This window comes from Acinonyx jubatus, chromosome B1 (assembly GCF_027475565.1).
Source record: "Acinonyx jubatus isolate Ajub_Pintada_27869175 chromosome B1, VMU_Ajub_asm_v1.0, whole genome shotgun sequence".
Lineage (NCBI taxonomy): Eukaryota > Metazoa > Chordata > Mammalia > Carnivora > Felidae > Acinonyx > Acinonyx jubatus.
In genome coordinates this window covers 134,385,094-134,446,041 of record NC_069382.1, presented here as the reverse complement: position 1 = coordinate 134,446,041, position 60,948 = coordinate 134,385,094, and the positions used below count along the sequence as shown (strand labels likewise).

At 41.8% G+C, this 60,948-nt stretch overlaps 1 protein-coding gene and 1 non-coding gene across 3 annotated transcripts; both read right to left on the bottom strand.

Annotated features, from left to right (window-relative positions):
* Nucleotides 1-310: 310 nt before the first annotated feature.
* LOC106971296 (placenta-specific gene 8 protein-like) lies at nt 311-26,747 on the bottom strand. 2 transcript variants are annotated; one of them, XM_015068113.3, is made up of 5 exons: nt 26,612-26,747; nt 8,846-8,974; nt 6,928-7,052; nt 2,205-2,326; nt 311-519 (listed from the first exon to the last, which is right to left on the bottom strand). In XM_015068113.3, the coding sequence occupies exons 1-4, from the start codon at nt 26,694-26,696 to the stop codon at nt 2,222-2,224; spliced, it is 444 nt and encodes a 147-aa protein (XP_014923599.2). In that variant the 5' UTR covers nt 26,697-26,747; the 3' UTR covers nt 311-519; nt 2,205-2,221. The 2 variants fall into 2 exon arrangements, with proteins under 2 accessions (XP_014923599.2, XP_053073149.1); XM_053217174.1 differs by lacking the exon at nt 26,612-26,747 and adding an exon at nt 24,261-24,356 and having other exon boundaries at nt 8,846-8,970.
* On the bottom strand, nt 14,306-14,438 carry LOC113600966 (small nucleolar RNA SNORA18). Its single transcript, XR_003422091.1, has one exon. It is a non-coding gene; the product is annotated as a small nucleolar RNA SNORA18 (small nucleolar RNA).
* Nucleotides 26,748-60,948: the final 34,201 nt, after the last annotated feature.

The window sequence follows — 60,948 nt, the reverse complement described above, 5'->3', positions numbered from 1 at the left end:
TGGAGACTCACATCAGGCTCTGCACTGGGCATGGTGCCTGCTTGGGATTCTCTCTCTCCTCTTTCTCTGCCCCTCCCCCACTCATTCCCCCCCCCCCCCGCCAAAATAAATAAAAATAAACATTTAAAAAAAGAATCTTTATGTGTCAACTATACTTAAAAAAAAGCCTTTCAAAATTAAAAAAAGAAAGGAAAAAAAAAGACTCTCCATGTACCCATCATTCAACTTTAACATTTTAACAAACTTGGTTTCATTTTTTTAAAAAATCATATTGAATTTTTCATGAAGTTAGATTTAAAGACACAAGAAATGTGGAGGATGTTCATTTTTTAATAGCAGTCATTTTAGAGAACAGCATGGGAAATATACTTCTTTTGGAATAAACTGGAAATTAAAAAGGTCTTGAAGCCATTGGAAGCCATATGATTAGTTGAATTAGTTTCTAAGATTTGGGGTGAGATAGCACAGCAGGTGCAGTGTGTTATTCCAGCATTTCTTTCACCACATTGTGAATATGACCTGTAGAAATCAGGAAAAAAAAAAAGGAAAGAAAAGAAAAGAGAATGAATGAACAAATCAGGACTTATCAGTTTCTTTCTTTATATTATCTTGTTCCAAAAATCGAAACTTCTGTTCCACCCCAACCCTACTGCCAAATTGCTACATATTTAAAATTTACATCAAATCATGGTCCCTGGTTCAGTACAATCTATTAGAAAGAATCACAATCACCAGTTAAGAGTCACATGAATCTCCTAGGTGAGGGCCTCATTATGCTTCCTTGCTTGAAAGTTGCATTGACTTATTCTTCCACAATATTTATTGTGTCTACTGAGTGTCAGGCACTGTCGCTAGGTGGTTGAGGGAACCAATAGAATACTCTGTAGATTGCCAGAGTTAATTTCTGTTATCAAATGTCAATGAATCATCAACCATGCCAAGTTAAGAGTCTCCAAAGGGCAGAGAACACTAAACAATCTTTTTCATTGACCGGATGACTATACCAGTAAACTGTCACATCCTCCTTCCCTTAGGGCTACTTTGGCATCAGGTTCTGAGTCAAGTTATTAACACAGGCCTTTTAACAAACGTCACTGCTTGGAAAGAGAGATAATAGTCAATTCTCAGCAGGTAGAGTAAAGGAGGAAGAGGGATGATAAGAAAACTCCCCATCTTGACTCTGCATTTCAGTCATTGAGGGTTGAAAGCAATTGGGAGACAAATGCTCGGATACTAAAATGGTATGAAAATGCAACATGAAATGAACTAAAATGCTCATGGAGAGGACATTGTTTTGTGGAGCATGTGGCAAAATAACTAAAAAAGGACAGATTGGGCCAGTGACAACTTATTATGCACATGAATGTACCATCCTAATCAAACATTCTCAAAGGCCTCTTGGGAGATAGGATTTTATAGATAATAGCCATTTCCACGTGAAAACTAAACATTAATTGCAAATTCCACGGGGACTGGCAATAAGAGATTGAAAGACAGGACAAGTAAACTATTACCTGCTTGCCTGAGAGAAACAGGAACTCAGAAGATTAAAAATGTGAGTAGGGGAGCTTAGGAAACCAGGTAAATGAGCAGCTACCCAATTTTGATAACATAGTCACGAAAAAGTCAGTAACTCTTCTTCATAGTGGGGGCTTTGGGAATTTGGCATAACTGGGTGAATTGTCCACACTTATAGAGACTAAAAACTAGCTTCCCATCACTTTGGAGGAAGGATTGTTATATTAACATTCTGATGTCATCAAGAACACAGAACTAGGCACATTACGCAGTCACGTTTAGTATAACACCTCAACTGGTTACTGTTAGTAACAGTAGATCTAGGAACCATACTTAGGGAAATGAAGGTCTGGTCGCATACATATCTCTACTACCTTAAGGTCATGGTCTAGTTAAGATATACATGGTTGATATGTGGCATGCTCACTTGGTGCATCACACAGCCACCCCTCCTGTGGCAGACAACCTAAAAAATCCCAGAATTCGTTGTTATCCTATCAGATTTAGTCCTGTCAAACCATGGAAGCTGACTACCGACTGTTGGTGTGGCCTGGCAATTAAAAATCATTTGTCCCCCATTTTGTAAGGTATGTTTCATGTGTTTGTGAGAGAAGACCAAGGAAATAAAAGATGTTATTGAGAATTTGTTTTGTTACTCCTAAATCAAAGAATTCCCAACAACTTACCAAGTTGTAAGCCCTTTTTAGAAAGCATTCATTGCTTTTCTTTTCTCAATATCTCGCTTGAGTTGGCAAAGGGTGCAATGAGGGAAACATCCCAGCCATAGGAAATCACTGCAAATAGATCCCTGTGGAAAAACAAACAGTGGGTCAACATATATCCCATAAATACATTCACACAATTCCTTGCATTTGTATAGTTTTTCAAAACTCTTTAAAAGGTACATTGGGGGCATCTGGGTGGCTCAGTTGGTTAAGTGTCTGACTCTTAATTTCAGCTCAGGTCATGATCTCATGGTTCTTGGGTTTGAGTCCCGTGTTGGGCTCTGAGCTGAGCATGAAGCCTGCTTGGGATTCTCTCTCTCTCTCTCTCTCTCTCTCTCTCTCTCTCTCTTTCTTTCTGACCCTCCCCTGCTTTTGCTCTCTGTCTCAAAATCAATAAAATAAACATTTAAAAAAGGTACATTGTATGTTACTGCTTTATCATGAGAATTCTGTGACATTATCCTTATTTTTCTGATGACCAAGTGAAGCTAAATGACTTGTTCAGATCACATAACAAATTGGTGGCAGCTCTTGGTCTTTCTTTTTTCAAGCCAGTGCCCTTGTGACACTATGTCAAATGATCTGCAGTTTACAACTATAGCCCGAGTCCTCTGTCATCTCTTCTAAAATGCTTCCCTTTAAAGCCGATTGTGAAATGCACAAATTTTCTGTAGCTTGCAAGTAGTGCCAGCCCAGGCCCCACACTGCATCCCTCTAGCCAATTTCGTTGACCTCTCTCAAGTTCTGCAAAGGGGGGGTGTTAGGAGAAAAGGAGATACACAAATTATTGGGAAAAGAAGAAAGTAATGAATATTGTTTGGCAAACCATGGTATGGAGTACTTTGCAAGGATTTGGGGGCCTTCTCAATGGAAGGGTCCAGTTGGGTCCTCAATGACCTTCTGGGAGACATGCCCTTGAAAGGACTCCTATTCTGGTGCAGGAGACACTGGGTGAACAATTCCAACATTCACATGTTCTATGACCTTAAGCCTTTCTCATTTTCTCATCTATATGGTTTCCATATCTATAAAGGGAGGTAACAATTCCTGTACCACAGGAGTTTGCAAGTAGTAAATGAGTAAATATACATCAAAATAATATCCTAGCAAGTAGTAGTACAATCAGTGGTTGTTTCTTTCTTTTCTTCCTCCTTCTCTCTTATGCCCTGGCCAAAGGGATGCTTTCTTGACTGTGTCCATGAAGTGGGGGGGGGGGGGGGGGGGGGCGGTGCGCAGATCAGAGAGGCTGCATTGTACCAGCCCCATAAAAGTTTGCATGGATATGAAAGAGAAACAAAGCAGAGAGCCTGAATGATACAAATCAGTCCAGGGAATTATTTTTAGGTCTGTTCTAAGGAGGAAATAGAGATACACTGTCTATAAATATATTGCTTCATTGTACATCGAGGAACCATACCTTATCCTAGAATCCTAGAACTAGGAATCATCTTGCACAACTTCCTCATGACAGATGAGAAAATTGATGCCACCAAATGACTTAGCAGAGAGCCAAGCAGTTTGCTATATGTTGAGTGTTTCCTAACCCCTTATCTCCAGGATCCAGCTAAGTTCCCCTTCCTATATTCCATGTTGAGGTTTTGGGTTGCTTTGAGAATCTTACCCTCACACCATATACATAAGTACATATGAATGACACTTTGCATGCAATTCAGGAAGTTCAAGGTCAGGGCACAAAATTAAGAACCTCTGTGTGTTATGCTGCCTTAAGAATAGCATGAATGAGAGCAGCCTCACTTGCAGCTGCTGAGCAAGTCAGGCAGCTGAGCAAGCACGCAGGAGAAATGAGTCAGGCTCTGAACACACCTCTGCCCTGTGAAACAGCTGAGAGATTCTCGAAGAAAAGAACAGAAGTAAAAGTAGTTGTTTACCAAGCACTTATTTAAAAAAATTTTTTTAATGTTTATTATTACTTTAAAAAAAAATTTTTTTTAACGTTTACTTATTTTTGAGACAGAGAGAGACAGAGCATGAACGGGGGAGGGTCAGAGAGAGAGGGAGACACAGAATCTGAAACAGGCTCCAGGCTCTGAGCCGTCAGCCCAGAGCCAGACGCGGGGCTCGAACTCAACTGTGAGATCATGACCTGAGCCGAAGTTGAACGCTTAACCGACTGAGCCACTCAGGCGCCCCAATGTTTATTATTTTTGAGAGAGAGACAGAGACACAGAGAGAGCAAGCAGGGCAGAGGCAGAGAGAGGGAGACACAGAATCTGAAGCAGGCTCCAGGCTCTGAGCTCTCAGCACAGAGCCCAACACGGGGTTCAAACTCACAGACCGCGAGATCATCTGTAGCGGGCCGCCCAAACTACTGAGCCACCCGGTCGCCCCTACTGAGCACTTATTAATTGCCAGATCCTGTGCTATAGATAGTATATACATTGTCCATACATTATTTCACATGACTCTTACTACACCACCAAGGGGAGGTATCATTATGACCATTCAATCAGTGAGGGGGCTGAGGCGTAGGGAGATTAAGAACTTGCTCCCGTTTCTATGGGAGCAGTGATTGGGGCAGAGGCTAAGTGTTCAGGAAAAAAATCCATCATGTCACTTCTTTGTTTAAAACATTTCAATGGCTTCTCTGCTCACTCAGAGTAACAGCTAAAGTTCTTATAATGGTCTTCAAGGCCCTAGAAGTTCTAACTCTTGCTCTGATGTCATCTTTTTCTATGACATCCTACCCTCACCCCCTCACTCTCTTTATACCTACCTCCCTAGCCTCTTGCAGTTTCTGGAACATTCCAGATAAACTCTACTTTAAAAGTCTTTGGTGGTGCCCTTCCTCCCTCTGCCTGGCTGAAGACCCCCAGGTGGGTCAACTTCTCATCCTTTTAGGTCTTTACTTTTGTACCAAGGCCTTCCCTGATAACCATACTTAAAATTAGAACTCCCTTTCTAAAAATGTGGATGAGTATTGAATTGTGTTGAATGCTTTTTTCGGCATCAGTTGAGATGATCATATGGCTTTTCTTTTTGAATCTATAAACAGAGTATTCTGATACTGAACCATCTTTGCCTTCCTGGGATAAACCTTGTTTAGATGAAAATACATTTTATAATGCTGAAAATAAAATAAAATTAGAATGCTTCAACACTCTTTATTCCTCATCTTGGCTTTATTTTTTCTGTACCGCTCATCAGCACCCTATAAAGTGTTTACTTAGTTACACTGTGGCCATCTTCTCCTATTAGAATGTAAGCTCTGCCATTGACAGCCATCATAGTAACAATTGATCCAGGCGAGAATCGTCAATGGCTATTATTCCTTGTGGGCGAAGGTTTGATGAGGAATAAAATATTTATATCTCTCACCAAGGTGCTTACACATTATAGAGGGGAAAAAGGCAACATTACCGTCGAGAATCCTAGCAGATGCTATATCTTAACTAAGTAATCAAATTAAACAACCATAATGGGATACACCGATGTCATGTGCCTCTTGACATGAAGCACAGCACATATTGGGTCAGTTCTGTGGAGGTTCTGCCAAAGTGTAAAACCTGTCTAACCGTGAAGACAAATTTGACACACCAAATTGAGGGGTAGTGTACAAAATAACTGATCTGTACTTGGGAGGAAAAAAAGACAGGGAAAGAGTGAGAAACTATTCCCTATTGTAGGAGACTAACTAGGAATGACAGGTGAACAAATGTGTGATTCCAGATTGATTTTCTTCTCATCCAAAGAATGTTAATTGGGTTAATTGGTTAAGTTTAAATAAGATCCACATATTAGCTGATAGTGTTGTATCAGTGTTAAATTCCTGATTTTGATCATTATGTTATGGTTATATAAATGAACGTCCTTGCTATCAAGAAATACATGCTGTAACAGAGGTAATAGGACATCAAGTTTATAATTTCCTCTCAATGTTTTGGAAAAAATAAAACAGAATGGACAGAGAGGTAGAGGAAAGAATAAATAAAGCAAAGGTGGCAAGATTTTAGTATTTGGGGAATGTGGGTGAAGGGTATTCAGGAATTCTTTGTATTATTTCTTTTTTGTTGTTGTATTATTTCTGCAACTTTTCTTTAAGTCTGAAACTATGTGCAAATAAAGCTCTCAAAAACATAAGAAGAAAAAGGATGTAAGCTACACGCAGACAGGGCTTTTGATGTGCTTTGTTCACTGAGGTGTCTCTAGCTTCTGGAATCGGCATGTCCCATGTACGGAATAAATCCCTGTTGAATGAATGAATACGATAGGACTTAGCCAGGGTCCAGATGCTCAATAATCACTTTTGAATGAATGAACACTGGCTTAGAAGGCAGATGTGCCAGATGTGAAGGGATCCACTACACCCCCATTTCTCCCCACGGCTTTCTAACTGTGGCTCAGCCTGCAGATTTGTAGGGTCCTATGTCTGACTCTGAGTAAAGCCAGGAGAGGCTAAGGGCCCTCCGTTCCTCACCTACTCACCTCCAGCAACTGTTTCAGGGACATACCTACTGGAACAATTTAAGATTGTGGTACTAATTTGTTCCATGGTGTCCGTGGCAGCACAGCCCCTGGTAATCACTTGACACATTTAGGACAGGAGTGGAGAAAAGACCAGGGCCAAGCCATGAAGGCAAGGTGGGCAATCACACAGTTGTGGTCAGACTGAAGGGAGCCCTCTGGTATCTGGGCTCACGCCTCACTGTGCACACGGGTGACTTACCGGGATGCCATATCGCGTCCGATACAAGGTCCTCATGGCGACACTCGCTCCGCACAGACAGCATTCGTTCATGTCAGAGGCGATCTGACAGGAAAGGCATAGGGGAAAGAAGGTCCCACAGAGGCCTGGGTGCGGGGAGGAAGGGGGGGAAGCCACATAGAAGAGTTAGTGAAAGTCACCATGCTTTCAATGAAATCACACCTCTTTCAAAAAGATGTTGGCTCAGGAAATGACTTTAATGGGGACTCAGAGGAAACAATGTTGTCACCTGGCTCTCAGTGTCTTGCTTCTAGAACCGGCTATCCAGGAACTGGGGATAATTTGTGAGTCATTATTACCGGGTCAGATTTAATTGCAAAAGCTCCTGCCTTGCCAGTCTGAGATTGTTCCCATTATCTTTCTTCCCTGCCCTTGTTACATTCGGGTCACGCTTGCAGAGGAAGTTTGTGGCGTCAGGATGTCTGAGAAGCCGTGGAAAAACCATGGGAGGGTGTTTAGGGGCAGAAAACACTGAGTAAAGAAATCATTACAAAGAGCAGAAATAGTTTCTAGGTGGTCATTCAGGCAAAAGGAGGGCACTGTCCTCATCATGTGGATGGAAGCAAGCAGGAATTAAGGGATATGTGTATTGGTAGTTTAAAAAGTTGAGCGCAATTTCACTGTAAAGAGTCTCTGTACGGCAGAGAAAGGGCTTAAGAAAATAGAAACAGGGGGACCTGGGTGGCTCAGTCGGTTAAGCGGCCAACTTCAGCTCAGGTCATGATCTCGCTAGTGAATTCGAGCCCTGCGTCGGGCTCTGTGCTGACAGCTCAGAGCCTGGAGCCTGTTTCAGATTCTGTGCCTCCCTCTCTGTCTGACCCTCCCCCCTTCATGCTCTGTCTCTCTCTGTCTCAAAAATAAATAAATGTTTAAAAAAAGAAAAAAGAAAAAAAAAGAAAATAGAAACAAACAGGAAACTGTTCTCAAATATGCTTTGAGTAAAAATCTGTTTTGAAAAGTTCTGGGGTGGAGTTCTGGTATGATAAGAGAGTCTGTGGTTTCTTGATTGATTGTTTTTAAGCAAAAGGCTATCTCCAAAGAACCTGGTGGAACTTCCATCACATACAAAAAAAGGAGGCTATTTCTCACACACAATGGAAAGATGAGCCCCACAGAGGATGTCTGCAACCCATATGGCATGAGACTCTGAAATAAGAAAAGGTGTCTCATACAAAGAGTGTGTTTTGTTGTAGAAAACAATTAGATTTCAGTAAAGCTAAAAACCCGCAAGGCTTCCTGAAATGGAACAATGACAAGAGTCGCAAGAACATCACTGAAAGCTGGGAAACACGGGACGGCATTGTAGGTAAAGGGAGAAGTAAATAGAAGACAAACCAGACTGATATGTCAAGAACATGGTGATACTAAGAGGTGGAAAATTGCAAAAGGTGATCGATCTAAGCAAGGATCACAAACTCAAGGTCGCACAGCTAAAATGAGTGAAATAGATTGAGACAAAAAACACAGAATAGACAATGGTGGACATAAATACATATGGCAAACTAGAATGAGAATCTCTTTCAGTGGGATTAGCTCATGCTAAGCAGCAGCAGACCCCCACCATGTGTGCTGAAGGCTCATCTCTCCATATTTTCCAATTTCCAAGAGAAGCTGGAAATCTACATTGGGAGGCCAGGTTTTTATGTGAAATCTGATTTTATATGTTTCCTAGTATTTTTAAAGTAATGCACGAAGAGAGGTCATTGTGTACAGGACAAACAAAATATCTGGCGGCTAAATCCACCCACGGGCTTGCAGCTTGTGACTTCTGAGTTGGACCATAAAGCAGGAGCTCAATGGCAGGATGAGTAGATGAGTTTTATTAAGTCAGGAACCTGCATTATGGGAACCGAGGAGGAACAATAACACGTGTACTTACAAATCCCCAGGTCATCACAGCAGTCAAATACGCCAGATTGCCAGTCACTATGCATCACACCCCCGGTCCCATATCCTGGCTGTGAAACAACGGGATTCATTTTTAAGGCTAAGTTCCGAAGGGCACTGCCTGTGAAAACAAACCCAAAAAAGTATTAAACGCCTGCCTGTATTGGTTGGATATCACGCAGATTCCAGTTGAGAAGACATTTCATCACATTTCTCCTAATTAGGGGTGGCCACACTCAACTGACTTAATAAGACATTTCCAGATATTGTCGATACTAGGCAATTAGAAACATCAAGGAGATGGGGTGAGGGCTCCTTTCACAGGTTTTCTGGGGGGGTTTGTAGCCCCTTTCTCTGATATTTTTCTCTTTTTATTGGCAAGAGGGTTTTTTTCTTCTTTTTTCAAGACAACCATCCTGAATAATATCTATTTTGCGTATGAGGTGTTTTATTTAATTGTAATTCTAATAACTTTTACAAAGCTATTGCACAGAGGGGCGACTGGGTGGCTCAGTCGGTTAAGCGTCCGACTTCGGCTCAGGTCATGATCTCACAGTTTGTGGGTTTAAGCCCCGTGTCGGGCTCTATGCTGATAGCTCAGAACCTGGAGCCTGCTTCGGATTCTGTGTCTCCCTCTCTCTGTGCGCCCCACACCCCATACTCTGTCTCTGTCTCTGTCTCTCTCTCTCAAAAATAAATAAAAAAAACATAAAAAGAATCCAAAGCTATTGCACAGACATTATCTCAGTTTCTCCTTAAGAGAACTTTGTGAGATAGAGTTCTTTACTTCTCCAAAATATTGCCATCACACAGATGCTTCTAGCTAATGTCAGCCCTCATTGCGTAATTACTAGTGGTGTCCTGATAGCTAACAGATGTCTTAGGTTACTTAAAAAAAACGATTAATTTTTTTAAATGTTTATTCTTGAGAGAGAGAGAGAGAGAGAGAGAGAGAGAGAGAGAGAGAGAATGAATGGGGGAGGGGCAGAGAGAGAGAGAGAGGGAGACACAGTATCTGAAGCAGGCTCCAGGCTCTGAGCTGTCAGCACACAGCCTGACGTGGGGCTCAAACCCATGAACTGTGAGATCATGACCTGAGCCAAAGTCGGCCGCTATCTCAACTGAGCTACCCAGGCACCCCAAAAAATGATTAATTTTTTTTGTGTGAAATCGTCAGTCCAGAATCTGAAAAAAAAGGGTGAGGGGGGTGGTGCTTCAAGCTTCCACAGAAAAATGCAATAATTGAAAAACCACTGAGGAATAGTGTCCCTTGAACAAAGTGGTACCTATACTTTTCAGATTTCATCAAGTGATCAAGTGAAGTCTCCTGAGCTTTAACCAGTCAGAACTCCCAAGGGAGAGAATGTGTTTGGTTTCACAACGACTAATGTTAAAGCTTTCTTCTTTACTACTTCATATCTAACTATATGCAGTGCTCTGTAGCCTTGGCCCCTGTTCACCTGCAACGTTTCCCTTAACCAGGTGCAAGGCCCCGTTATCTGTCCACCTGTTCCTCCATGTTGTCAGGGAAGGCCCCAGTCAAAGATGCTCCCACTTGCAGGGCACCTGGGTAGCTCAGTTGGTTAAGCCTCCAACTTCGGCTGGGGTCACGATCTCACAGCTTGTGATTTGGAGCCCCACATCAGGCTCTGTGCTGACAGCTCAGAGCCTGGAGCCTGCTTCAGATTCTGTGTCTCCCTCTCCCTCTCTCTCTCTGCCCCTCCCCTGCTTGTGCGCGCGCTCTCTCTCTCTCTCAAAAATAAACATTAAAAAAAATAAAGATGCTCCCACCGTGCATCTCAGTCCTGGCTGTGCACTAGGTTCATCCTTAGTGCTTGGCTACAAAACACTTATACTTGATTCTGATTCACTAGCTGGGGGGGACCCTAGGTGAGTAACATTTTAAGAGGCAATTGTGAAGCAGACAGCAATGGAGATCTGATTTACAGGTCTCTCTCAGCCTTTGCCAGTCTTCTCAGCTCTTCCTCTGCCCTGCTCTTTTTCCTGATTGATTTTGTATATGCTGAAATCCATGGCTGTGATCAGTTGATTCCCCCAACAGGTGAGTCCTTATAAAAGTAGTGGAGGTTTTGACTCGGTGATCAGTCGGTTAAGCGTCCAACCTCGGCTCAGGTCATGATCTCTCAGTCTGTGTGTTCAAGCCCCGTGTCGGGCTCTGTGCTGACAGCTCAGAGCCTGGAACCTGCTTTGGATTCTGTGCCTCCCTCTCTCTCTGCTCCTCCCCTGCTCGCTCTGTGTCTCTCTCTCTCTCAAACGTGAACATCAAAAAAAAAAAAATTTAAACAAAAGGTGGGGTGGAGGTTTTATGGAATAATAAAAGCCAAGGCACTTTGGACTGCCTTGGAAAGGTGCCTCTAATATTTATTATCGAGAACCTGCTTTATGACACAAAGGGAAAACCACCAGGTTGAGAAGACTCTATATTTACTGTCAAATCACATTAGGAGCTATGTTGAAACTGCAGGGCTAGATAGATATTTCATTGGGGCCCAAAGGTCTTTCTCCTCTCTGATTATGTAGGAAGATTATGATACCTTTCCTGCCACCATCTAATTAGAGCGGGCACACAGTGTGAGCTCAATCTATTATCCAAGAAATAGTTGCAGAATGTGAATAAATTGTGCAGGTAGTGGGCTGCTCAGTATGGAATGCTATAGATATACTTCTGGCCTCAAGGATGAATTATCCATTACCTTCAAAATATATACTGGAAAAATCATTACAGACAAAATGTACGCATAGCTGTGGCTGCTGCGTGTGTATCATTAAAGAAAGAAGTATACCAATAAGTCTATATTCTTTGTTTTTTTTTGAAAAAATTTTAATGTTTATTTTTGAGAGAGAGAAAGAGAGAGCGTGTGAGCTTGTGAGCGGGGGGAGAGGCAGAGAGAGAGGGAGACACAAAATCCGAAGCAGGCTCCAGGCTCTGAGCTGTCAGCACAGAGCCCAGCACAGGGTTTGAACCTACGAACCGTGAGATCGTGACCTCTGAGCCGGAGTCAGATGCTTAACAGACTGAGCGACCCAGGTGCCCTAACATCTTTAAAATGGGTATAATACCACTTTTCTCATGGTTTGTTGTATTGCAGTCATCTCTAAGACTATGTCAATAGACTATGTCTATTAAGCACTGTGCTTCCTGTATGCCAGTGACCTGACATATGCTCCCCTGTGTCTATTTTAGACTAAACGTTGCTAAGTAGCAAGGATAGTGCATGGGGTCACAGCTCCAGAAGGCTAATGACAGTGTGGTGATAAAGTAAACAATGGGGTAGGAATCTCAAGGTTTGGATTTTATTTTATTTTATTTTTTTAAGTTTATTTATTTATTTGGAGAGAGAGAGAGAGAGAGAGAGCTGGGGGATGGGCAGAGAGAGAGGGAGAGAGAGAGAGAATCCCAAACAGGCTCCACACTGTCAGTGCAGAGCCCGACATGGGGCTGAAACCCATGAACCTCGAGATCAAGATCTGAGCCGAAATCAAGACTTGGACACTCAACTGACTGAGCCACCCAGGCACCCCTAAAGGCTTGGATTTTAGTCATTGCTGGTATTTGGCAGGCTCAAGTAAGATCAAGTTTGAAAACTGCAAACTACCATATACATGAGGGAGAATCTAAAGAGAGTTTCAGTGGCAAGAAAGCAGATGGAAAAAAACCTGAATGTGATATGTTGCCAATATAACAATGGCTGATGTTCGCAAGGAGCATTCTACTTTCCAAAGTGTGTTCATGTTTGATCTCTAGTTAACCCTGATCTCTGTTTAATATTCCCAGCACACTGAAGCACTCAGGGAATAAAGGCTGGTAAGACACTTTCTACTGCAGACATGAAAATGGAGGCAGAGAGGTTACATGCCAGAGCCAAGGAAAGTCAGGATCACTAGTCCAACCTCTTTAATTTATAGATGAGGAAATGAGGTTTGTCTCGAAGATGGAGTGTTGCCCTGCACCCTCTTCCCAGTCTTTCAGGGAAAAGACATGGGGACACCTCACAAGAAATATTATGGAAACCCAAAGATGGGAAGGTGGACCAGACAGCAGGATCCAGTGGTTTCCATCATGGACACTGGCCAGACTCCAGCTCCACAGTCACTAGCTAATGACCTTGGGGGAGTTACTTCCCTTCCATGTGCCTCATTGTCCTGAATCTGTGAAATGGGGATATGCACACTACATAGTAACAAAGCTGTCAGGTGCATTAAATAATATCTGAAAAGCTCTTAGAGTGATGGCTGGCATGGGATAAATTCTTCCTGAGTAGTAGTTACATTAAAGAGAGTACTGGTCCTGGAGGGAAACAAGTAGAATCCCCACACCTTCTTTACACTCTCCTATATATTGTGAGACAAGGGCATTTCTTCTATGAGGCCACAGATGAAAGGGAAAGAAACAGAAAGTCACGTGTCTGCAGTAACAGAGTGGCAGGGCTGGGATTTAAATTCAGTTCTTGGAACTCTAAAGCTTTTATTATTATTTCCACAGACTCTACCAGTCTGGGATTATAATCTTGCCAGCCAAAGCAAACAAGACCTGCTCAGGAAGAAAAGGTAACTTCTACTGCCCATCACTAAAGGTACTCCAAAGTCAGAATCATAATCTTCAAAATAGCCCTTTCATTTATTTTTTATTATTTTTTAGGTTTATTTGTTTATTTTGAGAGAGACAGAGGCAGTGCGAGTGGGGAAGGGGCAGAGAGAGAATCCCAAGCAGGATCCACACTACCAGCGCAGAGCCCGATGAGGAGCTTGAACTCACGAAACCATGAGTGAGATCATGACCTGAGCTAAAACCCAGAGTCGGACACTTAACCGACTGAGCCACCCAGGTGCCCCCAAAATTGTCTTTTAAAAATAACTTCTGGTCAGGGCACCTGGGTGGCTCATTTGGTTGGGCATCTGACTCTTGATTTCGGCGTGGGTCATGATCTCATAGTTCATAGGTTTGAGCCTTGCATTAAGCTCTGTACTGACAGCTCAGAGCCTGCTTGGGATTCTCTCTCTCTCTCTCTCTCTCTCTCTCTCTCTCTCTCTCTCTCCCTCTCTGCCCCTCCCCTGCTCTCTCTCTCTCAAAATAAATAAACAAACATTAAGAAACAAAAAAAAGAACTTTTGTTCAATCCACAGTTGTCACTGTCAGTCCAGAGTTCTTTCGGTTGGGCTTCTTTGACCTTTACTTGAATATGGACATGCTTCACAAATTCTCCATCTGTACTCTTTGGGATCCAGTTTCTTTACTTTAGGGACACGTTTAGGGTCAGAGTAGAGGGATCGGCCTGGTTCTCAATTTCAGACACTCTCTAAACATGAATGAGTTTGAATCATATTCACCCCTACACTATCACACCCCAGAATTGTACAGATTGCTGGGATACACCAATACCAAAGATTTAAACAAGTTGACTATTAGGTCTTTCACATAATTTTAGCAGAGAGATGTCTTGTAGTTCTTTCCCACAGATCTAACACATAGTTCCGTGAATAAGGAAACCACACATGTACTCCACGAGGTGTTTCCAACAATGTAGGTCTGCAGAGAAAAAAGCCCCATCAGGACAGACCTCAACTCTTTCAGTAAACATCTAATTGAAGTGCAATATACATGTAGTCAAGTACAGAGCTCATAAGCATGATTGATGAATTTAACAGTGAACAGTCCTTGTAACCACAGCCTGGTTCAAGAAGAAGGACGTTACCAGCACCACAGAAGCCCTCCGGAACTCTCTTAGGAACTCATACCCCTCTGCCCAGCTTCTACTTTGTCTTTAAACACCAGAGCCTCGTTTTGCCTGCTTTTGAGCCTTACATATATTTAATTATATGCACTATTTATTCTCCTGTGTCTGGCTTCTTTTGCTCAAATTTAAGATTGTGAGATTCAACCATGTCGTGTATAGCAATAATTCACTTATTCTCATTGTCATATAATAAATCATCCTATAGATATGCACAGCTTATTTATCCACGCTACCATTGTATTGTTTCTAGTTTGGACTATTAGAAATGGGATAGCAGTGCTATGAACATTCTTGTACCCATCTTTAGGTGGACCAGGTATGTATTTCAGTTGTGTCTACATCTAGGAGTAGAATTGCTGGGCCCTAGGGTTGGTAGAAAGTATCAAACAGTATGGTGAAGTAGTGGAATTTACACTCCCATCAGTAAAGGATGAGAGTTCTGTTTGCCCCATGTCCTTGGAATACCTGTTGGTATCTTTCATTTTACCCATCTTTCATTTTACCCATAGGCTGCTACAGAAGCTGGGAAGCAGAAGCCTAGGCCTAAGACTCAGAAAAGCAGAAATTACGGTTAAACGATTGAACAGGGTTACCGCATTTAGGAAAATTAATAAAGGGGATTCTGTTAAATTTGAATAAGTAAGACTCAATATTTGAGACATACTTACACTAAAAAGGTTTTCATCCATTAATTGAAATTCACATTTAACCGGGCATTTTGTATTTATTTGGACAGTTGCGAGAATGATTTTGGAATTAGATAATTCCACGGTGGGGGGCAGTTCCTGCCTCCCAGTTTACAGGATTGGGATTGGTGTAAGGGAGGCCAGAACAAAGAGGCTTCCCTAAGGTTGTGCAGGAAGCTGTCTCCCACCCCCCACAGAGTGGGAGAGGCCAAAGGACACTAACAGTGGTCATGATTTATTACTTCTATCTAAATTCTTACAAGAGCATTTCCTCTGGGAATGCAGTTGTTTATTCATGGATAAGGGAAGGAAATGGAAATTTCTTGAGCAGTTTCTACTGCCAGATTTCATGTTAAGCAATCTTAGGTATGTGAGGGGATTCTAGTTTCATAATAATCTTTTCTCCTAATTTGAAACCAAATACTTGGAGCAGTGCAGCCAGGTTCCCAGGTGGGTGAGCTAAAGCTGAAGTCCATGCTCTTCCATTCGACCAAGTCCTATCTTTAGGAAGGAGTCCACTTGATTGGCCCAGGGCATGCATGGGCTCCATTTCTCTCCACCAGTCTCAGCTATGCTCTTGGGATCCGCCAAACTGCTGAATGTCACTTGACTTGAGTTTCCCTAGTCCCCTCATTCCCTCTGTTTCCATCCTGCCTTTCTCCTCTACCTCCTTCCAGCTCTCAGCTTTCTACCAGATCATTCCATGGGTTGTATGCAACCCATTTCTGGAAAAGCAAAGTAAATAACCTCAATTGGGAAAGCCCCTGCTTTGAGACACTTGGAGCTTCTCCAGCACCCAAACAGCCCCCAGCAGGCCTGTTTTTTAGTGCTGGGTCTCATCTGCATCTGGAACCAGTTGTCCCACTCCCCTGCGTCTCAAGCAGAATTATGCAGTGTCTTCATCACATGGGGACTCTGACTTTGCACCTGTTGTATGTAGACCAGAAAATGCCATTCCAAAATATGCCTCTCTGGCATAAGAGTTATTTTTAGTTGATTATTTTGAGAGACAGCACACATAGGAGAAGCTCTGAAAACAAGAAAGTTACCCAATAAGGGAAATTTACATTTATAAGGGAAAATCTCCATTTGTAAGTGTCCCCTTCTCATATCAGGAAGAGAGGGATGATTCTGTACCACAAGGAACTCTTATCAATGGAAAAAGTATGGACTCAAATCTTCATTACAAACCTTAACCTTGTTTACCTGCTCCCCTCCCCAAAATTGGCTTTCCCTACACTTTCTCTCCAGTGCCTTTAGCTGAAAGCTGGTGTGTAAGCCCAAATTCTAAGCCACCTCTGAGAGTTATTCATTTTCCTGCATATTTCCCGTGTACATGAGATATATGCATACTTAACTTCTGTTCTTTCTCTTCTTAATCCGTATTTTGTTTCGGGGGCCTCAGTTGAGAACTTGGAAGCATAGAGGGTAAATTATTTTTCATCTCCTACAAAATCATTTCTGAAATTTTAGCCAAACTATGGAAACTCTCAGTTATAAGGAAATTTAAAAATGATTATGCATCATTGAAAGTATGACCTTTCTGAATTTAAACTAAATAATATCTGGAAACAAAAAGCCTTTGGTCACTGTCTGGGGTGGTGGGGTGACGTGGGGAGGGCATTCTGCACAACTTAGTGAAGCCTCCATGGTAGGCCATAGGTGAGGATATATCCCTTCTGCATATTATAGACTCGGAGTGGGGAAAGGAGGTTTACCAGTATCTGACTTCTCGGTTTCCCTCCCTCCCCAGACACATTCAGATCCTGCTCCTCCAAGGAATCTTCCTCCCTGAGCTTCTCCAGCACCCAGAAACACCACAACAGGCCTGCTGTTAGTCCTGGGTCTGAGTCTGCATCTGGAGTCAGTTATCTGGATCGCCTACAGAACCCTGCATTGTCTGTATCACAGTACAATCCTTGGATGATGTACCACCAATCGCATCATTTCTGAAATGTTAGCCTGAACAACGAAAACTCTGTTATATGTAAAATTAAATATGATTGTGTATAATTGAAGGTATGGCATTTCCTAATTTTAGCTAAATAATGTCTATTTTTAACATTTATTTATTTTGAGAGCGAGAGCGTGAGCAGGGGAGGGGCAGAGAGAGACGGGGAGAAAGAATCCCAAGCAGGCTCTGAACTATCAGTGCAGATCCCAACGTGGGGTTCCACCCCTTTGACCGTGAACTCATGACCTGAGCCAAAAACAAGAGTCAGACACCTAACTGAGCCACCCAGGTGCCCCTAAACTAAATAATTTTTATAACCAAAAAGCCACTCCAAAACATGTTCCCTTTTGTTAAAAATGGTGCTTATGCTTGGTAATCCTTTAAAAATGTTCTTTTTAATGTTTATTTTTGAGAGAGAGAGAGAGAGAGAGACCACGTGAGTGAGCACGAGTGGGGCAGGGGCAGAGACAGAGGGAGACACAGAATCTGAAGCAGGCTGTAGGCTCTGAGCTGTCAGCACAGAGCCCAACATGAGGCTTGAACTCATGAACCGTGAGATCATGACCTGAGCCACCCAGGTGCCCCTCATGCTTGCTTGGTAATCCATAAATGAGGAGCCTCTCAGGAATATTTATTTATTTGATTATGCTTGGGAATTTTCCTGACACCAGGAGAGTCCGTTATCCTCCTTTCATCAAGGAAGTAAAGGTTCTTACTAAAACCTTGAACTGGGGCAAAAGTCAGGGATAAAGAACAGTGATATATTGGAACCTCCCAGGTCTCTGTTGTCATTCTCCCACACTCCTTCTTCGGTGACCTAATTCATTCAGCTTCTTCTCTACTTTTATCTTAAAATTTGTTAATGTGCTCTCAGGCATAAGTGGTTCTAGGGGAAGAATGCCTTTTCATTCCCAAACTGGTCACCTTCAGGAAATGATCCACCCTATTTTTCCAGTCCTTTGATTACCACTTCCTTCCCTTCTCAGGCCACTTTGCACACCACTCTTCAGGAATTCCCTCCGCCCTGTTCCTGCTGTGAGACCCTGCCCCTTGTTTCCCTATTTACCCGTTAAGCTCTCATGTCAAATGCCACCTCCTCCATGAAGCCGTTCCTAATCCTCCAAGTTGGATTTGCCTGTCTTCCTACTCACCCTTGCTCAGCTCTCTCATGATGTGGCACAGAGCCCACTGGACATAGGGGTCAGCACACTGGGCATGAGCCACACTATTGATACTTGGCTGCCTCTAAAAGCCAATAACAGTGTCTCGACTTCCTTCTCCCCAGGGTCATCGGGGAAGCTCTCAGAAGCTATATCAGCTTCAGATATGAGACTCAGATATGTGCAAACTGAACACTTACATTTTTTATTTTGTTTTGTTTTGTTTTTTCATTTGCAGGTTTTCTGAGGGTGAAAGTGGATTCCAGTTATCTGCATCCCCCAAAGACAGTGACTTGCACATAGCCTAGAAAATACTAAGTGTTGGGGTTCAGGATACACCACCCTAAAATATGGCAAGTTGGCATGTTGACTGTATTAAGCCGAAGGAGTTGGAGAAAATGGCAGAGGCTGGAAGGTCATTTGACCTCTTTTTCTCGCCCTTCTTCCCTAAAAGTAGGAGATAAATCTGTCATGGGCAAGGTACCTCCCCAGTACCAGGAACTGCTATTGACGTCTAGTGGAGAGAGGCCAAGGGTACCACTCCCCATTCTTTCTTCCTAATCCTCCATTTAATCCCCCTTTCCTGCCAACAATAAATTATTTGGCCCAATAGTGTCAAGGCTGAGAAACTCTTGATTAATACTCTTATCCTGTTCTTAGGAATATTTGAGCATCTTACAAACTTACAAATATAACAAGATGTAACATGGAAAATGAAGAAATTGGACACAGGGAAAGTAAAGTCTGAAGCAAATTTTGCACATGCTTTAAAATTTCTGTATATTGCTGGACATGGGCTACAAATAAAATTCTGAGTTTCCCATCAGGCAAAGCAAAGAGGGAACACAAACATTTAGGGAACTGACCATGTCTATAAAATAAGAACAGATTGAGACCTAGAGAAATTTCTCATCAAGGTCCTCGAAAAGGAGATGATATATGACATGTGGTGGTCAAAGCCTTTAACAGAATCTCTACAATAAATAGAACAGTGACTTTCATGAACTTATTTCCTAGTATAGGGTTAAAGCACAATGCTGGAGTAGAATCACTGAAAGCAATCTATGAGAAACTAAAATGGTCCCAGAAAACTACTCATCCCCCTGATCATCTGGATGATTCAGGATTAAAAATCAAATTTTGTAGATTGTTCAGAGAAACACTGGATGTATATTCTCAGACAACCCTCCATGAGTATTTTAACCAGCTACGATATGGTAAGAATTGGGCAGCAGTGGGGCTGAATTAAAAGTGTTTGGTGAGAACCAGAGTTCGGATTCCCCATGAAGGTTGCTTATCATGCATAGGAACAGGGATGCAGAAGGGAAGGCATTTAAGGCAAATGTATTGTCATCAAAATTAAATGAGGCAGTCAAGACACACACCTGAATAGAAGGCCACCCTAGTGTAGCACAGACTGAGTTAACAGCCATCCTAGCTCAAAGTGCAAATAAGTTAAAAGCATATTTATGAGAAGCCTGTGTTTTCCTCAGACACCAGTTCTAGGTCTTCCCTGGGGGGGAAGCTGAGAAGTGAAAAATGGCCAACAAAGGCTACATACAACTGACATTTGAAGGATCCATTTAAAAGAAGCATATAGTGTTTTGTTAAGAGGTACTTTTTTTTTCAATATATGAAATTTATTGTCAAATTGGTTTCCATACAACACCCAGTGCTCATCCCAAAAGGTGCCCTCCTCAATACCCATCACCCACCCTCCCCTCCTTCCCACCCCCCATCAACCCTCAGTTTGTTCTCAGTTTTTAAGAGTCTCTTATGCTTTGGCTCTCTCCCACTCTAACCTCTTTTTTTTTTTTTCTTCCCCTCCCCCATGGGTTTCTGTTAAGTTTCTCAGGATCCACATAAGAGTGAAACCATATGGTATCTGTCTTTCTCTGTATGGCTTATTTCACTCAGCATCACACTCTCCAGTTCCATCCACGTTGCTACAAAGGGCCATACTTCACTCTTTCTCATTGCCACGTAGTACTCCATTGTGTATATAAACCACAATTTCTTTATCCATTCATCAGTTGATGGCATTTAGGCTCTTTCCACAATTTGGCCATTGTTGAGAGTGCTGCTATAAACATTGGGGTACAAGTGCCCCTATGCATCAGTACTGCTGTATCCCTTGGGTAAATTCCTAGCAGTGCTACTGCTGGGTCATAGGGTAGGTCTATTTTTAATTTTCTGAGGAAGCTCCACACTAAGAGGTACATCTTTTGCATGTGCTGATGAATTGCATGTGACCATAGGAGTGATCAAAGTCCCAAAGTTGTGTACCATAGAACTGGGAAAATGGTTATGTCAGGTGTTAATGAAACCCACCCACTGTGACAATAAAAGAAGGCAGTAAAACACTCTTGGAGTACAATTTTAGGGAACCAATTTCCTGGTCAGTACTATGGAGATAAAAGAATTGCAACATGGAATCTTAGATAATGTAATGAGTTGACCTTTTAAAAATACCAACCACTTGGCTCCACTCTGATTCTGCGGACCCACTGCCTGGGCAAAGGGGTTAGTGGCCTTGGAACGGATATTTTTAATGTGTCCCAGGTGGCTCCAAGATGTGGGGAGGGTTCCAAATCGTTGTGTTAAAGAAAGTCCATCCGAAATGATGATTTGAGTATTGAAGTAGTGGCACTTAAGTCTTTTGCACAAAAATAAAACACATATTTCCCCCCAATTTCAAATTTCTCCTATCACTTACATTTTTACTGCAGATACCTATAATTATAAAAATGTAGACAAAATAATATGCTCAGTGAAGATACTCTAACAATCACAAAACGATCAAAAGAAAAAAAATCTCTGGTAAATCTACCATACAAAGTTAACCTTACCGAGATTTGTGATGTAATGGCCTTGTATTGAGCCCAGCAAAAACCAATTCATGTATAGGACCATGTTTTAATGAAGATTCTTTTAAATTAAGCGATAAATCCATTTCTCCTACAGTATAGAGAATGTTACTCCCCTTGCTTTCATTAACACTTGGGGAGCAGGTGTTCACCTCTTGTAGACGTGGTATCCAATCATTGTGCTCCAGCTCAGGATTGTTATTCTCTGATTAGCTAAGACCCTTACTATGACTCTTGGGTGTAAAAGAGCAGAGAGGGTCTTTCTTTCTAAGAAACAATTTAGTTGGAGTTTTTCCAGCTCATCGCGCAATTTATTTCAATCTGCATAATTAAAGGTTGAAATACTATTAATTGAGGGGTGCCTGGGTGGCTCAGTCCGTTAAGCATCTGACTTCGGCTCAGGCCATGGTCTCATGGTTCATGAGTTCAAGCCCCACATGGAGCTCTGTACTGATAGTACTGCTTGGGATCCTCTCTCTCCCTCTCTTTCTGCCCCTCCATGACTGGTGCTTTCTCTCTCTCTCAAAATAAATAAATAAACTTGAAAAAAAAATAAATACAATTAACTGACTGAATCAATTTTTGAGTTAACTTTAAAGTCCTAATTCATATGCAAAGACCCTGAAATCCCTCAAAACCAGATTTCTCACTTAGGTAATGGTCTGTTTCCTCAGACTCCTGCCTTGCCTTTATTCTGTTTCTCTCTTCAAGTCTTTCTGGAGCTCTGTCTCCACGAGGAGCTCAGCAAAGAGGAATCCCAAAAGGAGAAGAGGGTATCGCCATCTCCTGGATTTGCAGAGGGCTTGGCTCCCCCATATCTGGTATAGCATATCTGATATCTGGTCATATCCCCAGTATAGCAGCCTTGTAGATGTCTTAGACTTAATAGTTCAGCTAAAAGAACTAGAAGACTTATGAAGCATGCACTCGATTTTAAATCTTGCTGTGACTCATATTTGAATTGGAATTACCTGTCCTTTTTAATTATGTGGGCCTAAGGTCCCTTACCTGGTAAGTCAATACAGCCAGCTAACAGCTGCATCCACTTCAGTACAGAACATTTTGAACAGACTTTAAAAAAAAAATGTGTTTGGTAAACAGTCAACTTTGTTAAATGATTTTAAATTTTATTTTATGGTGGGTGGGTGGAAGAATTCCTCCCTCCACACCCCTATCCCCTATCCCCAATGCTAACTATTCATACTGGTGATGGAAATAAGGCTCAGATAGTTCTGGTCCTTAGCCACAAAGTCAATAATCAAAACTTCCAGATTGTTGAATTTGGATGGTGTCAGTAATCTAAAACTTGAGCAGGACCCATCCAGTACTTGATAAGAAAACAACAAAACCATTGCAAATGCTTTCATTGGTATACATAGGTCTCAAAATTTCAATGAGAATACAGTTACTTGTGGCCATGGAACTCTTAAATGATGGCAAATTTAGTTCAGGGAAGAGGCAGCAGACTATACAAACACTTGATTATAATGGTTTTTTTTTTCAAAAGCCTCCAGATGTACTCTTCCAAAACATTGTCTATGTGCTAAAAGGGTCATCCATTACATCCACATCTGTCTCCATTTTCACTACCCCCAAGTTAAACCCAAGAGAGCATCGGTGCAATGTTAAGTGCAGATTTCTCAGTAAAATTGATGGCCACCCATGGAATGCCTGCTCAGTCCTCTGGGCTTCCTGTACATTTTGCTAACACATCAAGTGCTCCCAAAGTTGGTTACCTACCAGGAGGTAAATGAAGCACATCCTTAGGGCACCAATAAAGCTGGGCCAATAAAGTAAAATAAATGAGAGAAAATTTTAGAAAAATATTTAGCCTCCCTGCTCAAATAAATGTAATCCTTGAGGGAAATAATCATAATGATATTGGACTTCACCCTTATTTACGTATGAGAGGGTGTGGACAGATAGCACATCATATATATTTCAGTGCATTTAAGACATTTAAAGATGTCTGTCTGGCCCTGGATATTTTTAAGGTAAGCTGTTCTCAGGTCCTTCTCCTCTTCTGGAGTCAGAGACATAACTCCACTCAACTTTTTATCCCACCACAGGGCCTGGAGCAGAGCAGACACTCAATGGGTATTTTTTTTTTTTAAACATCTGAATGAAAAATGTATGAATATAGAAATTGTAAGTTTCATACACATAGTTTTAAAGTCTTTAGTCTAGTCATCTAGATGTCAGAAATACCATTTATAACAAATGTGCTTTTCTTAGGGGCTGGATATAAGAGGAAGGGAAAAAAGTTTCTTTTTTCCTTTTCCTCTAAATCATGCCAGTGAGAAAAGCTAATCATTCCCACGACAGGGAAAATACTGAGAGCTGCCTTGGTGTTACTGCTGATAATAACAATGCTACAAATCAGGAAAGGTAACAAGTGGCCAGATCCCAACAATTTCAAAAAAATTGTTTTTTTCCCCAACAAAACAGAGACATTTAGAGTTAATTCTGACAGTAATGATAAACCTCAAAATGATGGAAAGCAGAATCGTGCCTCCTTACTAGCAAAACTAATTCCAACAGCAAATCCTGAAACCAATCATAAGACAAGAAACTTTCTAGAAGCAATTTAAAATATTATGTTTAAACACACGAGTCTTAATGGTAATATGATGATTTCTTCTTTAAGGATAAAGAATATTTTTTTCCTCATACAAATGTATCTTCTAGTAGCACATTTTAAAGAAACAGTCATGATATACCTAGGCTCTTAAGAGTCACTACAGCCAAATTTAATTTAAAAGACAACTGCATATTGCAGACATACGCTTTTTTAAAAAAATTCGATGAGACACATGATAAATACCTACCATTCAATTCTGCCCTGGCTTGTGTTAATTACATGGTAAGAATTTACTAGCTTTATAGTTTCTTATTTTTTAAATAATTTTTTTTCTTTTTAAAGAAGATGGTAAAGAGAAAAGGTTACACAACTGAAATGTATTACTGTGTATCGCAATACTTACCACACTCTGATTAACTACAGAGGACAGCAGCCGGGGTCAAACTGGAGAAGCCTCAGGAACACGACTGCTTTGTTGGCTTCAGCCTTAGGGCTGGAGTCAGCGAGGGAGGGGTTAGGGGTGGGGAAAATTAGGAGGTGGCGACTGCAATCTTGTGGGAATTGTCTCTTTGCCTTGGGGGTCAATGTTCTATTTAAGAAAATACACACTGCATTTAATTTCATTATATTATTTTCTGTGACATTTGCCTGACACCATGGTGAGATTTATTTATGATTAGACAACAACATGTTTTATGAAGATCCAAGGCTTGTTTATTTATTTAGGGTTTCTCTAATTTATTGACTCCCCAAGGCATTTAAGGGGCATGAAATGCATTTAAAAGTAAGCATTGGGCAGCTGGTCTGAGGTCTCAGAAATGCTGAAGAGATATGTAACCTTCCTTCTGGCTGGGTTGTTGGGACTTACATTCCTAGCTAAGGAGCTGGATGAGAATATCTCTTGAAGGGTAGGGGGCAGAGCAGGGATGTGGTCAGTGGCAAGCTGATGCCACCTGTCTGGTGCCAGCGTGGAGCCTGGTTTCTCAAAAGCGAGACCGACGTCCATCTCACAACTTCATAGTGAATGAAGGATGCAGAGGGCCTGAGCAGGGAGGAGAGCAAGAGGAGGGATTTAACTAAAAATCCTAATAGGAAACAGCAGCTCTTTGGAATTGGGCGAGGGAAGGGAAGAGGGAATGATTCACTTAAGGAATCATTAGAGAGGCACATAAATACACAATACTCTATATAAAACCTCAATTGCTTCCAGGTTGCTGACTAAAAATGTGTTAGCTTAGCCAAGGTTAAAATGTCCTTAATTCCTATTGGTGTGACCCTAATGAGTTGTACTTTCTGTCATGGTGTTTGAACATAAAGCTTGAATGACTCACATCACTTACACTGTTTTCTGTTCCCCCAGGTTAGAGGTATGTACAGAGGGAGTTGTTCCTGGAGGCACAAGATAAGTGGGAAAGGGTTCATGAGTGCTCACTTATCTCCGAGGGACATTTGCCTAGACTATTAACATTTCACATGTACCGCTGGGTACACTATCGGTATAAAATGCTATCTTATTTCAGAACCTTACCATGCGAGCAATAGTCATTGCACACATAGGCCACTTGATAAAAAAGATAGGTGATGTCATGCCTGTCCTGGAAGAGCTCACAGCCGGGGAAGGTAGACACACTGCACAGACCATATAGAAAATATCCTTGGCATTTTACAAAGCAAGAGGCCAGCAAGTTCTAGGCCACTGACTATGTGGCTCTTGGGCAGATCTCTTAAAAAAAAAAAAAAAAAAGGTGGTGGTTTATTGAGGACCTGCTATGTGCCAAGCACAGAATTGTTTCATTTTGAGGAATGTGTCAGTTATATATTAGTTGTTTTTATCCTCCTAATAAAGACAAAGAAACAGAGTGCCTTGGCCAAGAGCCCTGGAGCAGATAATCTGGGACTGTGAAACTTGAGCCCAGGCCCACGTTTTGCCACTATTCTTAACTATAAACGGTGGTAAAAGTATTAAGTGTGTTGACTGTGGTGAGCATTAAAGGAGATAATGGGAGGGAAGGATGTGGCCACGGGAAAGGTGTGCATTAGAGAGCTGTGTTTCACTCCTCCCTTGTCATCCCTGCCCTTCCTCACGACTCTACTCCAGTCCCCTAAGTACCCTCTCCTCCACCTGCCTTGGACGTTGCACCTGCCTAGCCCCTCAGCTGGACGCTGAGCCCTTTGGAGAAGGTAGGGCTTTGTCATCAGCATGACTTTACAGTTGGGGCCACACCAGACAAAGGCATGTAATTCAGGATCTCGTGGAATAACATTAAAGTGTTTTTAGAGTTATAGTCTAAGCCAGCCGCTCATGAACAGGAAAAGGAATCTATCTATCAAGTGGAGAAGGATCCAGGTCTGGGGGATTTTGCCCATTTATGCCAATCAAGCAATTAAAAGATGCTCACCAGGTCATCTGTGATTGGGGTGAAATCAACTTCCCAGGACCTATGTTCTAGTCTCTAATACTTTTTACCATTCAGTCAACAAATCCTTATTGAGAATTTATTATACACATCAGGCCTATGTGAAACACTAGGGGACCCAGCAGGAACAGTCAGGTGCCCTGCTGTTGAGATGCCTGTTGGGTTTTATTCTAATAAGGGAGAAAGACAAAAGAAAAACACACGCAAACACAAATAAAACGCAAGGAAACATATAAATGGACAAAAGAGTCACACATTGTTCTAAGGGTCTTAAAGAAAACTGTCAAGGGGCTGAGATTCTCAATAAGGGTGGGGGATAGGAAGAAGGGGGGCTTACCTTGGACGGAGGGGCAGGAAGGGCCTCCCTGAAGCAGAGCCAAAGGAAGAGCAGGAGCTGGTAGTGAGAGGGGTGGGAGGAGCATCTCGGTACAGACAAAAGTCCCAGCCTGAACTCAGCAGATTTTAAGGAACTGAGAGAGGGACAAGCAAAAAACATTCTAATGGACCATGTGAAGAGCCCAGGAATGGAGGTAGACGTAGTTTTATAGGACTCTTCAGGAAAGACTCCATGGAATGCTGTATTTTAAAGATGGACTGGCAGACTGGATCGTTGGTACACATGCATGTGTGTACATGTGTGTGAATTCATGCTGAGAAAATCACCAGGCCATTTGTTTGTCTTTTCATGACTGATGGAAGGAAGGGGAACAGCCACAACCTAGCTTCTGCTGCTCCTCTCTTTGCAAACAGGCTCAGCAAGCTTTGGGGCTGAGAATGGGTAGATTTAGTGGTCGATGACCAATTCCCTGAGAAAAATAGTCAGGACAGGTGTGTGTGACTTCTGACATGACCAAACTGCTTTAGGGTCATTGCCATTTTCAAAAAGGACTAAGTAGCCACTGGCCCATATGATGTGGGGTATACCCGGAGTGAATTCTATAGATATGGCTTTTGTGGTTAGCCATTCAGCAAATGTTTATCAAGACAGGAAGGCAGAGTGGTTGCTAAGTGTGGCCTCTGGAGTTGGAATCACCAATGGCTCAGCGTGTGGCCTGGGACTGGCTTCAGATTCCTCACAGGGCTGTTGTCAGGATTAGAAAATGAACATGGCCTAGAAGTCTATCAGCATATAATGGGTGCTTGCAAATATCGATGATCTTTTTTCTTTTTTTTTAAAAAAATTTTTTTTTCAACGTTTATTTATTTTTGGGACAGAGAGAGACAGAGCATGAACGGGAGAGGGGCAGAGAGAGAGGGAGACACAGAATCGGAAACAGGCTCCAGGCTCTGAGCCATCAGCCCAGAGCCTGACGCGGGGCTCAAACTCACGGACCGCGAGATCGTGACCTGGCTGAAGTCGGACGCTTAACCGACTGCGCCACCCAGGCGCCCCCGATGATCTTTTTTCAACCCAGAGTTAGGGAAGCGGAAACAAGGAATCATAGTGAGAAGAAATTGAGGACGTAGAATGTGCGGACTTGCCACATAGGAGGTGGACAGTGAGGAGAGGGAAAAACCAAAATTGTTCCCAACTTTCTAGCCTGGTACACTGCTTGATAGCTGAATCATTTAAGGCTTTTTGAATCAAGTCACAGAATATTTTTTTAAGTTATTTATTTATTTATTTATTTGTTCCAGAGAGTCAGAGAGAACACAAATGGGGAAGGGGCAGAGAGAGAAGGAGAGAGAATTCCAAGCAGGCTCTGCACTGCCTAGTGCAGGGCCCGACGTGGGACTTGAACTCGCGAAACGGTGAGATCATGACCTAAGCCGAAACTAGGAGTCAGATGCTTATCCAACTGAGCCACTCACAGACCCCTCAAGTCACAGAATATTAAACAAAAAAGGGATTTATTGCCTCATGTCTGAAAAATCCTGGGTACACCCAGCTTTAGGACCAACTTGTTCCAGGGCTCAACCCTGTGATCAGGGCTTGAATCTGTCCTCCCCTTGGCTTTCCTCTTCTTCATGCTGACTTCACTCCTACTCACACTTCACATCCCCTGTGGTGGCACGGGGGCTGCCTACAGCTCCAGGCTTGTTCTCCCAGATCCTGGGGCAAGAGAAAATAACAAGAGTTAACACCCACATTTGCATGCTACATCATAGGCACTGTTCTTTTTTTTTAAAGTAGGCTCCATGCCCAATGTGAGGCTTGAACTCATGACCCTGAGATCAAGAGTCACATACTCTACAGACGGAGCCAGCCAAACACCTGCTGTTCTAATTATTTTTACAGATAGTGATACTTATAATTTTCACAAGAATGAGGTAGGCAGGAAAACTGAGGCAGATTAAGTAACTAGTCCAAAGTTACCAATTGGAGATAGAGCCAGGATTTGAGCCCAGGGGTCTGGTTTCAAAGTCTGTGCTCTAAAGTGCTTCATTTGAAAAACAGCCATCATCTTTTGGGACCCGTTTGTACTATATTAATTTGTTTGGGTCCCTAAGGCTAGGGGAAGTGATGTCTACTTGGCCAGTGGCAGTTGCACGCCCATCCTGGGGGTGGGCGCAAGGAAACGCCATGCAGGGCTCCTGGGCTAGGCAAGGGGAGGGACAGCCTGGCAGGACAGCATCTGGATACTCTTTTCAGAGCAGACAGCAAAACAAGAGCTTTCCATCCTGACTGAGATGGAAAAGAAAGAAGAAGAAAGGGCTTTAGGGAGAAAATGATGAGCTCATTTGAAGTTTGAAGTGTTAGAAAAACGGTCATGCAAAGATACGGCTCTTTGGACATATCGATTCATACTTGAAATAAGATGATAAAAAGGTGAAAGTAAAATGACAGGCAAAGAGACACTGGGCAAATGTAGACAAAGGAAAACAGGAGTGGTAATGTTAATGTCAGACAAGGCAGAACCTCAGGCTAAAAACACTTAGAGTGTAAGGAACGTCCGTATGTAGTGATAAAAGGCACAAATAATCAAGACGATATAACAGTCAAGGTAGGCATCAAGGAACATAGCAGCCAAATACATAAAGGCAGGAAGGAGAACTTTATACAATTATAGTGAGAGATTTCAAAATACCTTTCTCACAATCAGCCAGAATTAATAGTAAAAAAAAAATAATCATTCAGCTCTACAAGTAATATGATGTTATACTAGCCACAACTTTATTCAGATGAACTGAATCATATAATCAAATAACTTGAGATAGTACATCTAAGGACTTCTTACATCCCACAAATAAAGAAAAATTTTTCATAAAAATGAAAAATGATAGATACATGATGAAGATGACCGAAAAACCTTAAATTGTCAGAAATGAAGGCACAAACTCCTAGGTAAGTCTTGGATGAAAGAGGAAATAAAAGGGAATTCATTCATTCTTTAGAAACCAATGAAAAGCAAACCACTCTCTATTGAGACCTGCTGGACCCCTGAAAGTAATACTAAGAGGAACATTTAGAGCTCTAAAATGCCTTAGTGATTTAAAAGTGAAACCAAAAAATAATGGAACTAGATACCCATCTTCTTTTTAATGTTTTACTTTTATTTTTGTGAGAGAGAGCGCGAGCGGGGGAGAGGCAGAGAGAAAGAGGGGGACAGAGGATCTGAAGCAGGCTCCAGGCTCTGCACTGACAGCACAGAGCCCCATGTGGGACTCAGACTCACCAACTGTGAAATCATGACCTGAGCCCACACGGGGCACTCAGCCTACTGAGCCACCCAGGTGTCCCTAAATACTCATCTTAAAAATTTAGAAAAATAAATCAGGAAATTGGGATTAATAAAGGTAAAAGCTAAGATTAATGATATACATAGAAACAACAATAGGATAAAAACAGTAAGAAGGACAATTAAGTCAAAATCTGCTGAAAATGACTCCAAAATTTGATTGAATAGACTCCTCCTTCAGATCTGTGCCTAATGGCCTTCCCTGTCTCCCCAAGATCGCCCCTGTTTCGAGCTGTCACTGCAGGCCCATTCTCGCTGGGTGACCTGCACGCCCGTCTCTCCAGCATTGGGGGCACCCTGTTGAAAACCACAATTCAACCGAGTGAATTTGAAGATCTAATTGTCTTTATTAAGCAATTCATGAATCAGGCACCTCACCTAGTAAGTAGAGAGATACTCTCAGGAGTTGTAAAAAAATGAAGGTTTTAATAACTTCCTGGGGCAAGGAAGTTGTGAGAAAAAGAAAAGGCAGAATTGTTTCAGGCATGGTCCCTTTCACCTGGTCTGTAAGTGTTATTTTTTAAGGGGGCAAGAACAGGGGTTTTATCATGTGGATTACCTTATCCTCATCTTCCTCTCTGGTATCTAGAGGGCCAGATTGCCTCACTGGGGCAAAAAATTCCCGACTAACCTGTTAGAATTACATTTCTGGGGGAATTTGAAACTGCAGTGATGTTGAATGTTTAGCCTCAGTTTGGTGACCTGGCCTGGCATAAGTGACTCTGTCTCAGGCCTGTGGTTTTCTTTTTAACAACCCCAATGAAGCAGACGGTACATCTGTTCTGGTCCCTGCTGGGAGCCCGGTGCTTGGCACACGGCAGTCCCTCCAGAAATATTGAGTGAACACAAGAGAAAAGCAAGGGCAATAAGACGGCAGGAAGACTCAAAGAAGGCAGAAGAAACAGAGAAAACCACACCTGGAGACGGTGCAGTAGAAACTTTTCACGAAGGAGGCGAGGGCAATGATGCTGAATGCTTTAAGAAGCAAAAGCGAATGAGGAATTTCTGATTTGGTTTTCCACCACCAAGTTCTTTCATAGCACCAACGCTAGTATGTTGCCCACGTAAACTGATTGTGGCTGATGTGCTTTGAGTGTCTCTGGAGTACTCTGAAGGCTGTCATCACATTTGCTTCTTAGAAACGCCCCAGAGGAGTATATAGCATTATTATCATTCTTATTTTGCAGATGCAGATGAAGAAATAAAGGCTCAAAAAGGCTAGGTAACTTTTCCAGAGTCACAAAGCTAGAAAAGGTGGAGTCAAGGATGGGACTCAGGTATTCTGATTAAACATGGTGCCCTATTACATTTCCCTACGCATTAATCACATCTAGGAGGTTGTCGGGCAGTTGGTGGTCAAGACACGTATTTATTGAGCACTTACTGAGCCACGCATCCAGTATGATGTAGTAAATGTGACCCAAGAGAGCCGGTCCCTTCCTGAGCTGACTATAGTGCGGGGAGACAGAAAAGTATAAACCACCTCCAATGCTAAGCGTTGCAAAGGGGTGCTTTGGGAGAATAAAGCTCAGGAACCCCGCCGAGGCTGGGGTGGGGGTGGGGGAGTGAAAGGCATCCCAGACTTTGTTTTCCTCTGAAAATGAAGTTTCAGGACCCTGCCCTTAATTGCTGTTGGCAGCAGCCAGACATATTGAAGCTTGTTTTGTTCTGTGGGAAGGTTCCGTTGCCGTACAGGTGGGTTCAATAGACTTGTGAGTAGCAAGTCCAGTCTCCACCCAGACCAGCTGAAACCGGTTTCAGTGTTTTCACAGCCTGGGAAATAAACACTCTGTGAAGCGTGTCTTTAAATACACTCAGTGTGAAGCAAGAATTAGAGTTAGCCCCTGGGTGGAGAAGTGATACCGGACCTCTCACCTATTCTGTTCGTGTTACTTGAAGCAAAGGAAGGCCATCTCTCACATAGCTGTGAGGAAAAAAGTGCTGCTTGACTTGATGCAAATCTTGAAAAACTGACTCCTGTCTACATTCCTCTCTTTCCCCAAATTGACACATAGAAAAAGTTGACAGGAAAGTACTAACGAGACACAGTTGCAAAAGTTAACGCTAACACCGGGAGGAATTCATCCCTGTGAAAGCAAAAAAATAAGAGAACAAGTTTCTTTGTTATTTGTCCCTTGGTTCGGAGTGTTTGTGTATTGCACGTGCTTAATAGATGAATTGGATGTCTGACAATACAGAAATCATAGTCCCCGCCATGTAACAGACATTTAGTAAGGCCAGAGATGTTAGAGTGTCCGTGGAGCATCGCCATTCATTCATTTGCTGATTTATTGAATGTTGAATAAACAGTTATTGAGGGCCTACTCTGTGCCACTCTTTATTGTAGGTGGTAGGGATGCTGAAGGGAAGGAAACAGGCAAAACTCCTGCCCTTGTGATGGCCCAGAAAAATAGAGGATAGTAGTAGGGAAATAGTAGGAAAATGGGAAGTATAGGAGGGGGCTGTTAGCAGTTTTCGACAGAGTAGTCAGGGCAGCGGCATTTGAGCAGACATCTGAGGGAGTTTTATAGTAAGCCATTCAGAAACCCAGGAAGAGCCTTCTGGGCAGAGAGACTGCATGTTAAGGCATGAGGTGGGAATGCGCTTGGCACGTTCAAGGAAGAGCAAAGAGGTCAGGGTGCCTTGCGTAATGAGCGAAGCAGGAGATAACTGGGTTCAGCTCATGTAAGCATTTCATAGGCCATTGTAAAGACTTCAGTTTTTACTGTGGCTCTGAGGGGAAGGTGCAGGAGAATTTTGATCAGAGGATATTAATGCTGGTAATAGTTAACCTTCACACAGCATTTACTAGATGCTGGACACTGGTCTAAGTACTTTATGTATATTGACTCACTTATTTCCTGTTTCAACCCTGTAGGTATCATTCTCATTTACACAGATGATGGAACTATGGCTGAAATATTAAGTCACTTGTCCAAAGTCACACAGCTGGTAAGTAATGGAACCGTAATTCAAACCTAGGCAGTTTGGCTGCTGCCCATGTCCCCCTTTCCAGGCGACACAGTGAGACTCTACTTCCCAATCTCCCCTGCAGTTAGGTTGTGGCCACGTGACTGAGTTGTGGCCAATGGGATGTGAGCAGAAGTGAAGGGAGCTACCTCCAGCTTGCATCTGCAGCCCTTCATCGCCTTACCTCATCTTCCTGCTGAATATAGAGAACTTCAAGCTTTTACTGGAAGGTAGAGCCGCAAGATGAAAGGAGTCTGGGTTTGTTTGTTTTTTTTTTTTTAATGTTTATCTATTTTTGAGAGAAGGGGGAGGTGCAGAGAGAGAGGGAGACACAGAATTCGAAGCAGGCTTCAGGCTCTGAGCTGTTAGCACAGAGCCCAGCGCAGGGCTTGAACTCACCAACTGTGAGGCCATGACCTGAGCTGAGGTCAGATGCTTAACTGACTGAACCACCCAGGAGCCCGGAGCCTGGGTTTTTAAATTACCACATGAAAGCCCTCCTGCAGATCAGTAATTGTTCTTTAAAATTCACAATAAACTTCTATTGTGTAAGCCACCAAGAAATTAGGCATCGTTTTAAAAATCTTGAATTTAGCAACACCTAAATCTGACTCTGTCTCTCTCTCTCTCTCTCTCTCTCTCTCTGCCCCTTCCCCTGCTCACGCTCTCCCTCTCAAAAATGAATAAAGACAGGGGCGCCTGGGTGGCTCAGTCAGTTAAGCGTCTGACTTCAGCTCAGGTCATGATCTCGTGGTTTGTGGGTTTGAGCCCCACGTCGGGCTCTGTGCTGACAGCTCAGAGCCTTGAGCTTCAGATTCTGTCTGTCTCTCTCTGTCTCTCTCTCTGCCCCTCCCCTGCTCACGCTCGTCTCTCTCTGTCTCAAAAATAAATAAAACATTTAAAAAAATATTTTTAAATGAATAAGCATTAAAAAAATAATTTAAAAAAAGTTTTGAGTTTAGGGTTGAAGGTGGCATGGCCCTCACAGCATATTAAGGGAGACAGGCTTGTGAATGATGGCAATACAGTTCTCTAGTACTGGCAGTAAGAGAGAAGTCCGCTGCTCACAGAGAGGAGTTCTAAACACTATCTAGGAAAGTGGAGGGTACCTCTACCTGGTGACATCTAAATAGGGTGAAGAAGGGTGCATAGGACTTTGGGGTGAGGAAGTGTGGGGAATAGTGGTGGGGCCAGCTCAGTGACATCCTGTGCAAAGGCATGAGAGGGAGGAGGAGTCTGGGACGGATGAGGTGCTCTGTCACCCAGTTCATCTCATTTTGTGCTAACTCCTGCTTTCCATCCTCCTACCTGTGATTCTTGTCTTCAGCCCTCTGACCTGAGGAGGCAGCACACCCCAGTGGTTAGTTAAAAATTTTGTTATTCTGATACTTGTCAAAATTGTAAGAACTGTTTATTCAGGACTGTTGTGATGGGTGTCAAGAAAAGAGAAAAGAGGGGAAAGGGAGGGGGCTTACCTCCAAATACAGCAAAGGTGGCTGGGGATTGACGGCCAGTGAGCAGACTGAAGAGGTCAGTGCATGGAAAAGTGCTAAGACATTAAGGGATTCCTGCTGAAGACAGGCCAGACTGATGAGATATCGAGGGTGGGGCGTGAGGAATTTGATCAGATATCAAGGGGGATTAGATATCAAGGGGGCGGATTCTCTAAACTGACTTAGCAAGGTTCTTGTTACAACTAGACACAGCAAGGATAGGGTGAGGGCAAGGTCGAAGCCTAGTGGAGGACAGGGTTCAGAGGAGTTTGAAGTAGTTAAGGAGAGTGTCTTTATCAGGTACTTGGGCTCTTGAACAGGAATGCCTGGATCTGGATTCTCATACTGCCTCATCTGGAGCTAGTTGCTCGATCTCTCTGCGTCAGTTAAATGGGGATGATAATACCTATTTCATAGAGATACTGTGAGAGATAAGTGGGTCAAATATACAAAGTGCTTAGAACAGGGCCTGGCACATAGCAAATGCTCAGTAAATGTTAGCTGCTGAGGCTGGTGTTGCTTCTTACAATTGTTATTCGTTTCTTGGACTATAGAACAAGCATTCAGAAAGCAGAGAAAGTGAAGTTTCATCCTTATTTGAAGTCCTTATTTAAGTCTCAACTGGGCCATGAACTTAGGTTATCCAAGGGAACTTGCTTGACCTATATTGAGTCTTTGGTTTTATCATTAAAAAAAAAAAGTGTTTATTTATTTATTTTGAGAGAGAGAGAGAGAGAGAGAGAGAGAGAGAGAGAATCCCAAGTAGGCTGTGCACTGTCAGCACAGAGCCCGACCCATCTCATGAACTGTCAGATGATGGCCTGAGCCAAAGTCAAGAGTCAGATGCCCAACCAACTGAGCCATCCAGGCGCCCCTGGTTTTATCATTTTTAAGTGAGGTCATTGACTATAAAAACTCATGCCCCCTCCTCACAAGGTTCCTGTGAGAGTCACTTTTTTAAAGTGGTAAAGCTCTATTTAAATGGAAAGAGTTATAAAAGGTACCACATCTACCCTTGCTTTATTTCCCAGCCCAGCCTTCATCCACAGGCCTGTTAGCAACCTCTCAACAGCATCCTCCTTCCCTCAACCTCTGGACTGGGCTGGAATCTACCTTGATACTCTCTGTACTAGGCCTCACTCCAGGACCCTACCTGCATGTAGCTGCTGCCCACATACCTGTCACTCACAACCCAATCTAGCCCTGATCCCCATGCTCTTATGTTAAAATTCGGAGCAACTCAGACTGAAGGTGTAGGCAGAAAGAGTGAAAGGTCCCCAGAAAAAGAAAGACAACACATAGCTTTCTTGACATAAGAAAAAATCATTTAGGCCTCCAGCCCTCTTGTGGAAGAATATAAGAATAGGAGATAATCTAATCGTATCAGGGACAAAAAAATCGGTGGTAAAACTCTCAGTGTTGGTTCAAAGTAAAGATCGGCCTGACACACATTCTTAAGCCCTCTTTGTAGGATCTAAACCCATTTGAAAACTCATATACTAGACCAACTAAAAGCAGAGAATTGATGATGCTGACCCTTCTGAGCGCTCGTGACTTCAGCCTGGACTCCATCACCTTAAGACCACTTCTGCCCCAATTCCGTGCTGAATTCCCCACTGCTCAAGCCCCTTCATGAACATGTATGCGCCCTTAGCTTAAAACTTCCCTAATTTTGTTGTTCAGGGAGACACTGCTTTGGGAAATATTCCCAGCATCTCCTTTACTTGTTACAAATAAAACCCTTCCTTTTCCTATTCTTTGACTTGGTTCTGTCTTTCAGCTCAGCAGCCACCAAGAGGTGGAGCCATTGTGGGTAACAAAGGTGCCCCCAGGTAGCATTGCCAGATGAGATACACGAAGCCTTGTTAAATGTGAATTTCAGATAAATAATGAACACATTTTTAGCACAAGTATGTCCAAACTATTGCATGAGACATACTTATAGTAAAAAATATTTTATTATTTACCTGAAACCTAAATTGAACTGGATGTCCTCTGTTTTTATTTGCTAAATCTGGCAAATTTATACCCAAAAAGGGGACAGATAAAAATACACAGGAGGAGGGGCGCTGGGTGGCTTAGTCGGTGAGGGGTCTGACTCGGTTTCAGCTCAGGTCGTGATCTCACAGTTTGTGAGATTTAGACCTGCACTGGGCTCTGGGCTGACAGCAAGGAGCCTGCTTGGGATTCTCTCACTCCTTCTCTCTCTCTGCCCCTCCCTTGCTCTCTCAAAAATAAATAAATAATAACTTAAAAAAATACATAGGATGAACTGGAATTGGGAAGATGAGTAGAACGAGGGAGTGAGAAAGTTGTGTGAAAATTTCCTAACCCATTACTCTCCTCATTTAAAAAAATCCAAAGCCTGTGGCCCACTGTAGTGCACATTTCTCTGAGCTATTCTGAAGAAAGAATAGGGAAGACATAAACTGTTTCCACTACATTGTCCAGAGTGATCTTTTGGGAGTGAAAATGTGATTACTTCCCTGCTTTAATCACTTTTGATTTTTCAGGGGTCTGTAATCTATGGCCTCCAGGCAAAATCCATCTGCCTTCTTGTTTTTGTAAATTAAGTTTTCTCAGAGCACAGCCATGCTTATTCATTTACTTTTGTCTGTGTCTGCTTTTGTGCTACAGTGGCAGAGTTGAGTGGCTACAACAGAGATTGCCTAGCCTGCAGAGCCTGAGATATTTCCTATCTGGCATTTATGTTTTTAAACTACCCAAATGTCCTTCTTCCTTCTCTTTTTTTTTCCTAGTGAAGTCCTGCCCTAAATGTGCGATTTCTCTCTACTTGTAACCTAGAATCCCTGCTTCTCTGTGCTCCCGTAGTATTTACAACTCTTTAGCACTTAAGAAAAAAGCATTTGTAATTACAGGTCTGGTATCGGTCCTCTCTATTAGCAGTGGTTTCCTTGGATTCCAGGACCATATTTTGTTTTCCTTTGTAGCTCCCTGAGCTACATAGGGCAAGTACCTAGTGGGTATTTGTTGAATGAATGGGAAGGTAGCTACAATGGGAAGAGTCTGGGTGTTAGATCCAGAAGGACTTATTTCAAGGTCCAATTTCTTCCTCTTTTTTAAAATGCATTTATTTTATTTTTTGAGAGACAGAGAGAGGCAGAGAAGAGGGAGAGAGAATCCAAGCAGCTCTGCACTAATAGGGGCTCAAACTCACAAACCATGAGATCATGACTTGAACCAAAATCAAGAGTTGGATGCTCAACTGACTGAGCCACCCAGGCACCCGCAATCTCTTCCTCTTTTTAACTGTCTATTTATTTAACATTGATTGAGCAAGTTACTTAACTGATCCTTCGTTCTCTCAATTGTAACATGGGGATAGTAATACTTAGTGAGGCTTCAATGAGATAATACATATAAATCACGTGGTATATTATTTCCTCTTTCTCCACCCCCCCCCCCCCCGCCCCACCTTTGAATGAGGGAAGAGAGTAGAGGGAAGAAAAGGGAGCAGTGGTTTCCAAGGAAGGGGTAGGTAGAGGAAGTAATAAGGAGACCAAATGGACTGTCTCTGCCTGTGGCTAGTTCTCTCTGAGCTTGGGGACAAGATTAGGTACAGATACATCTGTGCTATGCTCTGGGGATAGTTACTGCACCACAAACCAAAGTTCTGTCTGCACAGAACCACAAATAGACACAAGCCTCAACTGGAGATGGTGATCAAGATGCTCAAGCACCATGGTCTCCACAGCTGGTTCTGATGACCCTTCTCCAAACTGGGCATCTCACAGGCTGGGTCTTCCAAGTCCATGCTGTGCATAAGGAGAGCTCTGCCCTACTTTGCCCCTGGCCTTCAAATCGTTGAGATAGAAACATCTCCCCACCTCCTCAAATTAGGAAGTTAGCTCTTGAACCAGTGAGTCAGAGAATAAATCACAAGGGAAATTAGAAAATATTTTGAGAGAAATGAAAACAAAAGCACAATGTACCAAGACTTGTGGGTTGTAGTAAAACACAGCTAAGAGATAAGTTGTACGGTGAAAAATGCCTGTATTAAAAAAAAAGATCTCAAAACAATAACCTAACTTTATTTACACTTCAAGAAACTAGAGAAAGAATAAACTAAGTCAAAGTTACCAAAAGGAAGAAATAATAAAGATTAGAGAAGAAATAGACAAAATAGAGAGTAGAAAAACAATAGAAAAAAATCAACAAAATTAAGAGGTTTTTTTAAAGATCAATAAAATTGACAAACCCTTAACTAAACTAAGAAAAAAAAGAAAGAAGACTCAACAACAATCAGAAACAAAAGAGGAGGCATTATAACTGATACCACAGAAATAAAAAGGATCAGAAGAGACTGAGACTCCTATCAACAATTATATGCTAACAAATTTGATAACCTAAAGGAAATGGATGACTTCCTGCCAACATACAACCTACCAAGACTGAATCAAGAAGAGTTAAAAAATCTGAATAAATCTATAATTACTAAGGGTTTTGAATCAGTAATCAAAAACCTCCTGGGGGTGCCTGGGTGGCTCAGTTGGTAAACATCCAACTTCAGCTTAGGTCATGATCTCATGGTTTGTGAGTTCGAGCCCCGCATCAGGCTCTGTGCTGACAGCTCAGAGCCTGGAGCCTGCTTCAGATTCTGTGTCTCCCTCTCTCTCTGCTCCTCTCCCACTCACACTCTGTCTCTCTCTCAAACATAAATAAACGTTTAAAAAAATCTTAAAAAAAAACCAAAAAACCTCCCAACAAAGAAAAACTCAGGACTAACTGGCTGCATTGGATAATTCTACCAAATATTTAAAGAAGAATTAACACCAATCTTTCTCAAATTATTCTCAAAAATTAAAGAAAAGGGAACATGTCCAAATTCATTTTATGAGTCCAGCATTACCTTGAGATTAAAATCAGACGAAATACTAAAAGAAACTCAGGCGAATATCCCTGATGACTACTGATGTAAAAACCTTCAACAAAATACACTAAAAACTTGGATTGTGAATAACTTGTGCTGCGAGTGTTCCACAAGATGAGCAAACGTTTCTTTTTTATAAAAATGTTTAAGCTTATTTACTTATTTTTGAGACAAAGACAGAGAGGGAGCAAGAGAGAGAGTGAGCATGAGCAGGGTAGGGGCAGAGAGAGAGGGGGACAGAGGATCTGAAGTGGGCTCTGTGCTGACAGCAGAGAGCCTGATATGGGGCTCAAACCCAAGAACCACAAGATCATGACCTGAGCCAAAGACAGATGTTTAACAACTGAGCCATCCAGGGGCCCTGAGCAAACATTTCTAATAAATTTCAACTTGATAAATGAGCAATGTCTTGCAATAGAAGTAGCATGTGATGCTGAATGTCACATGATCACAACTGAGCCAATGGTTCTTGAACTTTGCTTTGATATACGAGTACTTTGGATTACAAGATGTTTCCAGAATGAATTATGCTCTCAAGCCAAGGTTTTACTGTACTAGCAAACTGAATTCAATAACACATTAAAAGGATTTTATACTATGACCAAGGGGGATTTATCTCTGGAATGCAAGGATGGTTTAACACACAAATCCGTCAAGGTAATATACCATATTAGCAGAATGAGGGAAAAACCCCCACATGTTCACTTCAATTGATGCAGAAAAATATTTGACAAAATTCAATACTCTTTAATTTACTCAAAAAATTAATATTAGAAGGAAATAACCTGAACATAATGAAGGCTATATGTGAAAATTCCATAGCTGACATTATACTCAATGGTGAAAAACTGAAAGCTTTCAGGAACAAGGCAAGGATGCCCACTATCACCACTTCTGTTCAACATAGTACTATATGTCAGAGCAATCAGGCAAGAGAAAGAATTAAAGGCATTAAAATTGGAAAGGAAGAAGTAAAATCATCCTATTCAAGATGACATAATCTTATATGTAGAAAACCATAAAGACACCACCAAAAAACTGTTAGATCTGAGAAGCTAATTCAGCAAAGTTGGAGGATACAATGTTCACATGCAAAAATTAGTTGCATTTCTATATGCTAATAATGAATAACCTGGAAAGGACATTAAGAAAATGATACTATTGTAAATGGCATCAAAAGTAATAAAATACTCAGAAATAAACTTAACCAAAGAGTCAAAGAACTTGTACATTGAAAACTACAAAACATTGCTGAAAGAAATTTAAAAAGATACAAATAAATGGAAAGACATCCCATGTTCATGGATCAGAAGACTGAATATTGTTAAAATGTTAATACTACTGAAAGTGATCCACAGATTCAATGCTGTCCCTATAAAAATCCATTTCAATGACATTTTTTTTTGGAAAATAGGAAAATCTATCCTAAAATTCATATGGAATTCCAAAGCACCCTGAATAGTGAGACAATCTTGAAGAAGAAAAATAAAGCTGTAGGCCTTGTACTTTCTGATTTCTAAACATATTAGAAATCTGCAGTAAGCAAAACAATATGGGACTGGCATAAACACAGAGATATAGACCAGTAAAACCGAATACAGAGCCAAGAAATAAACTCTTACTTATGCAGTTAACTTATCTTCAACACAAGTGTCAAGACATCACAATGGGGAAAGGATAGTCTCTTCAATAAATGGTTCTGGGAAAACTGGATATCCACACGCAAAAAAATGAAGTTGGGCCCTTACTTTACATCATATGCAAAACTTAACTAAAAAATTAACTCAAAATGAAAGACCTGAAACTATAAAGCACCTGGAAGAAAACATGTGATACATTATAACACTGTATTCTGGAGTGATTTTTTGGGAATCACTGTGCCAAAGCACAGTCAATAAAAGTAAAAGTAGGCAAATGTGAATATATCAAACTTCAAAACTTCTGTGCAGCAAAAGAAACAATCAACAGAGTAAAAAGGCTATATATAGAATTAGGAGAAAATATTTACAAATCATATATCTGTTAAAAGGGTAATATCCAGGATATATTCCTACAGCTCGACAACAAAAGCCAAACAACCCAATTAAAAAATGGATGAAGGACCTAAATAGACATTTCTTCAAAGAAGGGCAACAAATATATCAAAAGATGCTCAACATCATTAATCATCAGGGAAATGCAAATATAAACCACAATGAGATATCGCTTCACATCTAGCAGGATGTCCCATATCAAAAAAAAGAAAAAAAGAAAAGAAAGAAAGAAAATAGCAAGGATGTGGAGAAATTGGAACCCTTGCACATTATTGGTGGGAATGTAAATTGGTGCAACCATTTTCGAAAACAGCATGGAGTTTCCTTAAACACTTAAAAATAGAATTACAATATGATCCAACAATCCCACTTCTGGGTATGTATATATTAAAAAAACCCTGAAAACAGTATCTCAAAGAGATATTTGCACATCCATATTCCTCGTAGACTATTCACAATAGCCAAGAAGTGAAAGCAACCTAGATGTCCTTTGATGGAAGAAAGCATTAAAAAAATATGGCATATACATAAAATGAAATATTTTTTAGTCTTAAAAAATAAGGAAATCCTGTCATATGATACAATGTGGATGAACCTTGAAGACATTATGCTAAATGAATCTAGTCACAAAAAGACAAACGCTGGGTGATGACACTTATATAAGGTGTCTAATGTGGTTATATGTGGTTAAGTTCATAATGACGGAAATCATGAAAGTTGCCAATGGCTGGGGGAGAAAAGAACGCGGAGTTATTGTTTGATGGGTGCAGAGTTTCAGTTTGGAAAGATGGAAAAAGTCTTAGAGATGTAGAGTGAAGCCGGCTGCACAACAATGTGAACTTAATGCCACTGAACTGTACCATTGAAAATGATGAAGATGGTGAACTTTATGTTATGTATATTTTACCACATACACAGATAGTCCTGAATGTCATCTCCAGAGATCCTGAGACTGTAAACCCCGGGGCCCAGGAATCTGCATTTTGAGCAAGCAAGTGAGGTGATGTGGATAGGGGCAAACAAGGGGTTAGACATACAAGGAGATAAATTACTATCTGGGAATGCTGCCTGGAGGACATTTGGCAAACTGCCCTATGGAGCTCTGGGTGACTGAGGGACACTCGGTTTTTATTGTGTTGATAACTCACGGTTGAACACCACCTGTGCACAAGGTGTCTCGTTAGGATATGGGCAGGGAACACAGAATCCAGTTTTAAACTCAGGGGAGATGGTCAAACCAAGTAAAGAACCAAGAAGCGCAAAGGCACCCTTTGTGACTTCTAGCACTTTGACACTCCCTTTCTTTTCCGAGCATGGGGCAATGACGCCCAGTTCACAGGTCGGTTTTGCACACAAAATGAGATAAAACGTGGGAAAGTGTTTTTTTTTTTTTTTATTTTTTGCAATCAATTATTCAGTGTTGACTTTCAGGGTGAGTGCTGGACTCTTGGCTCCATAAAGTGCCAGGGCAGAAGTTCTTAGTCCTGAGTACATATTTAACACTACCTGGGGAGTTAAAAAAAAAAAAAGTCTCTGTTAGTCTCCTCCCCTCGGAGATGCTCATTCAGTTGTTTGAGGAGGGGCCTGAGTATGGACATTCTTTTTAAAAAGCTCTTAGCGTTTTCAACTGGCAGTCAGGGTTGAGAACCATTGTGCACTGTAACACACAGGAGAGAATGGTGCATTCAAACTGGTTGGATGAGAAACACTCACAGAGAAGGTTATGTTTGTGCTAGACTTTTAAGGGATATGTAAAATTTGAGGAATAATGTTTTGGGCTGGGCAACGTGTACACATGATATAAAATTCAAAAGTCTGAAAGTATCTATCATGAAAAGTGTATCTACCTCTTCTCTCTCCGGGCCCCCTCCTCTATTCTCTCTGGAGCAAAAAGTCTTACTGGTTCTTGTTTATATTACTAGAGACACTGTCTCAGTTGCTATTAGGAAACTTGTCAGTTGGCAACGGGAAAGGAGAAAAAAGGAACAGGTATTATTTTCTGTTAAACCATCTTCCAGTAGGCACAGAATGGCATCTAGATAAGTATAGCTTGATGGGGAAGTTCATCTTAATAAAAAAACCAAAAAGTGGATTCTCAGAATGAGTTTGTTTTTGGGGTTTTTTTTGTTTGTTTCTTTTTTTGGAGTAGTGGGGTTGTTCTTTCTTTCTTCCTGTCATAGTACATTCTGAGTAGCTTGATTTTTAAAATTGCACTTTTTATTTTGAACGAATTGTACATTCACATGCAGTTGTAACAAACAATACAAGGATAGCCCACATACCCTTTGCCTAAGGGGCTTAACTTTAATCCTGGTGCTAATCAAGATATTTCAATCCAATTCTCTGGAACACTAGGTTTTTAATGTTTATTTATTTTTGAGAGAGAGAGCGCGCGAGCAAGCGAGCAGGAGTGGGGGAGGGGCAGAGAGAGAGAGAGAGGGAGACACAGAATCCGAAGCAGGCTCCAGGCTCAGCTGTCGGCACAGAGCCTGACACGGGGCTGGAACCCACAAAACCCAAAATCATGACCTGAGTGGAAGTCAGACTCCTAGCCAACTGAGCCACCTAAGAGCCCCATGGTACACTAGGTTTTTAAAAACTGAGAAACTTAACAGAAACCCATGGAGGAGGGGAAGGGAAAAAAAAAAAAGAGGTTAGAGTGGGAGAGAGCCAAAGCATAAGAGACTCTTAAAAACTGAGAACAAACAGGGTTGATGGGGGGTGGGAGGGAGGGGAGGGTGGGTGATGGGTATTGAGGAGGGCACCTTTTGGGATGAGCACTGGGTGTTGTATGGAAACCAATATGACAATAAATTTCATATACTGAAAAAAAAAATAAAAACTGCATGGGAACTGAGATTGAGCTAGCAGGGAGGGGTAGGGAGTGAGGGAAACAAAGTGTTTCGGTTTCCCTTGTAGTTTCTGAGAAATCAAAACTAACATGCTAATGTGCTTATTTCTCCGTGGGACAGGTGCTGCCCCTCTTTGTTAACATAGTTGTCCGGTGTGTGTGTGTGTGTGTGTGTGTGTGTGTGTGTGTGTGTATATATATGTGTCTGCGCGCGCGCGCACTGTAAGTCATGGCCGCACCAGGGGAGGGACACCAAATGGAGCATGACGCTTTCTTTCATGAGGTTGGTTGAATCAGCAATTTCTACTAGCTGTGCCCAGGCTGCAGGTTAGGAGCTGAGCCCTGCTGTTGCAAATCCCATCTTTCTGATTTCCAGACTCTCAGGAACAAACAAATGTAAGCAGCAAGCCATTCTTGACTCTTGGGTTCCCACATCGTTTCTGATTTGTTACTGGATTCCTAAGTAACGCATCCCCTCTGTTAAAAGAATCACAAAACGTAACGGGATAGCCCCAGTCCCTTCCTGCCTCTTCCTTTTTCAACTGCATTGGCAAGAAGGGACACCTAGTTGGAAAGACTGAAAGGGGGCTGATCTTCCCCCAATTCACCTTCCACTATTTATTGGTTGTCTTGCATCGCAGGTGTTTTATTGATTGAAAATGCGAATTGCCGGGGTTGAGATTCTGTCAGTTCTTTGTGACTTCTTGAGTTATACATACCCTCCCTGTGGATGAACTTGGCCCAGCATTTGGTTCTTATGCTGTCATTGTTTGTGATGATACTTCTGGTTACAATAATACTATTTATATGGTACTTTTTGTGAGGAAGCAGGTACAAATTGGGCTTCATGACATACATTCCTCAAGATATTTAAGGTATACAACAGGGGAAAAGAGTGGAACCCAACCATTAATAAACATGATCCCTGGGCTTTATAATTATGTGAAATAGAAAACTAGGCAGATATGTGAAATTCAGGCACATTCTTTTCTATATTGATTAAAAGCTACTATTTATTGGATGTTTGATATAATCTGGCAGAATGTTTAAAATAAATCTTTTTTTAATGTTTATTTATTTTTGAGAGAGAGTGAGAGAGAGACACAGAGACAGAGCATGAACAGGGAAGGGACAGAGAGAGGGAGACACAGAATCCAATGCAGATCTGAACTGTCAGCACAGAGTCCTACTGATGGCTCGAACCTATGAACTGTGAAATCATGACCCGAGCTGAAGTCGAAGTTTTAACCAACTGCGCCACCCGGGCATCCCTCAGTCTCATTTAATCCCTGCAATAGGTCTGGGACACATGCTGTTACTGTCTCCATTTTATTGTTGGAGCTACCAGTGTTCAGGAAGGCCAAGTGATCGCTCAGGGTCCACATGGCTGGTGGGTGAAGCAATGTTTGAATCCAGATCTATCTGGTGCTAAAGCAGGGACTCCTAACCCATTGGTGCTACCTACAGCTAGAGAAGCCTTTGGACCCCTTCTTAGAAAAAAATGTTTTTAAACTCCAAAAATAAAATACAAAGATTTACAAAGAAAAGAAATTCTATTGGAGCATAGTTCTCAAGTGTGATATGCAGCCTTGGGGGTGACCCTCAGTGATCCTGCTTTTGGTACTCATGCCCTTGAATAGTTCCCTCCTCCTGGGTTTGAGCTGGACCTAGGATAATGACTCACTTCTAATGACAAAATATGGCAGAAATTATGGGATATCACTTCTGAGATTAGGTTGTAAAAAGACTGTGGCTTCTTGGCTGTTTCTCCTTGCTCTCCCACGGATTACTTGTACTGCAGGAAGCCAGCTTCCCTGTCCTGTGGCAGCTCTGTGGAGAGGCCATGTGGCAAGGAACTGAGGCTTGCTGGCAATCACATGCGTGAGCTTTGAGGCAGATTCTTTCCTGTCCAGCCTCAAGAAGACTGAGACCCTGGCTGACACCTCGATTATAGCTTTGTGAGAGAACCTGATCCAGAACCACCTAGCTAACCTGTACCTGAAGTCCTGACCACAGATACCGTGACAAGTGTTTGTCGTTTTCAGGCACTAGTTTTGGGGTAACTTAGTATACAGCAATATCTAGCTAACACATCAACACATTAAAATAAAGCAAATTCGGGATATACGTGTGGTATTTGGTGATGAGAAAGTGTGTTTCAAATATATGCAAATTAAAGTTAAGATTGCATAGCTTGTAAGACACAACCATATAAAGGCTGTTGTTCTTTAGCCTGAATAAGAACATTAAAAAGTGGGCCAAACTTTGACATGGGTAGTAGCCACATTTCTGTATTTGATGTTATGACCTCTCCTAGGGCTAGCCACTTCCCAGAGATGGTAAGTGACGTGCCTCTCATATGCAAATCGGTCGATCCAGAGCCCATACCCTCTCATACTCCAGGCTGTGCCCACTGGCCCTAATCACCCAGACCAGGTACCGGACAACTAGGGACAGCGCTTACACCCCAGAAATCACTGAAGTTACTAAAACTAACCAATCCTAAACCTGCTTACCCTGCCCCACCTGTTCCTTCCCGGGGAAACTACAAAAGGCTCTTGTTCATGTTTTCTCCTTACAAGCTCTACCTCCTGACAGACTCCAGGGCTTTCCTTGTGACCCTCCCTACCCCCCAACCCCATGGTATGATGTACCTCTTCTCTTGGGACCCATAAGTATAACTGTTATGGACTAAATGTGTGTCTCCCCAAACTCATGTGTTGAAGTCTTAGTCCCCAGTGTGTCTGCATTTGGAGATGGGGCCTCTAAAGAAGTAACATTTAATGAGGTTATAAGGGTGGGGCCCTGATCTGAAAGGATTAGTATCTGATAGTTCTTATAAGAAGACACAGAATATCCTCTCTCTCTGTCTGTCTCTCCTTTTCTTTTTTCTTCTGGTGTACTTGCACTGAGGAAAGGCCCTGTGAGCACACAGGGAGAAGGTGACTGATTGTCTACGATGCAAGGGGAGAGCTTTCACGAGATACTAACTCTGCTGGCACCTTAATTGTGGACTTTTACCCTCCAGAACTGTAAGAAATAAAATTTCTGTTGCTTAAGCCACCCAGACGGTTTTGTTTTGTTATAGCAGCCTGAGCAGATCAATAATCAACTATCTTGTCAATGGCAATCGTCTCCTGATATCCTGGCCTTGCCATGCTCTGAATAATTATTTTAAATATTAATTTAAATTATTAATAAAAATAATAATTTTAAAACCCTATTTTAAAAGAATAAGGTGATGTGCCTGTCACAATAGACATTCAGTGCATTTTCATTTTTGGTTTTGATATTACGAGGGTTAAGAATGCTGTTCCACAAAACTGTATTATTGCAAAGGAAGTGAAAGCTTCCATTTTTCAAACCAAATGTAGGAGGCTTCTTGCAAGGAGTGCCAGAATCATCCAAGACTTAAGTACAACTCTATTTGAAATAAGCATTTTATCAAACATCAATAGAGTAACATCAACAGTTCCTCAATAGATCAACTTCTATTAAAAAGAAAATGATTCTAAATTCATGGTCAACTTCGATGCCATGACAATAGAAATAAGTGTTGAGAGTTTTACTAAGTGTTTCTGCATGTTCTCAGCTCAGTTCAGATGCTCTCTCTTTTTAAAGAAATAGGGAATTTTGTAGGTATGAAATGGACAGGAAGCAATGTACACCTCTGGACAGCCAATGTAGAATATAGGACATTTGGGCTCATAGCTCAATAGCAACGATACACAAGAACTGCTCCACTGATGATCTATTAGGGATCTGAACACCTCAGTAGATTTGAAGTAGTGATGAGTGAAGTTATACTTCAAGATATTTCTAACAAGTGAGTTGGATATGAAAATATCTGTGATTTCTACTGGTGAAAATGTCATGGGGTCTGTGAAAACTCCTGGAGTTTGTTACCTACATTCATTATTGAAAAAAATGCTCAATTTCATTTTCAGGCTAGTGACCATAAAGGTGTATTTTCCCCCTCATTCCCCAGTTTAGGACTCTGTCGTAGAGCTGTGCCACTCATACTTCCTTTTCCATGGTTAGGCACTAAGGTGACAGCGAATGACCCATGAGCTTAGTTGTCACAGTTATAAGTACCTAACCATGGTAATGTCAAGGGTAATAGATCACAAGTATATTTCTAACATAGGATTACAGAGAAGGTAAATGTATGTATGCTCCCAAACGTGTGACTTTTCTAATAGTTCCAGAGTATGCAGGAGAGTGATCATACAAGGTTAACCTGAGCTGGGCCAGCAAGGGAAGGATGCTTGGGAAATTACAGGGGCATTCATGGCCAGAGTCCTATTAAGACCAGCAGAGACCTTGAGACTGAAAAAATGATTTCTCCCTTCTCCCCCTTCTATGTAATTAAAATTTAAAACTATAGCAAATCATAAAATAATTATTAGGCAGCCAAGGTTTTGATTTTTCCTGTGGTGACAAATTTGATACTTTGGGGAAAATATCTAATTATATTACCAAAAACATTGTTTGGATACCTCTGCTTTAAGTAGCCTATTGGGTAATTCAGCTCTGGTTAGGGTATTGCAAATGAGAGAAATCCAGTTTCATTTTGGAGCTCAGTCAAGCTCACTGCCCAAAGGAGCAGAGTTCCAGTGATGGTACCTGGCTGTGATGGTTTCTCTTCCTGGATCAGGCATCTTCTGGTGGCCTGGACAAGGAGGGCTGATCCAGAAAGAGCACACTTTGGTGTGAGGTGTTGTTCCTGTCATAACCAAGGCCCCGGGACCTGCCGGTCCCGGCATCTCCAAAGGTGATGGAAGAGCATAAGCTTTACAGAAATCAACAGATAAATGGCACTTAAGTTAAACATTGAATAATCACATTGAAAAAGCCCAAGAAAATCTGCAAGTAGTGGTAAGAACTATGAACCAAGGAGGCCCATCCCAGTGTATTTGACATAAACCTTGGGTAGCTTGACAAACACCTTACCAAAACTGAGAGAGGGCGGTCAGCAGGATCGGAGTAGTTCACCTGGAAACAAGGGTGATTCCTTTAGACCCCCAGGAGACTAGAAGAAAGGTTCCCACCAGTTCCTAATAGGAAAATACAGATATGTACTCTAAAGCCAGCACTTCTCAGGCGCCTTAGGTGGCTCAGTTGGTTAAGCATCTGACTTTGGCTCAGGTCATGATCTTGTGGTTCCTGGGTTTGAGCCCTGCTTCCGGTGAGCATGAACCCCACCTCTCTCTCTTTCTCTGTCTCTCTGACCCTCCTGGGATTCTCTCTCTCTCTCTCTCTCTCTTCCCACCCCCTGCCGTGGCTCACTTGTTCCATAGATCTGTCCACTGAAAGAGTCTAGAAATAATGATGCTCCAGTAGCAAGAAGTATGACTAGTATCCAGGTCTTGGTCTTTAAGAAAGATTCCTCTCAGTAAAAAGAAGCCAGACTTACTTGGAGAAATGGCTGATTCCATGTCTGGGGCAAGGAAGGTACAATGTGAACCTAGGACATTTTCTTGTGCCAGAAAGTAAGGAAGGGTTAAAAACAAAATGATGAAAACTTCAAAGGACACGAAATCCAACTTGAAGGGGTCTTATTGACCAAATTTGGAACAATTTAAGCATTAAAAAAAAAAAATGAATGAATTATAACTCATTGAACCAGTAACAACCCATGAATCTATAACGTTACTTAAAAAAGGAAGTGGGAGAGGTGCGTGGGTGGCTCAGGCAGTTAAGCATCTGACTTCTGCTCGGGTCATGATCTCGTGGTTCATGAGCCTGAACCCCACGTCAGGCTCTGTGCTGACAGCTCGGAGCCTGGAGCGGCTTCAGATTCTGTGTCTCCTTCTCTCTCTGCCCCTCCTCTGCTTGTGCTCTGTTGCTCTCTCTCTCAAAAATAAATAAATATTTAAAAAAAAAAAAAGGGAAGTGGGGGGAAAAAAGAGGGATAAGAAAAGAGAAAAATAAAAGGGACAAGAAGAGGGAGAAGAACACTAATTAATAATATAGAAAGAATAATAGAATTTAACAAATCATTTTGTGCTCCAAAATAGATTTAGGCAGTGACCATCAGTGGATTAGGTGAATTTTCTTAGGGAATGGAATATCCCCATGGTGCCAATGGATCACCCCACAGCTTGTTTACTAATTGCAAAGGGGAAAAGTACTGTTACCATAGACAGACCTGGCACTCATCATCTTAGACAAGTGACTGAACTTAGTATCATTAACAATGGGGCATTTTGATCTTATGCTTCCTGATGAAGTGCGGCATGAAGCTCAGGGCATCACTGATGGAGTGCAGGCTTCCCCCTCTGTCTGAAAGTAGACTGTTCCTTATGAAACCTTTTGTAAACCCAGATGGCTTAAAGTGGGAAGTATCTCCTGCTTTCTGAAAGTTTGCCTTATGCCTCTTCGCCTTTTTAAAAGACCATGCCATTAGTACAGCAATAATTCTTTACATAAAAGAAAAATTCCTCTTCGAATTTCTTTTGGTTAGCTAAACAGGTACTACGCTAGGTCTTTCGTGAAGTGGCATAACGTGAACTTTCAGAAAGTAGGGAATATTGTATTCCCCTCCCCCCCAAATTAATTTAAATCAAGTTAAATTAAGCCTTCTGACCTCACTTCTAGTTTGAAGTTTACAGTCTTGTGATTCCATTTTAAAGAATCAAAGGCTGGGGCACCTGGGTTAAGCATCTGACTGCACCTTGGGTCATGATCTCCGGTGTCTGAGCTCCATGTCAGGCTCTGTGCGGACAGCTCAGAGCCTGGAACCTGCTTCAGATTCTGTGTCTCCTTCTCTCTCTGCCCCTCCACCACTCACGTCTCTGCCTCTCTCTCTCTCTCAAAAGAAAATAAACATTAAAAAAAATTTTTTTAAATGTCAAAGAGAGTAATTATTTACACTTTTGGTTTTTAGTCGGATTCTTATTAAATCTCTTAATTTAAAAATCACTGTATTTATAAGTTTGATTTATTAGATTTGTATTCATTATTTAGATTCCCAGGAAAGCTTTAACATTAATCAAATTGTTATATACTTATGAGGAAAATAAAATATCAGATTTATAAATGTACCTTAAAAGGTGTTAGGGAGTTTATGTAATAACATTTATAAATGGCACCAAATAATATTTAAAGACCTTCAAAGTCATTTTTAAAATTTGTTATATTTATAAAAGAACAATAAGAATTCTAAGTTGAACTTAAAACCTTAAAGTAAGCTAAGTTTTTAAATTGCAACACCAATACATTAAATATTAATTTTTAAAACTGAAGTAACTTCTGGGGCACCTGGATGGCTCAGTCGGTTGAGCATCCAACTCTTGATTTCAGCTCAGGTCATGATCTCACGGTTTGTGAGATGGAGCCCTAGTCAGAGTCTGTGCTGACAGCGTGGAGCTTGCTTGGGACTCTCTCTCTCTTTCCCTCTCTCTCTCTCTCTCTCTCTGCCCATCCCCCCCATAAATATAAATAAATAAATAAATAAATAAATAAAATAAATAAAGTGTCTCTAAACTGTAGCCACCACAAACTCCGGTCTTAAAAACAAACATATAAAAACAAAAAACTAAAGTAACCCCTGAATAATCTTTTTCTTTTTTTAAAAATTTTTATTTTATTTTAATATGAAATTTATTGTCAAATTGGTTTCCATACAACACCCAGTGCTCATCCCAAAAGGTGCCCTCCTCAATAGCCATCACCCACCCTCCCCGCCCTCCCACCCCCCATCAAGCCTCAGTTTGTTCTCAGTTTTTAAGAGTCTCTTATGTTTTGGCTCCCTCCCTCTCTAACCTTTTTTTTTTTTCCTTTCCTCTCCCCCATGGTCTTCTATTAAGTTTCTCAGGATCCACATAAGAGTGAATAATCTTTTTCTATGCACAAAAGCTAACCTCAAGGGCATCAAAAGACTCACACTGACAATTTATACTTGAGGTCTGTGGCTCCTGGATAATGTGCACAGCATTGCATGCTGGAACAGGAGGGGCCGGGTATAACGGGTTAAACTGCTCTCAAGGGTAGAAAAACGCAGCCTTCCTTCTTGTAATTATTCTCTTGTTCTGAAAGTCCCATTTCCTCTCTGATGGGGAAGTGGGATGGTGGAATGAGGGCAGATCACCGAACATAAACTTTCCAATTCGTGATAACCAAAGACAACTTTTGAGTTACCCAATATTTTCTGTGTTAGGTGCTCGGTCTTTCAGGTATTTTCCTCTCTCCCCTATCCCTTAGCCAAGATGGCGTCTGGGAGGGGAAAAGTTTGGGCATCCACATGGCATTTGGTGAAGTGATGACTGGTCCAAATCAGGATTTTGTTTTGCCCAGTGGGCAAAGCCTAGTAAGGACTAGGCTCTGGTTGCACTGCTGTATCCCATTTAGACCAGGATATTGGTCCCTGCTCTTGCTGAATCCTCTTGGCATCCAGTGGCAATCTGGCATTGACTTGGGTCTCTGCAGGTTCACTAGGCCTTTCTACTTTTGATGGCACACAGGAGGCACCCTACAAAAGGACACCTCCCATTGTCTCAGGGAGCCCTTCCAGACTCTGCTTCTGAGCTACTCTCTTTGTTCTGCTTATCTCCTACTCCAGACATTTCCCTTGGGATTAAGTTCTCCTGCCCTTGAACCATGTCCTGTGTATCAGACTGAGAGGTGCCTTATTGGTCAGTAGGTCTTAAGTCTTCCTTTGCTCCTGCCCCAGAGTCCGGGGCCAACCCTTCTTATTCCAAGCAGAGTCCCTGGCCTGGCTCTGCAGAAATAAAATATATCAAATCTATGAATGTCCTGCATTGCTTAAGAATTCACAAAACAGCATTTGACAAAGATGTAATAAAAATTGTTAGGATCTATGAAAGTTATAGGATATTAATTCTTTTAAAATAAAAATGCTAACTTTCTTCCTGATAAAATTAAAACAAAAACAAACACTTAAATGTGAAATAATTTGGAAGAGACGTTTACCTATAGATCAGAGCCACTATTAGCCAAATCATGACTCTATGAAAATTAGAGAGGAGCTGTTGCCTCTGAGGAGGATTGCAGCCTTATGAAGCAGGGCTCCCACGTTGGCAAAGGAGGTGGAGTCCACGCTAAATTCAGTTCCCACTCAGCCTTCAGCTGGTTGCCCCTAGGCAAAACATCCTGCCCAACAGTACACTGTGGCCTGATGAAAATGATGTCTCAGAGCAGAGTTTTATTAACTGTCTGCCTTTGGGCAAACACCTCAGCCCTTAAGACTTTTCTATGTTTCATATAACAAAGTGGAGCACTCATTACTGACCTCAAAGGCCCTTTTCATCTAAAAAATACCATGTTCTAAGTGTCAGCAATTTTTTTTAAGTGGAAATCTTCTCAGAAAGCAGAGGAAGTAAGTACCAAACTCCAGCCACAAGAAGGAACTGACTGGAGAAGTAGAAGTGATATGAACTCACAGGAAAAAAGTGATCCGGTTCTTCTAGGGTTCATGGTAGTCAGCAAGAATTGGGCGTGATCAGATACATGTCCTAGACTTCGGTGAGACAGATTTGAAATTTTTTGATAAACGTGAGGAGTCCCTGAACAGAGACCCGGAAAGGGAAGATGACAAGTGTCCGGAAGAAGTGCTTCAAAATTAAATTCTAAATCTTGTAAACAAGGATGATGTTGGGTAGGAAGAAAAGGGAGAGTTATCTAAAGAGGCATGCTTGGCAGCCTAGTTCTCTAGAAAACTCAGATATCAAAGAACATTTGCAAAAGATGGAAGAGGATTAATTTCAACTGGCCCTGAACTGAAAGGCAATTGTCAGGAAACTCGATCCTTAGAATGATGTGATACTTGTGAAAAATTTCAAAGGCAATAAAAAGGACTTACAAATCAAACTTATTGAGATATAATTTATATACAATAAAACACATACATTTAAGCGGGCAGTCTGATGAGCTTTGACAAGTGTATACAGCCGTCAAAATACAGAACATGTGCAATGACCTGAAAGTTCCCTGTGCCCTATTGCACTCAGTCCTCCCCCAGGCTTCCTGGGAGACCACTGATCTGGTTTCTATCACTATAGATTAGTTTTGCTTATTCCAGAATTTCCTGTACATAGAATTATACTGTCTGCATGCCCCCCTTTGTTTTCTTAGCACAATTGTGGAAAGAACTAAGAACAAAGAAAGGTTTTACCCTTGGGGCTGAGGATTTGGAGTTCATCAAAAATGAAGAAATGTGGAATTCCTTTATATTGGGTTAGGATGCTCTGAGATGAAGGAGGACTTTTGAGGCCATGTGTGTAAAGCCCATGGACCTTAAAATTGAAGCCTCATAAAACTTCATCAGCCTCTGGCTGCTGCCCAACAAACTTCCACCATTTCCCCATTGATAAGAGGGAGGGAGGAGTTGGTAAGAGATTATTTAAAAACAGTGTGGTACCACCAAGGCCGGCTGTTGATAGCTGGTTTCAGAGTTTTGACCATAGATATCATATAAGGAAGAGACAGCCTCTAATCTAGTAGATTTTCAAAAGGAGCTGACTTGGTTTTTTTGTTTGTTATTTTTAAAGTAGGCTCCATGCCCAGCATGGAAGTCTGGCCTTGAAGTCACGGCCCTCAGCTCAAGACCTGAGCTGAGATAGTCAGACGCTTAATCAAGTGAGCCACCCAGGCACCCCATCAAGAGGAGGTGAATGTTCATGCTATTTGACCAAACCAATTGCAATTGAATGCGGATACATTTTGCTGTGAGTGTCCCCTAAGAAATTGGAAAGAAGCTTCCCATCTTGTCCCCTGCCCTGAGTACAAAGACACTTAGAGTTAAGAAATCCAAAGTATCTCAACTGGGGATGATGGCTCAGGTAACAAAGGTTCTAGGACCTCACTTAATGGATTTCAAGGCAAGAACCAAAGCTAATGTCTTGTATGGTGGAGCAGTGTTCCCATGGGACACCTGGCTCTGATCCCAGGACTGCAAGCCTCACATAGGATTTGCCGCTGAGAAAGCCAAAGAAATATCCTAGGACAAGGTCCAAGAAATTCTGAATATTCTAAGGCATTAGAATTTCACAAGAGAGGACTTTCCTCAGAAGAGAAAAGTGAACAGTTAACAAATAGGAAGTCGCCAAAGTGTCATTCCTATTTTCTTAACTTTTCAAGTTTGTTTTGAGATCAGGAGACTTGGAGTCCTTATCTCACTGTGTCCCCTAATTTGAAGAGTGTGATTAATTAAGGCGTCAATCAGGACATGGTGAACCATCTTGAGATACCTGAATATTTTGCCATCACGGAAACCCACAGCTACCTCTGGACTAATTATTGGGAGGGAATTGTGAGAGAGGATAATGGGAAAAAAGAATCTCTAAGGCATCATCTTTGGGTAGAAAGAATTTCTTCAATAAGAACTTACATGTGTATATGTATGTTTGGCATGGAAAATACTTTTTTTTCTGTAACCCCATTTTTACTATTAGTTTCTTGTAAAGAGTTTCCTAGAAACAAGGTGGGGATTTTACTAGATTATGATTTGAGGACTATCTTATTTTGTGATGCTTTGAAAGATTGTTCCCTACTTGGTCAATTTTGCCATTAAGACCTCTATGTCTTATTTCCTTTCCTTGTTCCCACAATAAAGATGGGATTTCTGTACCATTAACTATCTTCCCAGCACACAAATCTCTAAAAAAGAAAGCTTTCTCGGGAAACAACAACAACAACAAAAGAAAAGCTAGACTAGGAAATAGGAGCTTTGATTGTCAGTAGGTGCAATGACAGAGAAAATATAAACATGGCTGCTGCTCCCAAGGAGTTTATAATTAGAATTGTAATGCATATTGAGAGTTATCAAGCTTAAGAGTGTACTAATTAGCAGAAACAGAATATTATTCACTTTCTTTCAAAATTATAAGTCCTATTAATGTTAACCAATTGCCAGATTTTAGTTACCACCTCTAAGAAAGCATTGTCAATACCACAATTAATTTATTCTAATAGCAATGTTAAGTGTTGGATTGTCACAGACTATGAGTCTAGAGTTCTCTCTTGTCCAGCAAGAGAGCAGATGCAGAATTGAATACAAGAGAGGCTAACGTCCGGGAGGAGACAAGAACCTGGAGCAGGGGTTTTTTCTCCGTATTTATTGAGTTCACAAGCTATTACCCATGTGGTGAACGTGAAGAAAACAAGATCTTACACACATGAACATGGAGAAAAAGTCAGACAGTAATCATTAAGTTGTGTGTAAGAACAGAAGGGTCGGGGGGGGGCGGGGGGGTGGCAAGTGGAGTTTGTGATCAAAGTACAGTAGTATATTGGTGTCAGATGGAAAGTACTCATGATCCCACTACAATATCTTGCTAGCTAACCTTGGGTGTTTTTGCCTCGTGGTGGAGGCTTTCTGCCCTAAGCTTTTCCTTAACCCATTTATGTAAGTAGCACCTATTTCTGCACATTGGATAAGTTTATTTGGTAATGAGAAGAGATTGAGATGCAAACATTTAAGTTGGCATCTACACCATTGGAAATGATATGAATGTAAAGATTCAACAAGATGAAGGGACTATTTTTTAAATTTATGTACACCTGACACAAACTGAGATTAACATATGTAACCTGTCTGCCAACCTCATCCTCCCTCCAAACCCATCTTGGAAAGGGGCAATCATCTAAAATTCAGCTATTTGCAGACAAATTTTCTTGGGAATGTAACAGTAACTGAGGTCATTCTTTTACTGTAAGGTTTAGAAGAACCAAATCTAAAGTATGTGATAAATCCCATGCAAACTATTAAATCTTAGAAAATGTAGGCTTTTGTTTTAGGTAGCCTGAAATAGCAGAAACAACCTATCTTATTTTTATAGTCTATTTTTGATATGTATACTTAAATGTTTAAATTTATAAGAACTGTTTCCAAAGAGATAAATTCATAGAAACTTTATTTATTTATTTATTTATTTATTTATTTATTTATTTATTGAGAGAGTGTGTATGTATGAGTGTGGGTGAGGGGCAGAGACAGAGAGAGAGAGAGAGAGAGAGAGAATCTTAAGCAGGTTTCACACCCAGCATGGAGCCAGTCGCAGGGCTTGATCTCATAACTGTGAGATCATGACCTGAGCTGAAATCAAGAGTTGGACACTTAACCAACTGAGCTACCCAGGCGCCCCACAGAAACTTTATTATTGACTTTGTTTTAAATATGATCTTTAGTAATTTTTTAGATTTTAATATATGTTTTTATTTTCTCAAGTATTAATGTTTATTTTTGAGAGAGAGAGTGACAGAGCATGAGTGGGGGAGGGGCAGAGAGAGAGAGAGGGAGACACAGAATCCTGTGTCCAGGATGTCCACCAATGTCACCAAGACACCCAGCAGACAGACTCTAGGAAGGTATTTAAAACCAGCTTTCAGAACCTGGGCTCAGAGGCAGATACCTAAGTGGGGGGCACTTGTTGCAAATGACAACTGTCGTCTCATAATAAAATGAATATTGGATTTCTCCTCACATTGGACTCCTTTCTTTAGATGTTTCTCACAACATGGAAGCCAGGTAAGCGACCGTGATGAGCTTTGTACGTCATTCGTGGAGCTGGTAAACAGGGATGACAAAAGTCAGCTTTGCAGTTTCAAAAGCCTCTGAATATCCTCTCTGTTTTGAGTTTATCGTCATCATTAAGGTTAATTATCTCTGGACCAAGTTATTATACAGGCCAGTCTGCAGTGGAACAGGAGGGAGATGGTTTAAATTCACTACGTTCTCTAGAGAAGAATGGCAAATTTGGTTGTTGTTGTTGTTGCTGTACCAAATGTGGTTTTATTGATTCAACAAATTTGTTTAAAAGAAATACGTTGAGGGGCGCCTGGGTGGCTCAGTCAGTTTAGCCTCCGACTTTGGCTCAGGTCATGGTCTTGGGGTTCGGTTTGTGAGTTCAAGCTCCACACTGGGCTCCCTGCTGTCAGCGCAGAACCCACTTTGGATCCTCTGTCCCCTTCTTTCTGACCCTCCCCTGCTCGCACCAGCTAGGGTGAAGAATCAGACTTCAAGCACCAGAAGATGGTTGTACAATTATTATACATCAGTGAGAGGTTACGTTGTTCCTAAGAGGAAAAAGATGGGAAAAAGGGGAAGAGACAGAGGATGTAAAGTAGAGAGGCAAGAAAATGCTGCAATACAGGACAGTCGGGTCTCTATCTGTGGGTTAGGGTAGGGGCGTGACGGGCTCTGACTGGCCCTGGAGAGATGGCTGTGCACTTCCATCAGTGACATCATGTAGAAAGCTCAAAATAACCCAAGGTTGAAGTATTTATACCACAGAAATCAGTAAATGCTACAAATCAAGGCTCACCAACTTCACCCATCCTCCAAGCGTTTGTTAGAACACTTCTGGGTCTGGGGTAGGAGTATAAATAGAAGCCAACATAACATATGTCTATGTATTTAAGAGTTGTCAGTCAGGGTTTATTTAACAAAACTGTTAAATAAAATATATGTTACCCTCCTACTTTGACAAGTATACTTTTAGAATGATCTGGAAGTGTAGGTTCCAACTTAGCATCCTCAGACTACTTGGGCTCCATGACAGAATATACAGACCCAGCTGGCTCCCTGTATGAGCCTCCCTAGGTTGTAGGCAGTGCCTCTTCTATTTCTACCCATGGCCCCATCCCACACTGTGAAGGGCCTTGTGTGCACATATAGGGACAGCCTGAGCTGCATATCTAAGCTCTATCTACACCCCCTTCATAAAACATGTGTCTTTGGCACCATTGGGGTCTACGAGTGTGTACTGTCTCTGGGCAGCCTGCCCTTGTGAGGACTGAACCAAGAAAGAGGCTGTACAAGTCCTGAGGTAGGCTCAGAACTGTTTGGGCAGATAATCCTGGGTTCTCGGGCACCCGGAACATGATATAGAAGGGAGTGGTGCAGGACCCACGTGGGCATGTCTCCTCAGCTTCACAGACTCCTTGGCCTGTAGGGAAGGTATAGTCAGAAGAGGGCCAGAGTAAGTCTCTCTAAAGCACAGGGTATATAGTGCAGGCTCTCTTCCTGCTACGTCTAAGGAGGTATTGTGCTGGGCATTGCTCAATGGACTCCTCTCTATGGATCCTCCAAATTCTAAGCAAACTGTACACAAATTATGAAATGCCTGGGTTGCTAGGTCACCCCCCCCCCCGACACACACACACTAGAAACTGGAGAACAAGTGAGTTCTGGGTCCTTGGTTGAGACAGAATGAAATAGAGGCCATGTATATAGACACATAGAGCATCAGGAGCTAGAAGTTCCAGCTAACCTGAATTGAAAAAAATTATTTTTTTCCACCTGTTCTTGCTTTTTCGGGGACCTCAGTCCACTAACCATCTTCTTCCCTATATCTTCCACCCTAATTCTTCAATGGTCCCTTCCCGTCAGTATTTACATATGTTTAAACTTTTCTCATTTGAACTCAACAACAACAAAACTTCCTTAGACTAGTTCTCTACTGTCAAGTCTTGTCCTATTTCTTTCTGAATACTGAGAGCCAAAATTCTTGAAAAGTTGCCTCTATTTCTTTCTTTAACTCTTACCTTAAATCTGGCTCTTACTGTCATTATGCCATCAAAATTCAGAAGACGTTTTCCAGCCCTTCCTTCGTTTGACTTCGCTCTGGAATCTGGAACGATTAACTGTTCTCTCATTTCCTGATATGCCCCCTCTTTAGCTTCCAGGAGCTCATTTTTCTGATTACTTTCTAATACCCTACCACCTCTCCATCTCCATGGCAGCCTCTCTTCCTCCCCCGTGCCTTAAATGCCTGCTGTCTTTAGGGCTCTGCCCCAGCTCCTCTGCTCTTTTCACTCCATTCTGTCTCTAGGGTAATCTCTATATGTGGATGAGTCCCCAGCTTTTATCTTTAGACCAGATCTCTTTCTTTTGATTTCTAAGCCTGAATATTCCACTCTGGGTCCACCTGGAAATCTTGCAGTCACCTGAAACTCAACATATCCAAAACTGAACTCATCTTCTTTCCCCTTCACTTAGCAAATGCCATCCTGTCTCCCAGTTGCTCAAGCCAGAAACCTATTCCTGGTGTCCCCCTCTCTCTCACTGAACTCAGACTGAGCATGTTGCAAACTGACCTAAATCTAATTGGCTTTTAACAACTGTTAGATTCTCAGTGGCAGATGTTGAAGGTCTTTAATAGTTAAGAGGCTGGTGAGGATTGCATGTTGTTGTGCCTGAAATTTACTTAAAAGTTGGCATGTTACTCTAGTATCAAGCCTCAGACTAAATTCCGCTCCACCTGTCATTTTAGCAAGCAGGCACCCTGTTTCCATAAGCTCAGCTCAATCCATTAGGTATTGTACTAGTTGAGATAAGGTGAAGCTGATGTAACAGAGACCCAACAATATTATAGTAGTTTAAAGCAACAGTTTAAGGTGAACATTTCAAGTTGGCAGGTGGCTCTACACCATGCAGTCACTCAGGGACTCAGGTTCCTTCTAAAATGATGCCCCACCATCTTGAGAGACTTTTCTTCTCTGCAGGGCCAAGGTCCTAGTCATCCAAATGGGAAGAAGGGAAGTCTTAGGTCTTAGGGTTTAGGGCCAGAAATCTAGGCACACATTCTTTTACTCACATTCCATCAGACAACATGTAGCCATGTGACCACACCTGTTAGGCAGGCTGTAATGATTGTGTAGCCACACACCTAGGAAGAAGGGCAGAATGGATTTTTTGATGGGCAACCGGCTGTTTCCACCACTGGCACACTGCCAAGTTATCTTGTATGAAAAGGTTAATCAAAGCAGATGCAATAACATTGTACAGGCAAGT

Excerpts from the sequence above, each read along its gene's own strand:
- LOC106971296 (XM_015068113.3), bottom strand. The coding sequence starts at position 26,696 with ATGCTCCTCCCACCCCTCTCACTACCAGCTCCTGCTCTTCCTTTGGCT. Across the intron at positions 8,975-26,611 it reads TTCCTGCCCCTCCGTCCAAG|GCAGTGCCCTTCGGAACTTA; the intron begins GTAAGCCCCCCT and ends TTGTTTTCACAG. Across the intron at positions 7,053-8,845 it reads CTGTGATGACCTGGGGATTT|GCCTCTGTGGGACCTTCTTT; the intron begins GTAAGTACACGT and ends CCCCGCACCCAG.